The sequence below is a fragment of the Bombina bombina genome, chromosome 3 (genome assembly GCF_027579735.1).
Source record: "Bombina bombina isolate aBomBom1 chromosome 3, aBomBom1.pri, whole genome shotgun sequence".
In the NCBI taxonomy this organism is placed as follows: Eukaryota; Metazoa; Chordata; class Amphibia; order Anura; family Bombinatoridae; genus Bombina; species Bombina bombina.
In genome coordinates this window covers 781,979,711-782,051,799 of record NC_069501.1, presented here as the reverse complement: position 1 = coordinate 782,051,799, position 72,089 = coordinate 781,979,711, and the positions used below count along the sequence as shown (strand labels likewise).

The 72,089-nt window shown below is 39.5% G+C and overlaps 1 protein-coding gene across 1 annotated transcript; it reads left to right on the top strand.

Annotated features, from left to right (window-relative positions):
• Nucleotides 1–42,173: 42,173 nt before the first annotated feature.
• LOC128652516 (uncharacterized) lies at nt 42,174–70,315 on the top strand. Its single transcript, XM_053705451.1, has 2 exons — nt 42,174–45,731; nt 70,266–70,315. Exons 1-2 carry the CDS (start codon nt 42,194–42,196, stop codon nt 70,313–70,315), a joined length of 3,588 nt encoding a protein of 1,195 aa, XP_053561426.1. The 5' UTR covers nt 42,174–42,193.
• The last annotated feature ends 1,774 nt before the right edge of the window (nt 70,316–72,089 follow it).

Genomic DNA, 72,089 nt, shown 5'->3' with positions numbered 1-72,089 from the left:
CTGAGAAACTTGTTGAGACACTTTAGGTCTAAAATGGGACGAAAAGTTCCCTCTTTTTTGGGAACCACAAACAGATTTGAATAGAATCTTAGACCCTGTTCCTTTACTGGAACTGGAACAATCACTCTCAGAGAGAAAAGATCCTGAACGCAGTTAAAAAATGCCTCTCTTTTTACCTGATCTGCAGACAACCTTGAGAGTTAAAACCTGCCCCTGGGAGGGAGAAAATGTAATTCTATCTTGTAACCCTGAGAAATAATGCCCACAGCTCAAGGATCTGGGACATCTCTTAACCACTTCTGACAAAACAGGGAAAGTCTGCCCCCCACTTGATCCGACTCTTTCTTAGACTCAGCTGAGGGTTTCTTAGATTGCTTCCTCTTGTTCCAGGACTGACTGGGTCTCCAAGAGGACTTAGATTGCTTCTGTTTGGAAGTAGAAGAGGAAGGCTTTTGACCTTTGAAATTACGAAACAAACGAAAAATACTTTGACGTCCTTTAAATCTAGTCTTCTTATCTTGTGGTAGAAAAAATCCTTTTCCACCTGTAATATCAGATATAATTTCTTCCAGTTCAGGCCCAAACAAAGTCTTACCCTTGTAGGGAAGCGCCAAAAGCTTAGACTTGGAGGTAACATCAGCTGACCAAAGATTTAAGCCACAAAGCCCTGCGAGCCAAGGCAGAGAAACCAGACATTTTGGCCCCCAATTTAATAACTTGCATGTTAGCATCAGAAATAAAATAATTGACCAACTTAAGAGCCTTAATCCTATCCTGAATTTCCTCCAACAAAGCTTCCTCTAAAATAGATTCAGACAAGGCATCGCACCAATAAGATGCTGTACTTGTCACTGTGGCAATACAAACTGCAGGTTGCCATTGAAGACCCTGATACACATACATCTTTTTTGAATATACCTCCAGCTTCTTATCCATTGGATCTTTAAAAGAACAACTATCCTCCATAGGGATCGTAGTTCTCTTAGCCAGAGAAGAAATAGCCCCTTCTGCTTTAGGCACCGTGAGCCAGGAATATTTAATGGATTCTGCAACAGGAAACATCTTCTTAAAAACTGAAGACGGGGAGAAAGGAATCCCTGGCTTTTCCCATTCCTGCGCAATAATCTCTGTCACACAATCTGGAACAGGAAACACTTCCACAGAGGAAGAGACATCATAAAATATATTAAGCTTACTAGATTTCTTAGGGTTAACCACAATAGGAGAGTCAAAATCATCCAAAGTAGCCAATACCTCCTTTAATAAAACATGAAGGTGTTCAAGCTTAAACCTAAAGCTTACTTCTTCCACCTCAGACAAAAGATTAACACTGTCAGAATCAGAGATTTCACCCTCAGAAGGAACTAAGGTAACGTCCTCCCTAGAGTTATGAGGAACATCGACCTGAATAGTAGCTGCTGAAACAGGCACCTTACTATCTATTAAGTGTTTAGTTTTCTTCTTGCGTTTTCCTAAAACAGGAAAAGCAGATAAAGCTGCAGATACTGCAGAAGATATCTGTGTGGTGAAATCTGCCGGCAAATATACCCCACCAGGAGGTTGAAAGGAACCACAGGGCACTATATGTGACGCGATAGAGGCTTGGGACTTTTGAGGAGAAGGCTGCGGCATTGCCTGAACATCATCATCCTGAGAGACATTAGGCTCATATGGCAATAATTTTTCTTTACATTGTAGCGTTCTAGCTAAACAAGTAGTACAAAATTGCAAAGGAGAAACAATTTGCACCACTAAACATAATAAAGATTTATTAAAAACAATATCATCATTACCCATGTCCATAGCTTTGAAAAATCAGCCCCAGGAAAAAAGGAAGAAATACATTTGAATAAAGGACAACAGTCACTTTAAGAGAAATAAAAAAAACAAAAAAAGAACGTTTATCAAAAAACTAAAACTTGAAAACCTCTACACCTCAGCAGCGCTGAGATGCATACCGCAACTCCAGGGGACTTGAAGAAGACACAGAGATCAACATGCAACTGCACATACACTGAAACAGACTGCAGAAACAACACAGAGACACCGATCCATTCTGTACAACGGAAACACAAGGATCACATCACCAGCACATCTGGAAAAGCGCAGACAAGAAAAAGGTGCGCAATCAGAAAAAGACATAGCAACAACCGTTACCAACAACAACAAAACAAAACAAACATTAGCCGATAATAAAAATCTAGCAGCACCCGGCCCAAAAAGAACACCAGATCCCCAAATCACATAGTGCCTGCATACTGCCTAACGAATCCCATTTAAAGGATTACTAAATCAAAAAAAGAAACTGCAGAATATAAATAATGAATCTTCTAAAAGTCTCCTATACCGAGAAAACAAAAAATCACTTACCTGCAGTCTAGCTGTCCGGCAGGAAGACAGCTCACAAGGCATAAAAGGACACAAACGTCTTACAGAGACCTGTGGAAAAAAGAAAGAACAGAGTAAGCAACTCTGGCTTTCTATAGTTAGGGCAGCAATATGTTAGGAAACAAAGTAAGCACCACCTTACAACTTCCTAACTGCTTAAAAGCCACCACTACTCTGCAACAGAGATTGATGTGGACTACAGCTATACCCAAATCCTTGTTTGCAGGGAAAACTATTCCATAAAAGGATTTTATTTCTTCAGACACCAAACTTCACCTCCTCCATTGACAGAGGCAAAGAGAATGACTGGGGATTATGGGAAGGGGAGTGACACTTAACAGCTTTGCTGTGGTGCTCTTTGCAGCCTCCTGCTGGACAGGAGAGATATTCCCACTAGTAATCAGTGGAGGCTCCTCCATACGTGCACAACCGCACGTGCCCCCCTGGAGAAAATGTGCCCCCCTGGAGAAAAAAGAAAGAAAATTAAGTTTTTTGACTGAATAAATATAATTTTTCCAATAGCCCCCCTATTGGAAAAAATTATATTTATTTAGCCAAAAAATGTTCCTGTCTACTGCACAGTTTAATAAAATAAAAAAAAATCCCTTTTATATATCTCTATACCTCTCTACCGCATGTGCGGTAAGAGAGGTATAGCCTGCCTTAGCCCTTAGGAGACTTTTTCTATGTGCCTGCTGTTCCGCCCATAACTGAGCCTATACCTTTCCTAATTGCACAATCTTCAGTGTGCGATTTGGCTCATTGCTATGGGCGGGCAGCAGGGGGAGCACTTTTTTAATGCTTCCTTTTTTTTAGCTGCAACGCTCCTGCCCTACCCTCAGGCTCTCAGGCACACTCCGCTCCTGCCCCAGCAGCACATCCAGGGTATTTATACATTAAACAAAGATAAAAGTGTATTCCCCGGCTGAGTCCTCACTACAAAATTCAAATAATGAAGCTGAGCGGAGTGCTGAGCAGCAGAGCCTAACGTGTCCCGCACTGTCAGTAGCAACAAGCAGGGGCGGCAGCATCAGACGGTCGGATGCGGCTGCCCCTGCTTGTTGCTACTGACAGTGCAGGACACGTGAGGCTCTGCTGCTCAGCACTCCGCTTAGCTTCATTATTTGTTTTTCCGACGCCCCCCACACACCAGCAGCCCAGCTCAGCAAGTGGGGGGACCTCAGCCTATCTGTATGCGGGGCTCTGGGACACGAACTCCCCGCAGCATAGGGCTACATTACTCTCTCTGGGAGAAGTTTGTGCGCAACTCTGCGCCCCACTGTCCGGGCAACTTCACCAGCTGCTAGTGCTACCATGGTAGACAGGGGGCCCCTCCTCACATCTGCCATCATCTTCTACCTGGCCATAGGGGCTGCCATATTCCAAGTGCTGGAGGAGCCCAACTGGGTCTGGGAGAAAGCCACTAAACTCAACTTTATAAAACTAACAAACTGAAGATACTTGCTAAGCACAGCTGCCTGACCCTCAATGATCTGGAGGATATTCTGGAGGTAACATTTGTTTTAAGATGTGGTTTTATTATTTCCTCCCTTTTATTTAATGCACATATTCTGATTTTATTTTTAAGTATTCTTGAACTGTAGAAATGTGTGTGTGTGTGTGTGTATATATATATATATATATATATATATATATATATATATATATATATATATATATATAATTAGTTAAATAAAACGTATGTATACATATTGCAAAAAATAAAATAAAAAAAATAATAAAAAAAAATATATATATATATATATAACATTGCTAGTAACTTTATACTAAATACAATGTGCTTTCCAGTCCCTTCTCTCTGTGTGTGTGTTTTGGGGGGGCTGTGTATGTGTGTGTGGGGAGGCTGTTTGTGTGTGTGGGGGGGCTGTTTGTGTGTGTGGGGGGGCTGTTTGTGTGTGTGTGTGGGGGGGCTGTTTGTGTGTGTGTGTGGGGTTGTTTGTGTGTGTGGGGGGCTGTGTGTGTGTGTGGGGCTGTTAGTGTGTGTGGGGGGCTTTTTGTGTGTGGGGGGGCTGTTTGTGTGTGTGTGCGGGGGGGGGGCTGTGTGTGTGGGCTATGTGTGTGTGTATGTATGTATATATACACACACACACACTAAAGTGGGCGGAGCCATCTGAGGGGCGGGGCTAGTGCTCCCCCATCTTCAAAAGTCACCAGCCGCCACTGCTAGTAATTGATGACATTGTGGACTCACCATAGCTTAGCAAAGAAATTATCACTTTTTTACTGCAATTGTTTATAAATTACAAAACTCCACCCACTTTTTGCCTTATTTAGATGAGCCAGTCTAGTTTGCAGACAACATAGCTAGGAATAGTCATAATGTTAGCATACTGTATATTGTTTTGTAGTTGCTATCAGATAATGCCAATTAGGGAAAGATATGTAGCAGTGTTAGCCACCTTGAGACGTAAGCAGGTGCATTATTAGCATTAGAAAATCCTCAATTTTTATAACTAAATTACATGAAAGGGGGCAAGATGAATAATGAGATATTGTACATTACACAAATCTATACATTATATAAAGCACTGTATCCCAAGGAGAGGAGTCGGAGACCCGGAGCTTGAAGGCTTGGTAACAATTTATTTCAGCAAAGTTGCCAGGTACAAGGAGAGTAACTCAAATATCACCTGACGCGTTTCACGTATGCGCACATGCGCTTTATCAGAGGCTGAAAATTACAAGTATTGCATAGCCTTATATACAGACCCTCAGCCAATCAATTCAGTCAAATCCACAATGTAATCTTAGTCTCAAAGAAGTGAGAGCAAGATAAGTAAGACCGGGGGTATGTATACAAGGAGATATAACATACATATATATATATATATATATATATATATATATATATATATATTTGTACATATAAACATGCATAACAAAGGAAAAAGCTCCTTGTCTTAAAATTTTTTTTTCAAAAGAAATACAACAAAAAATATATATATATAAACTTTCAGGAAATACATCCTTTCATAACAAAACATAATAAACAAATTTATAAAAATTATATCAATAGTAAAAAGAAAAAATTTTCATAAAAAACTTAAGAAGGAAAAACTATAAAATAAATAAATAAGTAAACATTTAAAGACATATAACATTTTTTAAATTTATATATATATATATATATATATATATATATATATATATATATATATATATATATATGTATATGTAAATATCAAATCTGAAACAAGATGAAAATAAGATGAAAATAAAGGAATGGATATAATTAGACTAACTGCAGTGAAATAAGTACACCGCTATTCAGTAAATAAGTCTACATCAATTCTTTTATTAATACCTTCAGGGGTCCTAGTATGAAGTTTAATGATCCAAAATATTTCCTTTTTTCAGAGATTCTTTTCTCTATCACCCCCTCTAGGGTGCATTTTAATTTTATCAATCCCTATACAGGAAAAATACCTAGACCCTAGACCATGTTGTCTAAAATGTTTAGCTACCGGTGTTCTTGGTTCTTTTTCGTCTAGGGACCACAAGTGTTCACGAATCCTGTCTTTTAAGGGTTGTGTAGTGATCCCAACATATTTCTGGGAGCAATAAAGGCAATTTACCAAATAAATGACAAATTGGGAAGTGCAATCAATTCTATCCCTAATGTGAAATGTTTGTTTCGTTACACTGGAGGTAAAAGTATCAGTGATTATAATGCAGGTGCACGCCTTACAAGGAACATGACCACATTTGAAACATCCTACTTTTAGACTAAGCCAATTTGAATTGGTGGCATTTGTTGTGGGTTTTGCAGCTAGGTTTTTTCTAGTTAGATCTGCTAATGTAGGTGCCTTCCTAGCTATACATTTTACTCTCTTCACTAACACTTCTGCTAGGGAGTCATCACCCTTCAGAATGGTCAAATTTTTCTTTACAATGTTACATATCCGTTGATATTGTCTACTAAACTGTGTTATGAACAGAGTATTCTGATTTTGAGGATCAGTACTATCCTTATTGGACAGCTTTAAGTTCTTCTTCTTATATGTAAATAATTCCTGTCTGTTCATTTGTGCAACCTGTGTTTCCAATTTTTTAAGGGTTGCTCTATGATAACCCCTTTCCACTAATCTAGTAGTCAGTTCCTGGGCTTGTATACTGTATTTAGTAACATCTGAACAATTCCTACGTAAACGTAGGTATTGTACTTTCGGAATTCTTCTTTTTAAATGGGAAATGTGACAAGAATCGGTACGCAGTATAGTGTTGCATGCCAGAGGTTTGCGATAAGTTGAAGTCAAGATTTTATTCTGCCTGGCTTCAATTAGTAAATCAAGGAAGTTAATACAATTTGGACTTGACTGGGCAGTGAATGACAGGTTGTATTGGTTCTCATTCATAAAGTCAACAAAAATGTCAACCATATTGTCATCCTGGGTGTCCTAAATGACGATAATATCGTCAATAAAACGCCCGTATAAAATAACATTATTGACAAAGGGAAAACTATCTACAAAAATGCGGTTTAGCTCAAGCCAACCCATGTAGATGTTAGCATAGGCGGGGGCAAATTTGGCCCCCATTGATTATGTTGTAACAAAAATTCAGTAACCTGTACAATAAAGGCAATGAATTGATATCCATAATTGGAATGTCTATTCAGCATACATTTTATATATATATATATATATATATATATATATATATATATAAATCTCAAGGTGTTTACATTTAGCCACCAATCAGCAAGCGCTACCCAGGCTCTGAACCAAAAATGGACCGGCTGCTAAGCTTACATTCCTGCTTTTCAAATAAAGATACCAAGAGAACAAATAATATTTTATAATAGAAGTAAACGACAAAGTTGCTTAAAATTGCTGCTCTATCTGAATTATAAAAGAAAATAAATGTGGGTTTAATATCCCTTTTACAGCCGTGTCCCTTATGGAAGGTCCTCTGAAGCACTTTTCTGAAGATAAATGGACATTTTATAAACATCTATAAATGAATGAACTGTTATGAACACTTGAATGAAAAACATAATTTATGCTTACCTCATTAATTCATCAATCCATTACCTCTGGGAATTAATCTTCCCTGTAACTAGGAGGAGGCAACGATTCCCAAACCCCAAGAGCTTTATAAAACCCCTCCCACCTCACTGGTAAACTAGTCCGAAAACAGCCAAGCAAAAGAGGTAGGAAAAGAAATGAGAGCAAAATAAACGGAGCAGGGAAAAATGATGTGAGCAGAAAACAAAAACAAAAAACAAACCAAGACCAAAAAACAAGGTGGGGGGTCTTGTAGACTCTCACCACCATTAAAGGGACACTGTACCCAAAAAAAATATTTTGTGATTCAGATAGAGCATGCAATTTTAAGCAACTTTCTAATTTACTCCTATTATCAATTTTTCTTTGTTCTCTTGCTATCTTTATAAGAAAAAGAAGGCATCTAAGCTTTTTTCTTGGTTCAGCACTCTGGACAGCAGTTTTTGATTGGTGGATGAATTTATCCACCAATCAGCAAGGACAACCTAGGTTGTTCACCAAAAATGGGCCGGCATCTAAACTTACATTCTTGCATTTCAAATAAAGATACCAAGAGAATAAAGAAGATTTGATAATAGGAGTAAATTAGAAAGTTGCTTAAAATTGCATGCTCTATCTGAATCATGAAAGATTTTTTTTGGGTACAGTGTCCCTTTAAATAAATTAATTTATTAGGTAAGCATAAATTAAGTTTTCTTTCATACAGGGGGTGAGAATCCATGTTCTATAACTCCTCGGATATATATAAACTTGTTGTCTAATGTGAACTTCTTATCTATATATATAAAAACTAATAAAACATTTGTATAATTAGACAGAAATTTAATAACTTGTTAAAAGCATACATAAAATAAAAAGGGACGTCTCCCTTATAACATCGATTTCATCAGAGAAAACAATTGAATAACTGTAGTATATATTTCCGCTATTTGATAATCAGGTACCTGTTATATAGTGTAACAAATGATAATGTCCAGAAATTGGATTAAAAAAATTTAAAGATCCAAACGAGATGACCTCCCCGCTATTGTGGCGGGTGTGTGTTACCGGTCCGTTAGTGAGAGACTGGTATTTAAAAATATGTCATGTGACTTTTCCTACGTCACACTTGTGATCGTAGCTGTTTCAATATAGTTGTAATGTAACCAGTGATCCTTGATATTCTGTCAAGTGCTTATTATGTTGCAATTTTTTTAAACTTTAATCTGTATGTGTATCAGAAGGTGTATTCCCCTATTCCGTGTGTAATTAGGGAGTCTTGGGGGAGATTGCAACTTACGCTGGTCTCTTGGCACACCTGATTTCTCTTTTAGTGTGGTCTTTGCGGTCACATTCAGTGACTTGGATGTTAAACTTTGCGGTCACGTGCAGTGACTATAATGCAATCCTCGCAGTGTGGACTTGGCGGTCACTTGTAGTGGTGGGAATTGAACTCGTGACCTTTAGGGTAAGAGAGGGAGATCTTAACCATTAGGCTATGTGTATCTCACTTTCTGTGTTAGCTTAGTGGACTTGGCGGTCACTTGTAGTGACCGCAAAGATACAACCGGAAGTTAATACATGCAAGTCACAATCTGTGACTGCAAAGACCTTGCTGTATAACATCACTGATGTCCGCTAAAGATTCTACTCCTAGTCACCACTTGTGACCGCAAAGACCCCACCACTAGTCACCTCCGTGACCGCAAAGACCTCATTACAGTCACTACAAGTGACCGCCAAGTCCACTAAGCTAACACAGAAAGTGAGATACACATAGCCTAATGGTTAAGATCTCCCTCTCTTACCCTAAAGGTCACGAGTTCAATTCCCACCACTACAAGTGACCGCCAAGTCCACACTGCGAGGATTGCATTATAGTCACTGCACGTGACCGCAAAGTTTAACATCCAAGTCACTGAATGTGACCGCAAAGACCACACTAAAAGAGAAATCAGGTGTGCCAAGAGACCAGCGTAAGTTGCAATCTCCCCCAAGACTCCCTAATTACACACGGAATAGGGGAATACACCTTCTGATACACATACAGATTAAAGTTTAAAAAAATTGCAACATAATAAGCACTTGACAGAATATCAAGGATCACTGGTTACATTACAACTATATTGAAACAGCTACGATCACAAGTGTGACGTAGGAAAAGTCACATGACATATTTTTAAATACCAGTCTCTCACTAACGGACCGGTAACACACACCCGCCACAATAGCGGGGAGGTCATCTCGTTTGGATCTTTAAATTTTTTTAATCCAATTTCTGGACATTATCATTTGTTACACTATATAACAGGTACCTGATTATCAAATAGCGGAAATATATACTACAGTTATTCAATTGTTTTCTCTGATGAAATCGATGTTATAAGGGAGACGTCCCTTTTTATTTTATGTATTCTTTTAACAAGTTATTAAATTTCTGTCTAATTATACAAATGTTTTATTAGTTTTTATATATATAGATAAGAAGTTCACATTAGACAACAAGTTTATATATATCAATTGTATATACCTGTTTATATCTTTTTATTAACTGAATGTTGATAAATACTTAGGATTACCTACAATAAATATATAATAACAACATTACAGTACATACATTAAACATTTATCCAATCACAAAATACAATATATTCGAATTATAGAATTTAATTAAATACTCTACCCGTGCTAATCTAGCGCTGGACTACATTCACTACATATCAACCACTGTTTTCTTAGAGGGGAATACATTAGTCTAGCAGGGTCAATTCTCCAGCGCCTCATCTTTCTCACTACCACTATAACTCCTCGGAAACAAATACCCAAGCTGTGGAGTCCACAAGTAATGAGAAATAATGGCGGGATAAAAATAACATCTTTTTTTCACAGAGAAACTAAATCCACAACCCCAAAAGAACCTATAGAAAAAATAGGGTAAATATTTTCTCTCTTTCTATTATCTTTTTTTTCATGCAATTTAAATGACCAACAGGCTGCCTCAGAAGAAGCAAAATAATCAAAATAGTAGAATGTAGTAAAAGTATGCAAAGAAGACCAAGTAGCTGCATTACAATTGGTTTCTGCACAGGTAAGAATTCGAGTCACCTCCATCATAGCTAGGGAACTGCAAGTTCCCCCCTGATGTAAGTCACTGCTGTGACATTGTTTGAAAACTGAGATAAGACTCCCTTTGTAACAGAGGCCAAGCCCGAAGGGCTCTGAAAATAGGGCTCACACATACCTCAGTCTAACATATAGCCGGCAAAAAAGTGAGGTAAGTAAAAGGAATAAGAGCCATAAAAGGAGAAAGGAAAAAAAAAAACATAATTTATGTAAGAACTTACCTGATAAATTCATTTCTTTCATATTAGCAAGAGTCCATGAGCTAGTGACGTATGGGATATACATTCCTACCAGGAGGGGCAAAGTTTCCCAAACCTCAAAATGCCTATAAATACACCCCTCACCACACCCACAATTCAGTTTAACGAATAGCCAAGAAGTGGGGTGATAAAAAAGTGCGAAAGCATATAAAATAAGGAATTGGAATAATTGTGCTTTATACAAAATCATAACCACCACAAAAAAAGGGCGGGCCTCATGGACTCTTGCTAATATGAAAGAAATGAATTTATCAGGTAAGTTCTTACATAAATTATGTTTTCTTTCATGTAATTAGCAAGAGTCCATGAGCTAGTGACGTATGGGATAATGACTACCCAAGATGTGGATCTTTCCACACAAGAGTCACTAGAGAGGGAGGGACAAAAGAAAGACAGCCAATTCCTGCTGAAAATAATCCACACCCAAAATAAAGTTTAATGAAAAACATAAGCAGAAGATTCAAACTGAAACCGCTGCCTGAAGTACTTTTCTACCAAAAACTGCTTCAGAAGAAGAAAATACATCAAAATGGTAGAATTTAGTAAAAGTATGCAAAGAGGACCAAGTTGCTGCTTTGCAAATCTGATCAACCGAAGCTTCATTCCTAAACGCCCAGGAAGTAGAAACTGACCTAGTAGAATGAGCTGTAATTTTCTGAGGCGGAGTTTTACCTGACTCAACATAGGCAAGATGAATTAAAGATTTCAACCAAGATGCCAAAGAAATGGCAGAAGCTTTCTGGCCTTTTCTAGAACCGGAAAAGATAACAAATAGACTAGAAGTCTTTCGGAAAGATTTAGTAGCTTCAACATAATATTTCAAAGCTCTAACAACATCCAAAGAATGCAACAATTTCTCCTTAGAATTCTTAGGATTAGGACATAATGAAGGAACCACAATTTCTCTACTAATGTTGTTGGAATTCACAACTTTAGGTAAAAATTCAAAAGAAGTTTGCAACACCGCCTTATCCTGATGAAAAATCAGAAAAGGAGACTCACAAGAAAGAGCAGATAATTCAGAAACTCTTCTGGCAGAAGAGATGGCCAAAAGGAACAAAACTTTCCAAGAAAGTAATTTAATGTCCAATGAATGCATAGGTTCAAATGGAGGAGCTTGAAGCGCCCCCAGAACCAAATTCAAACTCCAAGGAGGAGAAATTGACTTAATGACAGGCTTTATACGAACCAAAGCTTGTACAAAACAATGAATATCAGGAAGAATAGCAATCTTTCTGTGAAAAAGAACAGAAAGAGCAGAGATTTGTCCTTTCAAGGAACTTGCAGACAAACCCTTATCTAAACCATCCTGAAGAAACTGTAATACTCTCGGTATTCTAAAAGAATGCCAAGAAAAATGATGAGAAAGACACCAAGAAATATAAGTCTTCCAGACTCTATAATATATCTCTCTAGATACAGATTTACGAGCCTGTAACATAGTATTAATCACAGAGTCAGAGAAACCTCTGTGACCAAGAATCAAGCGTTCAATCTCCATACCTTTAAATTTAAGGATTTCAGATCCTGATGGAAAAAAGGACCTTGAGACAGAAGGTCTGGTCTTAACGGAAGAGTCCACGGTTGGCAAGAGGCCATCCGGACAAGATCCGCATACCAAAACCTGTGAGGCCATGCTGGAGCTACCAGCAGAACAAACAAGCATTCCTTCAGAATCTTGGAGATTACTCTTGGAAGAAGAACTAGAGGCGGAAAGATATAGGCAGGATGATACTTCCAAGGAAGTGATAATGCATCCACTGCCTCCGCCTGAGGATCCCGGGATCTGGACAGATACCTGGGAAGTTTCTTGTTTAGATGAGACGCCATCAGATCTATTTCTGGAAGTTCCCACATTTGAGCAATCTGAAGAAATACCTCTGGGTGAAGAGACCATTCGCCCGGATGCAACGTTTGGCGACTGAGATAATCCGCTTCCCAATTGTCTATACCTGGAATATGAACCGCAGAGAGTAGACAGGAGCTGGATTCCGCCCAAACCAAAATTTGAGATACTTCTTTCATAGCTAGAGGACTGTGAGTCCCTCCTTGATGATTGATGTATGCCACAGTTGTGACATTGTCTGTCTGAAAACAAATGAACGATTCTCTCTTCAGAAGAGGCCAAAACTGAAGAGCTCTGAAAATTGCACGGAGTTCCAAAATATTGATCGGTAATCTCACCTCCTGAGATTCCCAAACTCCTTGTGCCGTCAGAGATCCCCACACAGCTCCCCAACCTGTGAGACTTGCATCTGTTGAAATTACAGTCCAGGTCGGAAGCACAAAAGAAGCCCCCTGAATTAAACGATGGTGATCTGTCCACCACGTTAGAGAGTGTCGAACAATCGGTTTTAAAGATATTAATTGAGATATCTTTGTGTAATCCTTGCACCATTGATTCAACATACAGAGCTGAAGAGGTCGCATGTGAAAACGAGCAAAGGGGATCGCGTCCGATGCAGCAGTCATAAGACCTAGAATTTCCATGCATAAGGCTACCGAAGGGAATGATTGTGACTGAAGGTTTCGACAAGCTGTAATTAATTTTAGACGTCTCTTGTCTGTTAAAGACAGAGTCATAGACACTGAATCCATCTGGAAACCCAGAAAGGTTACCCTTGTCTGAGGAATCAATGAACTTTTTGGTAAATTGATCCTCCAACCATGATCTTGAAGAAACAACACAAGTCAATTCGTATGAGATTCTGCTAAATGTAAAGACTGAGCAAGTACCAAGATATCGTCCAAATAAGGAAATACCACAATACCCTGTTCTCTGATTACAGACAGAAGGGCACCAAGAACCTTTGTAAAAATTCTTGGAGCTGTAGCTAGGCCAAACGGCAGAGCCACAAACTGGTAATGCTTGTCCAGAAAAGAGAATCTCAGGAACTGATAATGATCTGGATGAATCGGAATATGCAGATATGCATCCTGTAAATCTATTGTGGACATATAATTCCCTTGCTGAACAAAAGGCAAGATAGTCCTTACAGTTACCATCTTGAACGTTGGTATCCTTACATAACGATTCAATATTTTTAGATCCAGAACTGGTCTGAAGGAATTCTCCTTCTTTGGTACAATGAAGAGATTTGAATAAAACCCCATCCCCTGTTCCGGAACTGGAACTGGCATAATTACTCCAGTCAACTCTAGATCTGAAACACAATTCAGAAATGCTTGAGCTTTTACTGGATTTACTGGGACACGGGAAAGAAAAAATCTCTTTGCAGGAGGTCTCATCTTGAAACCAATTCTGTACCCTTCTGAAACAATGTTCTGAATCCAAGGATTGTGAACAGAATTGATCCAAATTTCCTTGAAAAAACGTAACCTGCCCCCTACCAGCTGAGCTGGAATGAGGGCCGCACCTTCATGTGGACTTAGAAGCAGGCTTTGCCTTTCTAGCTGGCTTGGATTTATTCCAGACTGGAGATGGTTTCCAAACTGAAACTGCTCCTGAGGATGAAGGATCAGGCTTTTGTTCTTTGTTGAAACGAAAGGAACGAAAACGATTATTAGCCCTGTTTTTACCTTTAGATTTTTTATCCTGTGGTAAAAAAGTTCCTTTCCCACCAGTAACAGTTGAAATAATAGAATCCAACTGAGAACCAAATAATTTGTTACCCTGGAAAGAAATAGAAAGTAGAGTTGATTTAGAAGCCATATCAGCATTCCAAGTTTTAAGCCATAAAGCTCTTCTAGCTAAAATAGCTAGAGACATAAACCTGACATCAACTCTGATAATATTAAAAATGGCATCACAGATAAAATTATTAGCATGCTGAAGAAGAATAATAATATCATGAGAATCATGATGTGTTACTTGTTGCGCTAAAGTTTCCAACCAAAAAGTTGAAGCTGCAGCAACATCAGCCAAAGATATAGCAGGTCTAAGAAGATTACCTGAACACAGATAAGCTTTTCTTAGAAAGGATTCAATTTTCCTATCTAAAGGATCCTTAAACGAAGTACCATCTGATGTAGGAATAGTAGTACGTTTAGCAAGGGTAGAAATAGCCCCATCAACTTTAGGGATTTTGTCCCAAAATTCTAATCTGTCAGACGGCACAGGATATAATTGCTTAAAATGTTTAGAAGGAGTAAATGAATTACCCAATTTATCCCATTCTTTGGAAATTACTGCAGAAATAGCATTAGGAACAGGAAAAACTTCTGGAATAACCACAGGAGCTTTAAATACCTTATCCAAACGTTTAGAATTAGTATCAAGAGGACCAGAATCCTCTATTTCTAAAGCAATTAGTACTTCTTTAAGTAAAGAACGAATAAATTCCATTTTAAATAAATATGAAGATTTATCAGCATCAACCTCTGAGACAGAATCCTCTGAACCAGAAGAGTCATCAGAATCAGAATGATGATGTTCATTTAAAAATTCATCTGTAGGGAGAGAAGTTTTAAAAGATTTTTTACGTTTACTAGAAGGAGAAATAACAGACATAGCCTTCTTTATGGATTCAGAAACAAAATCTCTTATGTTATCAGGAACATTCTGCACCTTAGATGTTGAGGGAACTGCAACAGGCAATGGTACTTTACTAAAGGAAATATTATCTGCATTAACAAGTTTGTCATGACAATCAATACAAACAACAGCCGGAGGAATAGCTACCAAAAATTTACAGCAGATACACTTAGCTTTGGTAGATCCAGCACTAGACAGCGATTTTCCTGTAGTATCTTCTGACTCAGATGCAACGTGAGACATCTTGCAATATGTAAGAGAAAAAACAACATATAAAGCAAAATTGATCAAATTCCTTAAATGACAGTTTCAGGAATGGGAAAGAATGCCAAGAACAAGCTTCTAGCAACCAGAAGCAATAAAAAATGAGACTTAAATAATGTGGAGATAAAAGCGACGCCCATATTTTTTAGCGCCAAATCAGACCCCCACATTATTTGGCGCCTAAATGCTTTTGGCGCCAAAATGACGCCACATCCGGAACGCCGACATCTTTGGCGCAAAATAATGTCAAAAAAATGACGCAACTTCCGGCGACACGTATGACGCCGGAAACGGAAAATAATTTTTGCGCCAAAAAGTCAGCGCCAAGAATGACGCAATAAAATGAAGCATTTTCAGCCCCCGCGAGCCTAACAGCCCACAGGGAAAAAGTGTCAAATTTTTGAAGGTAAGAAAAAAATGATTAATTCAAATGCATTATCCCAAATATGAAACTGACTGTCTGAAAAATAAGGAAAGTTGAACATTCTGAGACAAGGCAAATAAATGTTTGAATACATATATTTAGAACTTTATAAACAAAGTGCCCAACCATAGCTTAGAGTGTCACAGAAAATAAGATTTACTTACCCCAGGACACTCATCTACATGTTTGTAGAAAGCCAAACCAGTACTGAAACGAGAATCAGCAGAGGTAATGGTATATATAAGAGTATATCGTCGATCTGAAAAGGGAGGTAAGAGATGAATCTCTACGACCGATAACAGAGAACCTATGAAATAGACCCCGTAGAAGGAGATCACTGCATTCAAATAGGCAATACTCTCTTCACATCCCTCTGACATTCACTGCACGCTGAGAGGAAAACCGGGCTCCAACTTGCTGCGGAGCGCATATCAACGTAGAATCTAGCACACACTTACTTCACCACCTCCATCGGAGGCAAAGTTTGTAAAACTGAATTGTGGGTGTGGTGAGGGGTGTATTTATAGGCATTTTGAGGTTTGGGAAACTTTGCCCCTCCTGGTAGGAATGTATATCCCATACGTCACTAGCTCATGGACTCTTGCTAATTACATGAAAGAAATTATGTTTTTTTTCCATACAGGTGGTGAATGTCCACAATCCATTACTCCTGGGAACTAATACCCAAGATATGGAGTCCACGAGTATTAACATAAAGGTAGGGATTTCAAAAACGTATTTTTTTCACTGAGAAAATAAATACACAACCCCAATATTTTTTTTTTTAATGTACTTAAAATAAATCAAACAGGCAAAATATTAAACTGAGACAGCTGCCTGAAAAACCTTCATACCAAATGCTACTTCAGAAGAAGCAAAAACATCAAAATGGAAGAATGTTAGTATGCCAAGAAGACCAAATAGCTGCCAGGCCCGCACAGATGTGCAGCATCCATGGTTGAAAATAGAGCCGGACTGCTGCAGCTACACCGATGAGTCACAATTTAAGGGACGGTAACATCGGTAAGCTGTGAGTGCATCCGAGTACTCTTCACAGTTAGAGTAGATTCTGCACAGTCAGGTTCAGGGAGAAACTCGAATGCCTGCAGCTGTTTTTTGTGACTAATGTGCAGAAGATTAAGAGGGGAAAAAACCTGCAGTGTTTTGTAATATTTACTTTGATAATAATCATTATATTTCTGCACTGTGTATATGGCATATCATCTGCAGATAACTAAAATCATGACTTTCTATGCACATTGCAAAAATATAACTACTACTGTCAGAGTAAATACTACAAATATTCCCTTTGCTCCCAACAGCTTGTAAGAAACAGGCTATAACAAAGGATAGTGTGCATAAATCACAGTGTGCCGGGGACCAGTGAAAGAGAACAATTACTTGCCTTTTTAGCTTGTCGTGTCTCTACTGTAACCTTTCCCCTCCCCAGCAGTGTGTTCCTCCCCTCTGCTCTGCCCCATCATCTCACTGGGAGCTCATGCTGAATAGGAATCTGGCTGTAAGGACAGTGGATCTAAGGTAACAAACTCCTATTGTGTGTCTCTTTCATTCCGCTGAGTCCTGCACTATCACTGTAAATTATGTGGAAGTGATCATTATGAGACTCTTTCGGCTAGATTACAAGTTTTTATCGGTAATGGTGTGCGTGGCTAACGCACAGTTTTCCCTCATCCAAAGTAACGCTGGTATTACGGTTTTTTTTAAACTCTGCATTTGCTGCAAAAAGGCGAGAGTAGAGCAGAATTTAGCTCCATATCTCACCTCAATATCAATCATTGCTTACGGTAGTGGTGAGCTGGTAAAACGTGCTCGTGCACGATTTCCCCATAGGAATCATTGGGGCAGAGCTGTCTGAAAAAAATCTAACACCTGCAAAAAAGCAGCGTTCAGCTCCTAACGCAGCCCCATTGATTCCTATGGGGAAACACATTTATGTCTACACCTAACACCCTAACATGAACCCCGAGTCTAAACATCCCTAATCTTACACTTATTAACCCCTAATCTGCCGCCCCCGACATTGCAGCCACCTGCATTATATTATTAACCCCTAATCTGCCGCTCCGGACACCGCCGCCACCTACATTATACTTATGAACCCCTAATCTGCTGCCCCCAACATCGCCGACACCTACTTTTTATTTATTAACCCCTAATCTGCCGCACCCAATGTCGCCGCCACCTAACTACACTTATTAACCCCTAATCTGCCGCCGCCAACCTCGCCGCCACTATAATAAAGTTATTAACCCCTAAATCTAAGTCTAACCCTAACACCCCCCTAACTTAAATATAATTTAAATACATCTAAATAAAATTACTATTATTAAACCCTAAGATAGCTACAATATATCTAATAGTTACATTGTAGCTATTTTAGGATTTATTTTTATTTTACAGGCAAGTTTGTATTTATTTTAACTAGGTAGAATAGTTATTATTAGTTATTGACTATTTAATAACTTCCTAGTTAAAATAAGCACATATTTACCTGTAAAATATACCCTAACCTAAGTTACAATTACACCTAACACTACACTATAATTAGATAAATTACCTAAATTAACTACAATTAAATTAAACTAAAGTACAAACCCCCCCCCCACTAAATTACAGAAAATAATAAAATAATTACAATTTTTTCAAACTAATTACACCTAATCTAATCCCCCTAATAAAATAAAAAAGCCCCCCCCAAAAAAAAATCCCTACCCTATACTATATTACAACATTAAAACCCACCACCCACACAACCAACCCTACTATAAAACCCACCCAATCCCCCCTTAATAAAACCAAACACTACCCCCTTGAAGATCACCCTACCTTGAGACGTCTTCACCCAACTGGGCAGAAGTGGTCCTCCAGGCGGCCAGAAGTCTTCATCCGATCCGGGCAGAAGAGGACCTCCAGACGGGCAGAAGTCTTCATCCAGGCGGCATCTTCTATCTTCATCCATCCGGAGCGGAGCGGGTCCATCTTCAAGCCATCCGACGCGGAGCAGCCTCTTCCATCTGACGACTAACACTAAATAACGGTACCTTTAAGTGACGTCATCCAAGATGGCGTCCCTTCAATTCCGATTGGCTGATAGAATTCTATCAGTCAATCGGAATTAAGGTAGAAAAAAATCCTATTGGCTGATCCAATCAGCCAATAGGATTCAGCTCACATTCTATTGGCTGTTCCAATCAGCCAATAGAATGCGAGCTTAATCCTATTGGCTGATTGGATCAGCCAATAGGATTGAACTTTAATCCTATTGGCTGATTGCATCAGCCAATAGAGTTTTTTCTACCTTAATTCTGATTGGCTGATAGAATTCTATCAGCCAATCGGAATTGAAGGGATGCCATCTTGGATGACGTCACTTAAAGGTACCGTCATTTAGTGTTAGTCGTCGGATGGAAGAGGATGCTAAACGTCGGATGGCTTGAAGATGGACCCGCTCCGCTCCGGATGGATGAAGATAGAAGATGCCGCCTGGATGAAGACTTCTGGCCGCCTGGAGGACCACTTCTGCCCGGTTGGGTGAAGATGTCTCAAGGTAGGGTGATCTTCAAGGGGGTAGTGTTAGGTTTTATTAAGGGGGGATTGGGTGGGTTTTAGAGTAGGGTTGGGTGTGTGGGTGGTGGGTTATAATGTTGGGGGGGGTATTGTATTTTTTTTTACAGGTAAAAGAGCTGATTACTTTGGGGCAATGCCCCGCAAAAGGCCATTTAAAAGGCTATTTGTAATTTAGGGTAGGGATTTTTATTATTTTGGGGGCTTTTTTATTTTATTAGGGGGATTAGATTAAGTGTAATTAGTTTTAAAAAATTGTAATAATTTTATTATTTTCTGTAATTTAGTGGTTTTTTTTCGTACTTTAGTTTATTTAATTTTATTGTAATTAATTGTAGTTAATTTAGGTAATTTATTTAATTATAGTGTAGTGTTAGGTGTAATTGTAACTTAGGTTAGGGTTTATTTTACAGGTAAATTTGTCTTTATTTTAACTAGGAATTTTTTAAATAGTTAATAACTATTTAATAACTATTGTACCTAGTTAAAATAAATTCAAAGTTGTAGCTATCTTAGGGTTTATTTTATAGGTAAGTATTTAGTTTTAAATAAGAAGAATTTATTTAATTGTAGTCATTTTTTTTGATTATTTTAAATTATATTTAAGTTAGGGGGGGGTTAGGGTTAGACTTAGGTTTAGGGGTTACTACATTTAATATAGTGGCGTCGACGTTGGGGGCGGCAGATTAGGGGTTAATAAATGTAGGTAGGTGTCGGCGATGTTAGGGCCGGCAGATTAGGGGTTAATAATATTTAACTAGTGTTTGCGATGCGGGAGTGCGGCGGTTTAGGGGTTAATATATTTATTACAGTGGCGGCGATGTCTGGACGGCAGTTTAGGGGTTAAAAAATGTAGTTAAGTGTTTGTGATGTGCGGGGGGGCCTCGGTTTAGGGGTTAATAGGTAGTTTATGGGTGTTAGTGTACTTTTTAGCACTTTAGTTAAGAGTTTTATGTTACGGCGTTAGTCCATACAACTCTTAACTACTGACTTTTAAATGCGGTAGGAGTCTTGACAGGAGAGGCTGTACCGCTCACTTTTTCCAAGACTCGTAATACCGGCGTTAGGAAAATCCCATTGAAAAGATAGGATACGCAATTGACGTAAGGGGATTAGCCCATACAACTCTTAACTACTGACTTTTAAATGCGGTAGGAGTCTTGACAGGAGAGGCTGTACCGCTCACTTTTTCCAAGACTCGTAATACCGGCGTTAGGAAAATCCCATTGAAAAGATAGGATACGCAATTGACGTAAGGGGATTTGCGGTATGCTCGAGTCGCAGAAAAAAAGTGAGTGGTACACCTGTACCTGCCAGACTCGTAATACCAGCGGGGGTTAAAAAGCAGCGTTGGGACCTCTCAACGCTGCTTTTTAAGGCTAACGCAAGACTCGTAATCTAGGTGTTTATGTTTAAAGTTTTTTCCTTTTATTGAAGCATAAATATACATTATAAATCACATACATCACAGAGTGTAACATAATTCTTTGAGTCAAAAGACATAAGGTTAACAACTTTTTAGAGATTTCCATGTGTTAAACATCAAACTTCAATATGCATTAACATTTTTCATATAAAACCATACTAGCACGAGCTAGTGGGGGAACAGGATAAGGGGAAAGTGGAGAGGGTAACATCCACCAATCTTTGGACACCTAATAATGGTCCATTGTCTTGTCTTTACTATATAATAAATCATGACACAATAGCGACCAGAACATCAGGTCAATACTCAGTTTGCTCCCCTCTACTTATCCAATAGTACCATATCTTGTTAATTAGGTCTCTGTTATTTAGAATACCTGCTGCTGATTCATACATATGATGTGTGTGCTGAATTTTATTATAGATCTCCAACCATGGGGGGGGGGGGCACCTATCTTCCAGTGTTTTGCAATACAGGTCCTAGTAACCATGCATAAGATTTTAATAAAGGTGTTCAGGTGTCTATGAAATCTCTTTATATGTTCATGTAGCAGTGCTTGCTGAGCCGTGAGGGTAAACTCCTCCTCTAGAAGCTGGCTAATGAGATCTGATAACAGTCCCCACAGCCCTCGCACCTCAACACATTCCCACCACATAGGTTTGTAGGAACCCACTTCCCCACAGCCCCTATAGCATAAATTATTCCTTTGTGGATACATATGGGAGGTCCTAACTGGTGTTAAATTTCATCTAAAAATAGTCTTCATCGTATTTTCTTTGAAGTCTGCACTCACCAGACCCCTGTCCTCAGATGGGAATAATTCCTCCCATACCTGCAGCTCTCTTTATACGTTTAACTCTTTTCCCCATGCTATCATAATAGGGGTTTTTATTTTTTTCGGGGAGGACTGCAGAGCCACATATATTCAAGATATAGAATGCTTAGCTCTACCAGAACCAACACCACACACCTCAAAAAACATAATTTATGTAAGAACTTACCTGATAAATTCATTTCTTTCATATTAGCAAGAGTCCATGAGCTAGTGACGTATGGGATATACATTCCTACCAGGAGGGGCAAAGTTTCCCAAACCTCAAAATGCCTATAAATACACCCCTCATCACACCCACAAATCAGTTTAACGCATAGCCAAGAAGTGGGGTGATAAGACAAAAGTGTGAAAGCATAAAAAATAAGGAATTGGAATAATTGTGCTTTATACAAAAAAATCATAACCACCACAAAAAAGGGTGGGCCTCATGGACTCTTGCTAATATGAAAGAAATGAATTTATCAGGTAAGTTCTTACATAAATTATGTTTTCTTTCATGTAATTAGCAAGAGTCCATGAGCTAGTGACGTATGGGATAATGAATACCCAAGATGTGGATCTTCCACGCAAGAGTCACTAGAGAGGGAGGGACAAGAAAATTTTTGCGCCAAGAAAGTCCACGCCAAGAATGACGCAATAAAATGAAGCATTTTCAGCCCCCGCGAGCCTAACAGCCCACAGGAAAAAAGTCAAATTTTAAGGTAAGAAAAAATGATTTATTCATATGCATTATCCCAAATATGAAACTGACTGTCTGAAATAAGGAACGTTGAACATCCTGAATCAAGGCAAACAAATGTTTAAACACATATATTTAGAACTTTATAAAAAAGTGCCCAACCATAGCTTAGAGTGTCACAGAAAATAAGACTTACTTACCCCAGGACACTCATCTACATGTAGTAGAAAGCCAAACCAGTACTGAAACGAGAATCAGTAGAGGTAATGGTATATATAAGAGTATATCGTCGATCTGAAAAGGGAGGTAAGAGATGAATCTCTACGACCGATAACAGAGAACCTATGAAATAGACCCCGTAGAAGGAGATCATTGAATTCAAATAGGCAATACTCTCTTCACACCCCTCTGACATTCACTGCACGCTGAGAGGAAAACCGGGCTCCAACCTGTTGCAGAGCGCATATCAACGTAGAATCTAGCACAAACTTACTTCACCACCTCCACAGGAGGCAAAGTTTGTAAAACTGATTTGTGGGTGTGGTGAGGGGTGTATTTATAGGCATTTTGAGGTTTGGGAAACTTTGCCCCTCCTGGTAGGAATGTATATCCCATACGTCACTAGCTCATGGACTCTTGCTAATTACATGAAAGAAACTGTACACACTTTACTTGGAGATTTTTTTAAAAAGGGCCGTAGGGAGGAGTTTATTTGTAGGTAAAGATACCAGTGTAAATTGTCCAGCAGTAGTTTTGCCTGTAATTCGGAGAATGGTAAAAGTCGCTTATTTTCTAAGATATCTGCCACCCTGTATAGCCCTTTGTTTTCCCATTTTTTGATCTGTCTGCGGTAGTCATCTGATAATAAATACCTAATTGGTGATAGTAGGGAGTGTTCTGGCATAAGATCCCCCTCTGCACTGCATTCGTCCAGATGTTTGTTGTCAAGTCTAACGTGTGAGGTGTGTGCACATGCATTTACTGCGTATCCCACAAGATTGAGTCCGGGTCTTCCCACCCCTCTAATTCTGCTACCATAGCAATCCATATGGCTTCTTCCGATCTTTTCAGAATCATAGAGTCTTACAACAGTCTGGCTGCTCTATAATAGTCCAATAAATTTGGTGCACCCACTCCCCCTAGTGATCTATGTCTGTGAATTATTGGTTTCACAATTCTCGCCGACTTAGTCCCTCTAATAAAAGATAACTCCGTTTGCAGCTTTTCTATATCTGATTTGATAATCTTAATAGGTAATGATCTAAAGAGATATAACATATGTGGGAGAATGTTCATCTTTACCGACGCCAGTCTACCCTGTCAAGAAAAGTTATAGGTTCTCCATTTCAGGATATCCTTCCTAATCTGACTAATCAGTGGGGTATAATTATATTTATAGAGGAGCTGTATTTGCACTGGGAGGTTTATGCCCAGATATCTAAAGCGTATTTTTTTACCCATTTAAAATCAAAATTTAATTCCAATAACTTTTGGGTCTTATGGGGAATGACTATGGGTAGGACCTCACATTTATCTGCGTTTATCTTAAACCCTGATACAGCTGAGAAGGTATTCAATAGTGCATACAAACTAGGGAGTTATCAGTAGTTTAGTGATGGCTAATAGGATGTAATCCACAAAAAGGGCCAGTTTGTATTCTGATTTTGCAATTGTGACTCCTGTGATGTCTGGGTGCACTCTAATTTTGGCTGCCAGTGGTTCAACACATAGGGCGAATAGTAACGGCAACAACGGGCAGCCCTGTCTAGTGCCATTATGTATAGGGAATATTTCAGACGTATAGCCCCCCCCCCCCCGCGGTCACATGAGCCTTAGGGTGTGAATAAATTGTTTGTATCGATGTCATAAATGCTCTGTCAAATCCCATCCCACCCAGAGTCGTACTCATATATCATTATGAGACTCTTTATGTTGAAATCATTTTTATTAGGGAAGAATATGATCACACTGAATCAATAATAACACAGGTATGTCATGTACAAATTCTATACTAATTATTCGTAATCTCCTATACAAACATTGTAACACAACATTACCAGACCAAAAATCTGAAGAATAATTTCACTGTGTTCAAATTCGTCTCCAAATTTAATAAGAAAAAAATGAAATAGTGAGAAAGAAATAGAGTAAGAGGGAAAAATTTGAATAAAAGGTGGGTAAGAAATAGATAAGATTAAGATAGATGGTTATTTTATTGTTTCTTTTGTCTTTAGGGTTCTTCTGCCAGACCACCGGATCCATTATGAGACTCTTTAAAGGGACAGTCAACACCAGAATTTTTATTGTTTAAAAAGATAGATAATCCCTTTATTACCCATTCCCTAGTTTTGCATTATCAACACAGTTATATTAATACACTTTTTATCTCTGTGATTACCTTGTATCTAAGCCACTGCAGACTGCCCCCTTATTTCAGTTCTTTTGACAGACTTGCATTTTAGCCAATCAGAGCTTGCTGTAACTTAGGTTACCTTGTCTGCTGTGGCCAATTAGAGACAGTTATAAATAGGTCACTAGAGTGTGCAGCCAATGGCTGTGTGGAATATAAAATGTGTTCTGCACTTCCATTTGTAACAGGAAGTGACAAGCTCACACTTTCAAACTGGAATTAGAGGAAAAGGGGTCAATATAAATAATGAAAGTATAATGTAGGTTTTTTTTCATATTACCATCTCAAAATGTTTGTATTACAATGTGAATGCGTAACCACAATCACGATCTGCGCTAGAATGATTACAGCGACTTCAGAGTTCTGGTTACCAGTTTCTCAAAAAAAAATTGCACAAAGATAAAAAAAGGGCTGCAAAGGGCTTTAACATAAAGATACATACATATACATGTCTAAAGATGTATATATATATATATATATATATATATATATATATGTGTGTAAAGATGTATTTATATGTGTATTAATGTATTTACAAACATATAAACACATAAATACATATGTATACATATAGACATATATATAAGTGCAATGGAGCCCTTTGCAGTTAAGTAGATGAAAACATGTAAAAGCACATTTCTGCAATAGTCATATTTAATAAAGTGTTATACTGTGTGTTTGGTGTAAATATTTCACATTCCAATGTTCTGCGCATAGCACAATATGTTATATGTCTTTATAAATAGATATTTCTATATATATCTGTATATACCTATAATACTAGCTATTATTATATTCTATGGGGTAATATTGTATGGCTTTTTGTGTGCATTGGGTTAGTGTGTAAGCGGTAACTTTTTACTTTAAAAAAGTTTACTTCTAGCACAGTTAACGCTTGGGCGGGATAGTTAAATAGTGCTCCACTTGTAATCTGGCCCAAAAAAGGAACAATAATCTCTTTGCTTAAGTTGTCTGAAGAAAGAACCTTAGGCAAAAAATGAAAAGAAGTCTGTAAAACTGCCTTATCCTGATGAAAAATCAGATAAGGAGGATCACAAGAAAGAGCAGATAACTCAGAAACGATTCTAGCAGAAGAGATATCAAAAAGAAATAACACTTTCCAAGAAAGTAGTTTAATATCCACCTTATGCATAGGTTCAAAAGGAGGAGCCTACCTTGGAGGAGAAATTGGCTTGATTACAGGTTTAATACCGACCAGAGTTTGAACAAAACCATGAATATCAGGAATATTAGCAAGCTTCCTGCGGAACAAAACTAAAAGAGAAGAAATCTGCCTTTTAGAGAACTGGCAGCTAGGCCCTTATCTAGACCATTCTGTAAGAACTGCAAAATCCTAGGGATTCTGAAAGAATGCCAGGAAAAACCATGTTCTACACACCAAGGCCCATATATTCAAAGCATTGACAGACTGTCAGGAAACTGCTTCACTCGCCTCTTGAGGCCAGGTCTGTTGAGATATTCTAAAAAAAGGGGAGTATCCGACCAATGCCGGCGAGGTCTTTCCCATAGAAGTCAATGTGAGTGTGATGTCACCAACCACATTACTGACATTGCTGCTCATTAGAATTTTGCTGTGGCGCGGGGGGCTCCATTTGAAGTGTGCCTACACGGCGCAGAAAGTGCGTTTATTGAAACAAAAATTAGTTTCCGTGCGGGCGCAGGGGGGCTCTATTTGATGTGATCCTACACAGCGCAGACCTACGTCACGCCTAATCTACACAACCCTGGAAAGCCCAGCTAAATCCCACATACTGCCTAATGTCAAAACATAACTATAAATAACAAACTTTCCGATTATAATTAAAGCTATGTTGCTAAAGTTATAATCAATGTTTAAATAATGTGTCACAGAGATTCAATTTAAAAATTTAATATTCGAATTCGAATGTAACATTCAAATTCGAAATTGTATTTCTAGTCTACAACAGTGTTTAATAAATGTAATATTCGAATTTGAATGCTACGTTTGAATTCTAATGTAAAATTCAAATTCGAAATAGTATTTCTAGTCTACAACTGTTGTATAAATGTAATATTCGAATTTGAATGTTACATTCAAATTCGAATGTAGCATTTGAATTCAAAATCGTATTTCTAGTCTACAAATGTGTTTTATAAATGTAATATTCAAATATGAATGTGACATTCGAATTTGAATGTCAATTTCGAATTTGGAAGTGACAGTCGAAAACTGTAAATAACATTCAATAATATAATTTTTATAAATATTCGTTCTTATTAATATTCTATTATGTAAATCGAATTTCTAAAAATAACATCAGTTCTAACATTCGAATTTGAATATAAACACATTCGCCCACCCCTAATCAACCCCCATACAGGAATGAGGGGTGGTAAGGAGATTAAGGCCTACTAATGGTAACCATCAATAATCACCTAATCAACCCCCATAAAGGTATGAGGAGTGGTTAGGAGATTAAGGCCTAATAAATGGTAACCATTATTAATCACCTAATCAACCCCCATACAGGTATGAGGGGTGGTTAGGAGATTAACACTGAGTGCTAAGCACTTTCACACCTGTTTTTTTTATATTTTTTTAACAATTTTTTTCAACTTTTTTATTTCTCCAGATCCCCAAAACACTGTTTACACGATTATCTTTCCGATGGTGGGTCTTGGGCGTCTGTAGCTGCTTAGATGCCTGAGATACAGGCTTCTAAGCAGCATGCCCCCTGCTCCTATACTTAACATTGCTAAGTATAAATAAAGTTGCGCGGTGACGTAATCACGTTATTGCGCGTGACGTCACCGCGCATAACTTGAAGCCCCGGCTATACCTGTCACTATGCAGGCCCGATCGCCGGGGTAGGAGCGGGTGGGAGCCCCAGATTCTCCCTCAAGGTGGGAGACTGCTAGTGACGGCTTTGATCCGTCAGCACCAGAGTGGGAAACGTCATTAGCACTCAAGGGGTTAAAGGGACATTATACACTAGATTTTTCTTTGCATAAATGTTTTGCAGATGATCCATTTATATAGCCCATACAGGTTTTTTTTTTTTTTTATAAATTGTATAATTTTGCTTATTTTTAAATAACATTGCTCTGATTTTCAGACTCCTAACCAAGCCCCAAAGTTTTAGGAGAATACTGATGTATACCTACTCCAGCTTGCTCCTGTTTGTGTAAAGGTTCTTTTCATATGCAAAGGAAGTGGGGGAGTGACTGCTATTTCCCAATTGCAGTGGGTGTTTCAGCAACATTTTTAACAGAGCTAAACTGGAAGCTTCTAAGTAAGTTTTTAAATGGTTTTATACTGGATTTTAAGATCCGTATCTGTGCATATTATTTTTTATAGTAGTGTCTATTGCATGGAGTTATATGTAAATTGGTGTATATTGTCCCTTTAAGGAGTAAAAAATGGTAACCATCAATAATCACCTACTCAACCCCTATACAGACAATGGGGGTGGTTAGAAGATTAAAGTGACATGAAACCCAATTTTTTTATTTTATTATTTAGTAATAAAATTCAATTTTAAATAACTTTCTAATTGACTTCTATTATCTAATTTGCTTCATTCTCTTCCTATCCTTTGTGGAAAAGCATATCTAGATAGGCTCAGTGGCTGCTAATTGATGACTGCACATAGATGCCTTGTGTGATTGGCTCACCCATGTGCAGTGCTATTTCTTCAACAACGGATATCTAAAGAATAAAGCAAATTAGATAATAGAAGTAAATTGGAATGTTGTTTAAAATTGTATTCTCTATCTGAATCATGAAAGAAAAATGTTGGGTTTAATGTCCCTTTAAGGATTGATCTATTCCCACACTCCTGGATCACTTAACTAAAGAGATGTCCACTAAGAGTTCCTGGTAGGAGTGAGAGTGAGAGAGAGCGGGGTTTTGTTTGTGTTTGTTTGTTTTGTTTTGTCCCCGTTAAGGTTTACTTATTTTATTATAGTGTAGGAAAAACAGATAATTGTGAAAGAATCTGACAAAATTAAAACCTAAATTTTGAGAAATGCTATGTCTTAATAAAAATTATATCCTATTTTGTTACGGTATTCAACATAGTGTTCATATTGTACACATTTTTTCTTTTTGTGACGTACCAATGGAAAATGTAATTTGTATTGTTATGATAACAATATGGTACATTTTGTTGTAACACAATTATTTTCACAATAAAAAGAGATTTAAAAAAAAAAAAAAAAAGATTAAGGACTACTAAATACTAACTAACAATAATCACCTAATCAACCCCCATACAGGTATGTTTTGTTTTATTTTAGGAGATTAAGGCCTATACCGCCACCTCCCAACGCAAACTAGAACTACACTAACACCTACTCCCCCTCTAAACTAAAGCTCTGTCTAAATTAACCCCACTAAGTTGCAAGAAAAAAAAATCCATGTTAAAAAAAATAATATATATCTAAGTTATAAAAAATAATAAATTACACCCCCCCCCCCCAAAAAAAAACACCATTATACCTTACCTTTGTTTGTGGATTAACCAATGGCCATATCACATGATCTAATTTGTACATTTAAAATCAACAAAATGTAGCCATTGGTTAATCCACAAGCAGTTTTAATAGCCAAATAGCCAATAGCTAAACTAGCCAATTAAAAAGTGCTTTATGGGTACATAAAGTGATGTATAACAGTTAACTGTATACCTGCCTAAGGAAACAGCATCATAATAGCTGTGAAATGTGCTGCAGTGTTTTATGCTTTTTAAAGTTTTTAATAAAATACCCCTATACTGTATGTGGGGTTTTATATCACTCACAGTCATTTGAATGCTTAACACAGCTCATACAAGTATGTTGAGTGATTTCAAGAGTTGGCCCACGTCAAATTTAACTGGGGTGAGTCAGCTGGGAGGTTCCTAAATTACCCAGCCTGTCTGGCTTGTGCTGTTAATAGTGCGCTACAATTGTGAATACCTTTCCTGTTGTGCGTTGCATATTTGTTTGTATACAGCATTTTGAAGATATTACACCACTGGAGCGTCTTTTGTTTTTATGTATTTTAGTCACCTTGGATATTCAAGAAGAGCTGACGTGTGTGTATTGTATAAGAACCATCGGCGGTAGCCTAGTGTGGCGCCTTTGTCTATTGGACCATTATTTCAAGTGGGACAATTTTGTTTTATTACTGGAAACCTCACCTCCAGAGGAAACCAAACCCCCTTTGCCTTCTGAGACCCCCAAATTGCCCCCAACCTGAAAGATTTGCATCAAAAGTGATCACAGTCTAAATAAGATGAGAAAAAGAAGCCCCCTGCATAATGACTTGTTCTGTGATCTAGATAGATCTTTTGAGAACGCTTAGTATGATCCCTGTACCATTGCTTAAAAATACAAAGTTGAATTGGCCTTATGTGAAAATAAGGAAACAGAATAGCATTTGAAACAGCACTCATGAGACCTAACAGTTTCATGCAAAGAGCGACTGAGGGGAAAGAACGAGACTAAAGGTTCTGACAGTTGACAACAGCTTTAACCTTATTTGATCTGTCAAAGAGAGACTTAAGTAAACTGAATATATCTAAACTCCCAGTAAAACAACTCATCTGAGGACCCAAAGAACTCTTTGAAAAATAAATTATCCAAACATGTTGTTAAAGAAACAACAACAGTCTGCTGGTGTGAGATTCTACTAAATGTAAAGATGGAGCTTGAACCAAGATATCGTCCAGGTAAGGAAACACTGCAATGCCCTGAGTTCTGATTAGAGACAAGATGGTACCCAGAACTTTTGAGAATATTCTAGAAACTGTAGCCAGACCAAATGGCAGAGGAACAAACTGAAAATGCTTTACTAGAAAGGAAAACCTTAGAAACTGATAATGTTCCCTGTGAGTTGGAACATGATGGTGAGCATCCTTTAAATCTACTGGACAGAATAAACCTGACCGACTGAAACCAAGCCTCCTGAAAAAGGTGCAACCTGCCCCCTGGATCGAGGGCTACACCTTCATGCAGACTTGGATGAGGGAGTAGATTTTTTGGACTGCTTGATCTTGTTCCAGTTTAAACTAGGCTTCCAGACAGAGTCAGAGGATATATTTCCAACCACTAGGAGGAGGTGAAGAACCCATATCAGAGCTTAACGTATAGCTGAGTAGAGAATAGGAAACATATAGGTAGGAAAGACAAAGCAGGGTCTGTAGAAGTGTCATTACTGTCGCCCAAAAATAGAAATGGGCGGGGCCTGTGGACCATCATCATTCTGAAAGAAAATATCTTATTAGGTAAGCATAAATGTTGCTTTCTTTTGTAAAATGGATGATGGGCCACAGTCATATGGGATTAATACCCAAGCAGATGGTCTATGTTACAGAAGGGTGGGATCATTTTGCTGGCAATTACTATTTAGCCAACACTGCAGCCTGAAGGGCTTTTGCTGTCAAGACGCTTAGGAGGTGACTTTTCTGCCACCAAGTAAGCCTTGTGAATCACTTGTTTGAGTCAAGAGGCCAACACTACCTTAGTAGCATTCTGCCCTTTACGTGTCCCAGAGTAGTGAACAAACAAACTAACAGCTTGTCTTAAATATTTAGTAGCTTGGAGATAGACTTTTAAAGCCCTGACTGTATCAAGATTAAGTGTTAGCCAGTCCTTAGAGTTAGCAGGATCTGAACAGAATGAAGGAACAACTACTTCTTGATTGATATTTTCCATATAAACTACCTTAGGAAGAAAATCATATTTAGTAAGAAGTACAGCCTTATCTTTGTGAATACGTAGAAAAGGAGAATCACAAGAATACCAAGAAAACCCTCTGGAAGAACACCACTCAAAATATGCCTTCCAAATCTTGTGCTAAATATTTTGTGTCACAGGTTTTCTGGTCTGCATTTAAGTTTCAATAACTGAATCTGAGAAACCTCTATGCCTCAAAACTAGGCGTTCAACCACCACACCGTTAAATTTAGAGATTTTAGACAGAAAAGAGGACCTTGAGACAACAGGTCTTGTCTCAAAGGAAGAATCCATGTAGGAGATGAGGATATCTGCATTTGATCTGCATACCATGTCCTGCGGGGTGAGGCTGGAGCAATTAATATTACTGACGTTGACTCCTGTTTGATCCGAGTAATGACTCTTGGAAGAGGAATGATGGAGAAAATCAAAGAAATCTGTTGTTCCAAATAAAGATAATTATTTGGCCACTGAGGTAGCATAGACAATGAAAGGGGTCTCAAGTAAAGAGGAGGAGGAGGAAGAGGAACTGCGTCTGAAGCAGCTACCATAAAACCAACTGCCTCCATGCACTGAGTTACTGGTGAAAATGGAGCCCTTTGTAGGGAGATAATTGCCCTCTAAATCTTTATTTTGCTAATTTTCGTCAGGAACTAGATGCATAAATACGAAGTCTATTATGTTTCCATAAATGCTACCCTTATACCAGGATATAATGAGCTTTGGGTTACATTGATTCTCCAGCCATGGTCTTGAAGGAAGACCGAAGGTTGTGAGTATGAGCAATAGCTAGTGACAGGGAATAAGCTTGCACTAGTATGTCATCTAGATATGCACCATATCTGTATGACATACTAGAGCAAGCCTAACTGAAATTACCTGAATTCTGATCACCGCCAAGCTTGTAACCAAAATTTGGCAGTGTTATGCAGATATGCAAACCTCAGGAACTGAAATTGATCTCTGTGTATAGGGATGCACAGATATGTATCCTTGAGGTCTATAGTAGCCATAAACTGACCCTTTTAGATTAATTTCTAAAATTGTGCACAATGTTCCCATGACAAATAAGTTTAGGGCAGTTAAAGCTAGGACAGGACTGTAAATCCCTTTGGACAATGAACAGATTGGGGTAAAACCCATGACCCTGAGGCAGCACTGGTACTGGGATTAATTATTCTCACGTTTGACTGCATGTTAGAAAACATAAATTATGCTTACCTGATAATTTAATTTCCATCTGTACGAGGAGAGTCCATGACTTCATTCATTACTTGTGGAAAATACAGAACCTGGCCACCAGGAAGAGGCAAAGACACCCCAGTCAAGGCTTAAATACCTCCCCCACTCCCCTCATCCCCCAGTCATTCTGCTTAGGGAACAAGGAATAGTAGGAGAAATATCAAGGTATAAATGGTGCCAGAAGAAAAACAAAATAAATTTAGGTCCGCCCAACGGAGAACTAGGCGGGAGCCCTGGTCTCTCCTCGTACAGATCGAAATGAAATTATCAGGTAAGCATAATTTATGTTTTCCATCTTAATACAAGGAGAGTCCAGGGTATCATTCATTACTTGTGGGAAACAAATACCAAAGCTCTAAAGGACACTGAATGTAAATGGGAGGGTAAAAAGGAGGCGGACCCTATTCTGAGGGCACCACAGCCTACAAAACCTTTCGATTGCACATAGCAGGGTGTGAGGTAAAGCACTGAAGGCCGCAGACACTGCCGTTTGCTACTGATCAGCAAAATCTTGTGCACTGGGGAGCTGCATGTGTAATCGGAGATGATTGTAGGGAAAGCACCTCGCAGGACGGAGACCACTCAGGTGGACGGCTCAGTGGTACCAGGCATTAGATTTAGGCAAAGTTGGAGTACCCTCTAATGCATCAGAGTCCTCCATAGCTTGCACCCTTAATATGTACTATAGAAAAAGTAAATGGCACCTTTATACCCCATTGGCCGGGGCACTCACCACCTCCTATGACACAGGTCCACAGAGAAACCGCTTTCGTCTCCTGCAACTGACGGTCAGGAAAAAGAAGAGAATGAGGCCACATCCGATCACATGGAGTGCCGAGCAGGACCGCCCCTGCAGTCGAGAAAAAGCAAGCCAAACTAAACAGGTTGCACAGTAATCAAAATGAAGGAAGAACCTGACTGTTCACAAACTGCCAGAGCCACATCTCACATATGTCGGAGTAAAAAAGACAATAAATCAATCATGTATAAATCCCCCCTGTTCAATAATCCCCTTCCGGAGATATCAACACTTGATTCTATACAGATAAAAGGAGTCACACTGTGACCCCGTCTTCTTGTGTTATCATTACCGGTATAAAAATGAAACGATCTTACCAGAATCTACACCGTGGAACAGGATCACAGCCTCTCAAGTTTGACAGTGTTGTAGCATCGCTCCTGACATGGACTTGAGCGATAGAAAGCAGGCAGTGAAACTTGTCAACACTGATTGCTTAAGGAGCTGTTAATACGAGTCTGGATGGTTTCACAGAAAGACTCTCCCTGCATCTCCAGACCCTAACATTCGTTAATGCTGACACTGAGAGGCTGACAAGACTACTTAAAACTCCAGTCTTATTCCGAAGAGTACTACCCTCCATAAGAGACTACTCCGAATCTTCTGACACTTCTCTGCAATCCTCCCGTGACAAAAAGAAAAGAATGACTGGGGGATGAAAGGAGAGGGGGAGGTATTTTAGCCTTGGCTGGGGTGTCTTTGCCTCCTCCTGGGGGCCAGGTTCTGTATTTCCCACAAGTAATGAATGAAGTCGTGGGCTCTCCTCGTATTAAGATGGAAATATGGCTAAGTCAAAAGAATGTTCCAAAAAGTTAAGAGAAAAGATCATCGCCCTTCACAAACAAGGAACAGGATACAAAAAGATAGTGAAGGCACTGAATGTTCCTAGAGACACTGTCGCAAGTTCAAGGTAATAGAAACAGTGGTTAAACTACCTGGACGGGGCAGAAAAAGGAAGCTATCAATGGTTGCAACGAGTATTTCTGAGAAGGCAGAGAAAAACCCTCGAGTGACTGCAAAAGACCTGAAGCAAGACGTGGTGGCAACAGGCACAGAGGTTTTAGTTTGCACAGTAAACGCAGAAAGTTTCCATGCCAGAACTCCAATTAAACAAAACTGAAACTTTTTGAACCGATGGATCAGCAGTTTGTCTGTAGGAAGAAAAATAAAGCATATGCTGAAAAGTACACTCCCTACAGTTAAGCATGGCGTTGGCTTGGAGATGCTCTGGGGCTGGTTTGCATCTTCTGGCACTGGAAACCTGCAGCGTGTGGAAGGCAAAATTGATTTATTTTAGTAGCAGGAAATCCTAGGAGAAAAGTTATGCTGTCTGTGAAGCTTGGGCGTCATTGGACCTTCCAGCAGGACAATGATCCCAAGCATACCTCAAATTCCACTAAGGCTTGGTTGCAGAAGAAGTCCTGGAAGACACTACAGTGGCCATCACAGTCACCTGACTTGAACCCCATAGAAAATCTCTGGTGGAATTTGAATAAGGTGGTTGCAGCACGCAAACCCAAGAATATTACTGAACTGGAGACCATTGCTCATGAGGAATGGGCTAAGATTCCTTAGGAACGCTGCCTGAAGTTGGTGTCTGGCTATGCATCTCGTTTGCATCAGCTTGTCATGAAGGGGTTGAATAATTTGAGACTGCAGAATTCATTAAATTCTAAAAAAAGTTGCATTTTCAGTTGAATTTGGGGAAACCACTTGAAACATTTGTTGTGTTGAACTATTTCAATTGCTTTTGTTTGATTTACACATTGAAAACAGCGTAAAGTCTGTAAATTTTGACAATAAACCGGATTTGCAATGGGGGTTAAATAATTTTGATTACAACTATGTGTGTATATATATATATATATATATATTTATATACAGTATATATATATATATATATATATATACAGGTAGCCCTCAGTTTACGCTGGGGTTAGGTTCCAGGAGGAATGGTTGTAAATTGAAACCATTGTAAATTGAAACCCAGTTGTAAGTCAATGGGAAGTGAGGGAGTTAGGTTCCAGGCCCCTCTCAAAATTGTCATAAGTAACACCTAATACATTATTTTTAAAGCTTTGAAATGAAGACTTTAAATGCTAAACAGCATTTTAAGCCTGTAAATATAGATTGTTTCATCATCAAACTAAGTTTAATGAACAAAAACATTTGCTAAACATCACCTAATAAAATAATCACACAACAGACTGCATCATCATCAAACTAAGTTTAATTAACAAAAATATTTTTTTACTTGCGTTTTTCTGCAATCAGTTTTCTGCATTGTTAGCATGTTGGATAATATTGGATCTGCACCTATTCTATGCATTTCAATCTGCAGTGATTTATAAGCAGTAAGGCACCCTCAACTCAAGCTGCTGGACAGGAAGATAATAGGGAAGTGCCTTCTAAATTTTGCTCGATAGATATGGTCTGATCTGTGTACACAGATCAATTTAAGGCTGTTAAGTTGCATAACTTTGCTGCAAAACAAGCGGACAGCTCTACCTACTGGCTATTTTAATTAGTGCATTGCTTTCAAAAAGCTTTCAATAGCAGTCACATGACTGAAAAAAAAGGTTGTTATTCTGGAACGGCGCAAATTGAACCGGCGTAAATCGAGGACCATCTGTATATATATATATATATATATATATTTATATATATATATCCTATATTATAAAAGACAAGAGTTTGTCTGAAGCCGTCATGCGCAGTTCAGACAAACTCTTGCCGCTGCACGCGCACCCTTGGCCAGCTGTTCGCACGCGCAACCCACTTAGCATTGTTTGCTAGCACTCCGCACGCGCACGCGCCTTACCGCACACTCTCAAAACTGATTTGAGCCCCAGATTTGAGCCCTATTGTTTGTGAACCTTACCGCACACTCACTAACTGATTTGAGCCCACACTCACAAACTGACACAAACTGATTTGAGCCCATTGACCCCCCTTGCTGCGCACGCACACTTTGAGAACCCCGCACGCGCACGCGAACCCATGAAGCCATAGCCATTGACAACCCACGCGCACGCGAAGCCCTAGCCATTGACAACCCACTTGCGCATGCGCACGCCCTAGCCATTGACAACCCACTTGCGCATGCGCACGCGAACCCACGCGCACGCAACTAGCCGTTAAAAGCGTTGCGAGCCATAATACATTGCGCATTTCTATTGCACTGGCACTGAGAAAGGTCTTCATTTCAAAGCTCCGCAAAAACAAAAAAAAATTAAGCAAAAAACAAAAACCTCTTTACTTTAATTTAAAAGAATTGGGTCTTGAAACTCTTTACTTTAGTTTAAAATAATTGGGTCTTGAAATTTTATGCCCTCAGGAAAAAAATTACCTCAGGACTTATGCTGCGCATTTATTTGAAAGCAAACATTTGCTCTTTAGTTTAAAAATTTGTACATACTAAAAACATTTGCTCTTTAGTTTAAAAATTTTAGTTTAAAAAAAAAATTTTTGAAAAAAAAAGTCCCTCAGGAAAAAATTTGCTCTTTAGTTTAAAAATTTTAGTTTAAAAAAAAAAAATGTTCAAAAAAATAGTCCCTCAGGAAAACATTTGCTCTTTAGTTTAAAAATTTGTACATACTAAAAAAAAATACCTCACATTTGCTTATGTGCAAAATAGCACATACTAAAAAAAAAAAACGAGCACTCAGGACTTAGGTATGTGCTAAACATACTAAAAAAAAAAAAAAACCACATACAAAAAAAATATATGCTTATTTAAAAAAAAAAAAATATATACACAGAACATACAAAAAAAAGGAATAATAGCCTCTTACAAGAGCACAACACTGTGCTAACAGAACATACAAAAAAAAAGAAAAATAGCCTCATAAAGAGACCAACACTGTGCTAACAGCACATAGTAGTTTAAAAAAAAAAAAAAACCTTAATAGGATCAAAAAATAAATTTTAGGTTTTAAAAATAAAAAAGGATTAATAGGATCATAAAAGAGCACAACATTGTGCTAACAGCACATAGAAAATAAATATTTTAGTCATAAGCTCATAAAAGAGCTCAATACTGTGCTGCACAGCACATATAACATATTACTTTTAAAGAAAAAATAGTGCTGCACTGCACATATAAAAAGTCTCTATACAAATAAAAAAAAAAAGGAAATAAAGAGCGCCTAATACTACATAAGCAGCATTATAATAAACCCTTTGAAAAAAAAAAAAAAACATATATACTGCATAAAAAAGGAAAAAAAGAGTGCTTAATACTACATAAGCAGCATTATAACAAACATTTTTAAAAAAACATATATACAGAATAAAAAAGGCAAAAAAAGAGCCTAATACTACATAAGCAGCATTATAATAAAATCTTTGAAAAAAAAACACATATATACTGCATAAAAAAGGCAATAAAGAGTGCCTAATACTACATAAGCTGAATTTTAATCAACCTTTTTAACAAAAGATATAAAAACATATATACTGCATAAAAAAAGTGTCTTAAAAAAAGGACATAATACAAAAAAAAGAGTGTTTAAAACAAAGTAAAGAGTGACAAACACGCCTAATGTCTACAACAAAATAAAGAGTGCCTAAGACTGCATGAACAAAAATTAAGACTGCAAAAAACAAAGTTACTCATAAGCAGCATTATATATATACTGTATAAAAAACCCCATAAAGAGTGCCTAATACTATAAACCATAAAAAAACATATATACTGCATAAAAAAAAGTGTATAAAAAAAGTGCATAGTCCTAGAGTGTTTAAAACAAAGTAAAGAGTGACAAACACGCCTAATAAAGAGTGACTAAGACTGCATGAAAACAAAATAAAACTGCCAAAAACAAAAGAAAAAGTGTATTGTCTAAAAAAAAAAAATTTGCCTAATACAAAATAAAGACTATCTAAAAAAATAAAGACTGTCGATATTAAAAAAAGAGAGTGCCTAAAAAAAAAGGGAAATAAAGAGACTGCCTAAAACAAATAAAGAGACAGCAATAAACAGCATAAAAAAGGCAATAAAGAGTGCCTAATACTACATAAGCAGCATAAACACGCCTAATGTCTACAACAAAATAAAGAGTGCCTAAGACTGCATTAAAAAAAAATAACACTGCCAAAAACAAAATAAAAAGTGTATAAAACAAAGTAAAGAGTGCCTAAGACTTTGTTAAACAAAATAAAGATTGTCTAAAAAAAAAAATTTGCCTAACATTGCCTAATACAAAATAAACACTGCCGATATAACAAAGAGAGTGCCTAAAAGACTGCCTAAAACAAATAAAGACACTGCATAAACAGCATAAAAAAGGCAATAAAGAGTGCCTAATACTACATAAGCAGCATTATAACAAATTTATAAAAAAAAAAAACATATATACAACATAAAAAAGGCAATAAAGAGTGCCTAATACTACATAAGCAGCATTATAACAAACCGATTTAAAAAAACATATATACAGCATAAAAAAGGCAATAAAGAGTGCCTAATAAGAATAAACCTTAAAAAACATATATACTGCATAAAAAAAAGTGACTACAAAGAAGTGCATAAAAAAAAAAAAGAGTCTTTAAAACAAACTAAAGAGTGCTGCATAAAAATAAAAATAGAAGAATGCCTCCTAAAAGAATTTGAACACAGGAAGATGCAGAAAACGTTAAACGCAGAAGAAAAGAAACTCAACGTATACGACGGACACATATGACTGAACAACAAAGGGTAACTCTACGCAAAAAGGATTCTTCAAAAAAACGGATTTGTAGGGCCAATATGACTGCTCAGGAAAAATGTCTCCAACTGGACATGCAAAGATCACGTTCTGCTGCACGTAGAAAAAAAAAAAAAAATAGTACTAACATCAACCATTCATTATTTAATGAAGACAATGTCCCGATGCACACATGTGGTCAACTTAATGTTTATTGCAAATTTTGCATGGCAAAGCATTTTCCAGAGGAACAACCAAGCGATAAGCTTTTTAATAAATGCTGCAATAAAGGAAAAATAACATTACCTCATATACAAATTTCACCACTGATCCAACAACTAATGACTGGACAACACACACATTTAAAGAATTTTATGCAAAATATCCGTTCTATAAATAGTGCATTGGCGTTTGCATCAATGGGAGCAAACATTGCACCACCTCCAGGATATGGCCCATACTGTTTTAGAATAAATGGCCAAATTTATCACCGATCTGGTGCTTTGCATCCAGAAAATGATGATCAACGCAAATTTGCACAACTCTACATTTTGAGTCCTGAGGAAGCTGCGGACCAACGAGCAGCACTAAAAGAAAATTCAGGATGTCACATTGAACTTTTGAGGGAGTTAAGTTCATATATGTCTCAGTATAACCCTTTTGCAAAAGCATGTAAAATGCTCTATGAGGTAGAGCAAGAATGCATCCATGAAGCATCTTTAACCCCTTAATGACCGAGGACGTGCAGGGTACGTCCTCAAAAAAAAGGCAGTTAACGCCTGAGGACGTACCCTGCACGTCCTCGGTGTGGAAAGCAGCTGGAAGCGATCCTGCTCGCTTCCAGCTGCTTTCCGGTTATTGCAGTGATGCCTCGATATGGAGGCATCCTGCAATAACCTCACATGGCCATCCGATGCAGAGAGAGCCACTCTGTGGCCCTCTCTGCACCGGACATCGATGGCCGGTATCGTTGGTGGGTGGGAGCCGAATTGGGAGGCGGGTGGGCGGCCATCGGTGTGCCGCGTGATGTCACGGGGGGCGGGATCGGGGGCGTGACCGCCAGGGGCGCGCACGGGCGCGCGCGCGCGTGCACGGAGGGTGGCGGGCGGGCGCGTGCACGGGGCGGGAGCGGGTGGGAACCGCTACACTACGGAAAAGTATTTAATAAAACCTGGCTAATCATGTTTGTGCAAAAGCACAAAAAACGATCGTGGAGGGGTGGGGGGGTTGGTTTGTGTGTGGGGAAGCTACACTACAGAAAATTTCAAAAAATTAAAAAAACAAACCATTTTTTTTCTTCTAAACTGGGTACTGGCAGACAGCTGCCAGTACCCAAGATGGCGCCCATTAAGTTAGAGTGGGAGGGGATAGAGCTGTTTGGGGGGGGGGGATCAGTGAGGTTGGGGGCTAAGGGGGGATAGTACACAGCAGCATATGTAAATATGCTTAAAAAAATCATTAAAAAAAATATATATAGCTTTTATTTTAGTACTGGCAGACTTTCTGCCAGTACTTAAGATGGCGGGGACAATTGTGGGGTGGGGGAGGGAAGAGAGCTGTTTGGGAGGGATCAGGGGGTCTGATGTTTTAGGTGGGAGGCTGAGCTCTACACTAAATCTAATATTAACCCTGCAAGCTCCCTACAAGCTACCTAATTAACCCCTTCACTGCTAGCCATAATACACGTGTGATGCGCAGCGGCATTTAGCGGCCTTCTAAATACCAAAAAGCAACGCCAAAGCCATATATGTCTGCTATTTCTGAACAAAGGGGATCCCAGAGAAGCATTTACAACCATTTGTGCCATAACTGCACAAGCTGTTTGTAAATGATTTCAGTGAGAAACCTAAAATTGTGAAATATTTTACGTTTTTTTTAATTTGATCGCATTTGGCGGTGAAATGGTGGCATGAAATATACCAAAATGGGCCTAGATCAATACTTGGGGTTGTCTACTACACTACACTAAAGCTAAAATTAACCCTACAAGCTCCCTACATGCTCCCTAATTAACCCCTTCACTGCTGGGCATAATACACGTGTGGTGCGCAGTGGCATTTAGTGGCATTCTAATTACCAAAAAGCAACACCAAAGCCATATAAGTCTGCTATTTCTGAACAAAGGGGATCACAGAGAAGAATTTACAACCATTTGTGCCATAATTGCACAAACTATTTGTAAATAATTTCAGTGAGAAACCTAAAGTTTGTGAAAAAAATTGTGAAAAAGTGAACGATTTTTTTTATTTGATCGCATTTGGCGGTGAAATGGTGGCATGAAATATACCAAAATTGGCCTAGATCAATACTTTGGGTTGTCTACTAAAAAAAAATATATACATGTCAATGGATATTCAGGGATTCCTGAAAGATATCAGTGTTCCAATGTAACTAGCGCTAATTTTGAAAAAAAAGTGGTTTGCAAATAGCAAAGTGCTACTTGTATTTATGGCCCTATAACTTACAAAAAAAGCAAAGAAGATGTAAACATTGGGTATTTCTAAACTCAGGACAAAATTTAGAAACTATTTAGCATAGGCGTTTTTTGGTGGTTGTAGATATGTAACAGATTTTGGGGGTCAAAGTTAAAAAAAGTGTTTTTTTTTTCAATTTTTCCTCATATTTTATCATTTTTTTATAGTAAATTATAAGATATGATGAAAATAATGGTATCTTTTGAAAGTCCATTTAATGGCGAGAAAAACGGTATATAATATGTGTGGGTACAGTAAATGAGTAAGAGGAAAATTACAGCTAAACACAAACACCGCAAAAATGTAAAAATAGCCTTGGTCCCAAACGGACAGAAAATGGAAAAGTGCTGCGGTCATTAAGGGGTTAAATGGAGTTCAAAATTCTAAAGTTTCAATGGTAATTCTGCAGGACAGAACATCAGATTACCGAAGATATAACGTACAAAGAGTTAATGAGGTTGCTGTTATTTTCCAAAATTCTGATGGTGAACCTCCTCTTGAACGTGACCTTCTTATTCATTGCCGATCTACAGATCAAACAAAAAAAACTGAAAGAATAAGTGTTTTAGATCCTAATCTTGAACCATTGCTGTATCCTTTGTTGTTTCCATATGGGGACCAAAGTTGGGGTTCCAATATTGCTCTTAACTACAGGCCAACATCAATTAGTGATGTACAAAGAAGAGTAACCACCAATCCAAGGATAAGAGTTAGCCAAATGAAATACTACTCTTACAGAATTTCAATTAGGGATCAATTCAATCCTTTCCTTAGTGCTGGCAAGTTGACGCAGCAGTACTTTGTTGATGCTTATGTCAAGACTGAGGCCAACAGACTCAACTATATCCGTCAAAATCAATCTAATCTTCGCATTGAAAAATATACAGGATTAATGGATTACATTCAAAGTGAGGCTGCTGCACAGGGCCTGATGCCTGGAAAAGCAGTTATTTTGCCATCATCTTTTCAGGGAAGTCCACGAAATATGGCCCAAAACTACCATGATGCTATGGCCATTGTTAGAAAATATGGAAAACCGGATTACTTCATCACCATGACCTGCAACCCTAAATGGCCTGAGATACTTGATAACCTATTAGAAGGTCAAGCAGTGGAGTTCAGACCAGATTTGGTAGCAAGAGTTTTCAATCTCGAATTAAATTCTCTTTTGAATGATATCTTGAACAAACATGTTCTTGGAAGTCCTTGCGCAAAAGTGCATGTAATAGAGTTTCAAAAAAGAGGATTACCACATGCTCATATCCTTTTAATATTGAAAGCCGAAGACAAGCCAAATGATGCTGAAACCATTGACACTTTTATATCAGCTGAAATTCCTGATGAACAGATTTATCCAAGACTACATGCTATTGTAATAAAGCATATGATACACGGTCCATGTGGAGAACATAATTTAAATTCTCCATGCATGGTTGATGGTAATTGCAGCAAGAATTTTCCAAAAAATTTTCAAAAAGAAACTTTAATTAATGTTGATGGATATCCGCGATATCGTAGACAAAAAAATGACACCACTGTAATTGTCAAAGGGAAAAAAATTGACAACTCATGGGTAGTTCCATATAGCCCATACTTCTGCTTGAAATACAACTGCCATATAAACGTAGAGAGTTGTGTTTCTGTTAAAAGTGTTAAATATCTCTTCAAATATGTATATAAAGGTTACGATTGTGCAAATATTTCCATTAAGGAACATAATACACTACAGCATGATGAAATTCAAAATTTTTTGGACACAAGATATGTCAGTGCTCCTGAAGCTGTTTGGAGGTTGTATGGTTTTTTGATGCACCATCAAACACATACAATAATAAGACTTCAAGTTCATCTTCCAGGCGAACAAGATGTATATTTCCATAATGAAAACGTACAATTAGCTGCAGAAAAGGCACAAGACAGGGATACCACTTTGACAGCATACTTTAAGTTGAATGTGGATAATAATGCGGCACGTGAACTTTTTTACTCTGACATTCCTCAACATTTTGTATTTGATGTAAAAAACCGTAAGTGGAATCCAAGACAAAGAGGAGCAGATACAACAATTGGCAGATTGTATAATGTAAATATTTCATCAGATTTGGAGAGATTTTGTTTGAGGTTATTGCTCTTGCACTTAAAAGGAGCAATATCCTTTAAGGACTTACGAACTGTTAATGGACAAGTTTGTCACACATTCAAAGAAGCTGCCCAAAAGCTTTCACTTTTAGATGACGACGCTACATGGGATCTTACACTTAACGAATCAGCATCTCAACAGATGCCTAAACAAATGAGGGAACTGTTTGCTTATTTGTGTATATTTGTTGTCCCACCTAATGTCCCACAACTCTTTGAAAAATACAAACATGATCTTTATGAAGATTATTCACGTCATGAAGACCACATTGATGATTGCAAAAGTTGCAAAAATTTGGCATTAACAGATATTCAAAATGTTCTCATATTGCATAGTAAACGTTGTGAAGATTTTGGACTACCCAATCCATCAAACTTCATTCCAGAAATGCAATTCAACTATGTTACACACTTGGAAGCCCAAGTTGGAGCACAACTTCAAGAAGCATTAAACATCGAGCAAAAAGCTGCATTTGACAATGTAATGTCTGCAATTGATAATGAAAATTTACCACACAGATGTTTTTTTATTGATGGACCTGGTGGAAGTGGCAAGACTTATTTATATAAAACATTATTGAGTACTTTACGTGGACGCACAGATGGAGTTCTTCCTGTTGCCTCTACAGGAATAGCAGCTAATCTCCTTGATGGTGGCAGAACTTACCATTCACAGTTTAAGCTTCCAATTCCATTACTGGAAACATCAACATCAAATATGAGAATGACTTCAAAAGATGCAGAGTTCATACGTAATGCTAAATTGATTATTTGGGATGAGGCCTCAATGACACCCGGTATAGCTCTAAAATGTGTAAATAACCTTCTTCAGGAAATTATGCAGAACAATAAGCCATTTGGTGGAAAAGTTATACTCCTTGGTGGAGACTTCAGACAAACACTCCCAGTTCTTCCTCATTGCAATAGAACTGCTATTGTGGAAGCTACTATAAAGTTCTATGATCACTGGGATAAATTTAAAATTTTAAAATTGAAGAATAATGTGCGTTCAGTGGATCCAGAATTTAGCAATTGGCTACTAAAATTAGGACAGGGTTCATTAAATAATTCAGAGGGCCTTCCTGAGGATTTAGTTGAGATCCCTTCCAAATTAATATGCAATGATTGTATCATATCTGAAATTTTTGGAAAAAAAATTCTTCCATCTGATCTTCACAGTTTTTCAAAAAAGGCCATTTTGTGTACGAAAAATTGTCATGTTGATCAAATCAATGAGCATGTATTAAATATACTCGATGGTGATGAAAAAATATATCTGAGTTCAGATTCAATTGATGATCAGACAGATGAAGATGCACAAAACTATCCCATAGAGTTTCTAAACGAATTAGCTCCATCAGGAATGCCTCTTCATAAGTTAAAAATAAAATTGGGAAGTATTATTATGTTGCTCAGAAATCTGAACACAAAAAAAGGTCTGTGCAATGGAACAAGATTGATAGTTAAAGATCTTAAGCCAAATCTATTAATTGCAGAAGTACTCACAGGAACAGCAAAAAAACAAATGGTGTTTATTCCGAGAATAGATTTAGCCCCTGCCAACACTGAACTACCATTCATTTTACGAAGGAGACAGTTTCCAATCAAACTTGCATTTGCAATGACCATCAACAAATCACAAGGTCAAACGTTAGACAAAGTAGGAATATTTCTTCCAGAACCAGTATTCAGTCATGGACAACTTTATGTTGCAATGTCTCGAGTTCGTACATCATCTGATGTCAAAATTAAGATACTTCAAAGTTCAAAGCATGGAAAGATATTACCAAACAGTGATAACATTTATACAAAAAACATTGTTTATAAAGAAATATACTTTAAATAAACAAATAAGTTGTGTATTTTTAATTAGTTAGAAGTAATTTTGTATTATTTAGAGCAACAATATTATTCATGTACAAATTAAACTTTATTTTAATTTAATTTACTAAAAATAAAAATATGACTTTATGTCTACTTTAATGTTTATATCTTATGTTATTTTTTTGAATAACAAAAAAAAAAAAAAAAAAAAAATTGGGCCCGTGTTCACGGGCTTTAACACTAGTATATATATATATATATATATATATATATATATATATATATACACACACACACACAGTATATATATATATATATATGCATAGATATATATTTTACTTTAGAAACTATATTTTTCCTATATAGCCAACAAGAAAGCCTACATTTATATCTTAACATTGTCAACACAATTATCTTGATCGTAAGACATTTGATATTTAAGAACTGGAAAGCCCACAAGGCGCCTACTTTTTCCTCTGTACTTAAGGAGATTCAAGCCCAGATTATTTTTGAATCTGGAGAACGGGTACAGGACTTACTCGTAATTCCCAGCCCAAAGGGAAGAGGACACCCTTAGCAGGAGGTCAACACCCCCCAAACACAGTGCTAGGCCGTGACAAAGTCACACCATCACTCTAGAGCTCCAGGCCCCAAGGACAACTCACACGAAGTGCAAGACTAACGGAATGATAATGAGAACAGTCACCCAAAAGAGAGAGAAGAAAAAGGCTAGTCTCCATAATCCTTTCAGACTAACTTTCCAGAGGACCACACCCAAGGAAGAAGAATGCAAAACATTCCGAACCCTGGTAGTAATATCCCTTAAGAAAACGCTTGGGAAAGGAGACAACTCTCGGAAGTAGACAAAGCCACATAGCCCTCACTTTCTAAATAAAATTAAATGATGAATCTGGCAGCAGTGGGATCTGAACCCACACCTCCGAAGAGACTGGAGCCTTATCCAGCGCCTTAGACCGCTCGGCCACGCTAACTAGCTCAAAGCCGCCAGAAACCCAGACCCGGTCCAGAAGTCTCGACCCGAAGTAAGGGAACCTCTAAAAGGACACTCCCAAATAGACCTTAAAAAGGCAAGCCCGTCAAGAACAGGCGGCATGAAGGACCTAATTCCTCCAAACCTCCAACCCACAATGGGAAGGAAAACTCTAGTCCCCGCAAAAATTGGAAACAACAGAGCATGTCGTAGCGGATCTCAACGGAGACCTGGTCGACTAGATTGACATGCTAATGAGGACTGAATCATCCCCCATGCCCCTAAGCAAACCACGGACCCTCAAGTCCTCTCAGGGTGCTAGCTGAAACTTGTAAAATAAAGACAAGGAAAACAGCACAAGTCATATTGTGAGCACTAGGCGTCCTCACCGGACCAGCCAGGCATAAAAGGTGCCACGTGTCTGAACTAGGCCTCAAAGACAGAAGGATTTGTACCCAGTCAGGACCAGCCCAAAACCAAGGACCCCAGCACTGTCAAGGCCACGAAGGCACGCCAGTCTATAACAAAAGGCGCAACATACCTCCGCCGGGACAAATGAAGACACTGGACCTGAAGGTTGACACGGAGGCCTCAGGGGCAGTCGCTCCCCCGGAGTGCCGAACTGAACCAGGCGATCCCATGCCTGACGAGCCCCGGTTAACAGAACAAGGACAATATTGTAAGCACACTCCTGGGAGGTGTAGATGCGCCAGCGCCAAAGATATGGCCATGCGGAACCATGTAGTAACCTCCGGTGGGAACAGGCCACTCTCCATAGAAGGATAAGCAGCATTTGGGTTACCTGCATGCGTAGTAAGAGTTGGTGGTAGGGAACTCGCCTCATGGGAAATGGAATCCCCAGAGGCGGATGGCTCAGCGGGCCCCTGATTCCATGATCTCAAGGAACAGAGCACACTAAAACGGCATTCGAAACATAACTGATGGGCATGTATCACCCGGGACAATTCCTATTCTTCGCAAGAAGAAGAATCTGAATCAGAGACATCCGTCTCCACAAAATCAGAATCCTCCATAAATGGGATATTGAATAAAAAAAATGGACCAATAAGAAAAATCTAAATGGCATCTTCCCAATGGCTGGGACACTCACCACCTCCTGTGAACCAGACACCAGCGGACCAGAATTTCTCCGTAGCCACACGGAATGCGGAAATGGAGAGCTAAAAATGTGACCATACCCGATCACAAGCTAAACTGTGCAGTCCATGAAAAAAACGTGCTCGACCTTAAAGGCCGCGTCACTAGACATAGGCCATTGTGTTCCAAAATAGCCATGAGGTGAAGTATCACTACACAGTAGCAGACAGAATCACATAACAAACATGATTAACCCCCCCTGTTCAATAACCCCCCTTAGGAGATATTAACCCTTGATTCCAAAGATACAAAAGGAGTCTCACTGAGACCCCATGTTAAGGTTATCCCCGAAAGGTTGTAGCCCCTCTCTGATAAACAGTTGTTTTTACAATACATCCATGATGAAAGTAAAATGAAACGATCTTACCGGAATCTATGCCGTAGAACAGGAACACAGTCCTTCAAGTGTGACAGATAGTAATGTCTGCCATAGACTTGAGAGAAGAAAGCAGGCAGCAAAACTCATCAACGCTGATTTCTTGTGGAGCTGTTAATATGAGTCAGGATGGTTTCGCAGAAAGACTCTCCCTGCATCTCCGGACTCTAACTTTCACCCATGCTCTAACTGAGAGGCTGACAGGAATACTTAAAACTCCAGTCCCATGCCGAAGAGTACTACCCTCCATAAGAGTACTACCCTCCATAAGAGATGATCTAAAACTTCTCTGCCAATCTCCTGGGACGAAGGGCAAAGAATGACTGGGGGATGAGGGAAGTGGGATGAGTATTTAAGCCTTTGGCTGGAGTGTCTTTGCCTCCTCCTGGTGGCCAGGTTCTGAATTCCCAAAAGTAATGAATGCAGCTGTGAACTCTTTCGATTTATGAAGAAAATCTCTATTCTAAAACCAAAGTGACCCCTCTAATAATTGCCCTTCTTAGCTTCTCATCTCCTTTTCTTCAGATCTTCCGTCTAGATGCTGAGGATAAAAACGAGCACTGCCCAAGCTAAGCGCGTAGGAGCCGGATTTACGTTAGGTAAGTAGAATGTAGCCACCAATCAGCAAGTGCTATCCAGTGTACTGAATCAAAAAAGGGCCGGCTCCTTAACTTAGAATTCTGCTTTTTCAAATAAAGATAGCAAGAGAATAAAGAAAATGTGATAATAGGAGTAAACTAAAAAGTTTAAAGCTTAGAATTTTGCATGCTCTATATTAATCATAAAAGAAAAAAATGTGGGTTTAGTATCCCTTTAAGTAGTGTAGGGTTAGTTTGTGATGATGGGTAATGTCGATTTAGGGGTACATAGGTATATTTATTAGGCTTGGTGCTATATATTTAAAAGGGATCCACTTTACAACGCCAATGTCGGTGCCGACGCTGCTTGGAATATTTAGACAGCATCGCTACCCATTGTGAGGTAAAGTAAAAAGCCTCACGGTGATGCTGCGTTTAAACCGTAATGTCAGCACTTTTGAATATTTCACAGAGTTTCTCGACATTGGGTCAGATGTCCTTTAAATATATTGCCGCCTCGCAGCACTTTCGATCATCAGGGCCAAATGCACAAACATGTATGAAAACCAGGCCATGGAGGCACGGTTCCTTTCAAAATCAAGGTTACTAAGGCACGATTCTGTTTGAAAGCCAGGTTATGAAGACGCCTATACTGAAATTGACAATCAAATGGTAGTGTGAGTTAGAAACAAACATTTACAGAAAGTGATTGCTACACACTATTTCTAGATGTTGGGGGGTCCTGGTCTAATTTTTCCTCAAGTTGATGTTAGCTATCACGTATTAAGCACATATACAGTGCTTTCAGACCCCTTCATTTTCTCACATTTTGTTCCAGCCTTATGTAAAATGGTTTAAATAAAAACATTTTCCCACATCAATCTACACTCCATAACCCAAAAACATAATTTATTTCATGGTAGTCCACGATCCATTACTCATGGGAATTACCCTTCTCAACCACTAGGAGGAGGGCAGAGAATCAAAACCCAAGAACCCTATAAAAACCTTCCCACCTCACACATACTTCAGTCTAACGTATAGCCAAGAAAGTGAAGCGGGAAAAGAAGATGTGCTGAAGAAAAAACAAACCCCAGAAAAAAACAAGGCTGGGGTCTCATGAACTCTCACCACCATGAAAGAAATGAATTTATCAGGTAAGTATAAATTATGTTTTCTTTCATAGATGTGGTGAGAGTCCACGATCCATTACTCATAGGAACTAGGGATATAAAAAACCATCTCTTTTTCACTGAAAAATTAAATCCACAACTTCAAATAAATATATTCTTACTTTAATTATCTATCTATATATACACACACATATAAATATATGCACCTAAAAATTAAATCCACAACTTCAAATAAATATATTCTTACTTTAATTATCTATCTATATATACACACACATATAAATATATGCACCTAAAAATTAAATCCACAACTTCAAATAAATATATTCTTACTTTAATTATCTATCTATATACACACACATATAAATATATGCACCTAAAAATTAAATCCACAACTTCAAATAAATATATTCTTACTTTAATTATCTATCTATCTATATATATATATACACACACACACACATATATATGCACCTAAAAAAGGCAAAAAAAAAAAATAATCAAACTGAGACAACTGCCAGAAGAAACTTTCTATCAAAGGCTGCTTCAGAGGAAGCAAAAACCTAAAGATGGAGAATTTAGAAAAAGTAAACAAAGAAGACCAAATAGCTGCCTTGCAATTTAGATCAACTGAAGCCTTATTCTTGAAAAATCCAAGAAGTTGCAACTGACCTAGTAGAATGAGCAGAAATCCGAAGCAGTGGAAGCAGACCTGCCTCCAAAAATGCTTGAAAACCAAAAGTGCTAAAGAAACAGCAGAGGTCTTCCAACCCTTCCTAGGATCAGAAAGAAGAACAAACTAAAAGTTTGTCTAAAATCCTAGTAGCAGCGATGAAATATTAAAGTGCCCAAACAATATCCAAGTACTGTAATTTAAAGATCTCTCAGAAGCATACCTAGAAAAAGGACAATCTCTCAGCTAAAGTTTTCTGAAGAAACCACCTTATCAAAGAAATCAAAATGAGGACAAAAAAAAAACCTTATTCTGATGAAACATCAGATAAGAAGGATCACATAAAGAGCAGGTAACTCAAACTCTTCTAGCAGAAGAAATAGCCAGAAGAAATAACACTTTCCAAGTACTGGAACACATTTGTATTGTACAAAACAACAGTGGGGACAGTTTTTGTTCCATAATACAGTGTAAAAAACAATATACAATGACACCAAATATACACAAATAATGAAAAGAAACAAGTAAAGAGCTCTGTACAAATGTTCTGACACTCTTAAAGCTTAGCGTTACAGAAAGGTGTTAATCAAGTCTCCACAGAGCTGCCAGTGAGTTAATAAAGCCATTCAGTATAGTCTGTAATGTTTCAAAATAGTATAAAGTATGCAGGAACCTGCAAAATTGGCCAAAAACATGTGTCAAGACGAGAAACAGAGTGAGTCCCTTGGCTATGTTGTACCTGATTGAGTACCTACAAATAGCCTCTGGGCAGTGTGTGTGCTAAGGAAAAGCACTTACCTGCAAAAACACCCCTTCACAGGTTTACTGGGCATGCAGTTGCAGCAGTATCCAGTAGAGAGTCCATCCAGTACAGATACAGGTTTTACAGAGGAAATCTTGTAGGAAATACCAGAACCCCACAGTACAAAACTGCAGGACAAGTCCTGGTGACATCTGAGGGCAGCAATGGCAGAAATCCCTAGGAAATACCTTTACTGCTTGTTTGAAAAAAAAAAAAAAAAACAGCAGAAAGCACTACAAAGCACTATTAAAACAAACAGCAAACAGCCAAACCAGTACTGAAACATATTAGCACATGTTATGGAAATAGGAGTATATTGTAGAGCCATAAAGGGGCAAAAGACAAGACTCTGCGACCGATTATAGAGGGTTTATGAAAAATGTCCCATGAGGTGAAATAAAGGATCATAAACCATACCTCTAATACATGCCTCTGACAAGCACTTTACTCTAAAAGGGAAACCGGGCCTCAATGTAGACTGAAAACCCCTTTCTTTGAGGAATCAAACACACATCTTCGTTCTTCAACCACCTCCAGCGGAGACAAAGTAAAGACTGAGGTATGTGTAAAGTGGTAGGGGTTTTATAGGGCTCTTGGGGATTAAGAATCTTTGCCTCCTCCTAGTGGTAGAGCCTGGTAATTCCAATAAGTTATGGATTGTGGACTCTCACCACCTGTATTAAAGAAAACAGATTTTTGATATGTAGATTTATTAAAAAGAAAACATGGAATTATCACATTGATATTATTTAGCTCAGGTGCACCCCATTTCTCTGGATCATCTTTGAGATATTTCTACACTTTGAAGTCCACCTGTGCCAAATTCAATTGATTGGACATACAGGGAGTGCAGAATTATTAGGCAAGTTGTATTTTTGAGGATTCATTTTATTATTGAACAACAACCATGTTCTCAATGAACCCAAAAAACTCATTAATATCAAAGCTGAATAGTTTTGGAAGTAATTTTTAGTTTGTTTTTAGTTATAGCTATTTTAGGGGGATATCTGTGTGTGCAGGTGACTATTACTGTGCATAATTATTAGGCAACTTAACAAAAAACAAATATATACCCATTTCAATTATTTATTTTTACCAGTGAAACCAATATAACATCTCAACATTCACAAATATACATTTCTGACATTCAAAAACAAAACAAAAACAAATCAGTGACCAATATAGCCACCTTTCTTTGCAAGGACACTCAAAAGCCTGCCATCCATGGATTCTGTCAGTGTTTTGATCTGTTCACCATCAACATTGCGTGCAGCAGCAACCACAGCCTCCCAGACACTGTTCAGAGAGGTGTACTGTTTTCCCTCCTTGTAAATCTCACATTTGATGATGGACCACAGGTTCTCAATGGGGTTCAGACCAGGTGAACAAGGAGGCCATGTCATTAGATTTTCTTCTTTTATACCCTTTCTTGCCAGCCACGCTGTGGAGTACTTGGACGCGTGTGATGGAGCATTGTCCTGCATGAAAATCATGTTTTTCTTGAAGGATGCAGACTTCTTCCTGTACCACTGCTTGAAGAAGGTGTCTTCCAGAAACTGGCAGTAGGACTGGGAGTTGAGCTTGACTCCATCCTCAACCCTAAAAGGCCCCACAAGCTCATCTTTGATGATACCAGCCCAAACCAGTACTCCACCTCCACCTTGCTTGCGTCTGAGTCGGACTGGAGCTCTCTGCCCTTTACCAATCCAGCCACGGGCCCATCCATATGGCCCATCAAGACTCACTCTCATTTCATCAGTCCATAAAACCTTAGAAAAATCAGTCTTGAGATATTTCTTGGCCCAGTCTTGACGTTTCAGCTTGTGTGTCTTGTTCAGTGGTGGTCGTCTTTCAGCCTTTCTTACCTTGGCCATGTCTCTGAGTATTGCACACCTTGTGCTTTTGGGCACTCCAGTGATGTTGCAGCTCTGAAATATGGCCAAACTGGTGGCAAGTGGCATCTTGGCAGCTGCACGCTTGACTTTTCTCAGTTCATGGGCAGTTATTTTGCGCCTTGGTTTTTCCACACGCTTCTTGCGACCCTGTTGACTATTTTGAATGAAACGCTTGATTGTTCGATGATCACGCTTCAGAAGCTTTGCAATTTTAAGAGTGCTGCATCCCTCTGCAAGATATCTCACTATTTTTGACTTTTCTGAGCCCGTCAAGTCCTTCTTTTGACCCATTTTGCCAAAGGAAAGGAAGTTGCCTAATAATTATGCACACCTGAAATAGGGTGTTGATGTCATTAGACCACACCCCTTCTTATTACAGAGATGCACATCACCTAATATGCTTAATTGGTAGTAGGCTTTCGAGCCTATACAGCTTGGAGTAAGACAACATGCATAAAGAGGATGATGTGGTCAAAATACTCATTTGCCTAATAATTCTGCACTCCCTGTAATATGGAAAGGCACACACCTGTCTACATAAGGTCTCACAGTTGAAAAACTTAAATTATGCTTAGCTGATAATTCCCTCATCCCCCAGTCATTCTGCCAAGGGAACAAGGAACAGTAGGAGAAATATCAGGGTGAAAAAGATGCCAGAAGAAGAAACTAAACTAAGGCCGCCTCATTGATAAAACATGTGCGGTAGCTGTGGACTCTTCCTGTCAGAAGAAAATAAAATTATCAGGTAAGCATAATTTAAGTTTTTCTTCTTAAACGGGAAGAGTCCACAGCTGCATTCATTACTTTTTGGAAAACAATACCCAAGCTATAGAGGACACTGAATGCAAACAAACGGAGGGTACAGAAGGCGGTCCCTTCGAAAGGCACCACAACCTGGTATTACCCATAAAAAACTGTATAAAAACAGAAAACAAGGTAACTGCCCATCAGTTAAACAACCAGCAAAACCGTGTAAGAGACCACTCAAAAACCTTAGCTTCCACTGAGCACAATGCCTCAGAGGAGCCAAGTCCCGCAGGCTCCCATCTACCCAAAGGAATTACCTCCCCCTAACCCTGAAGGAGAGAATGGAGTACCTGAAGGAGATCCAAAGGACCATCAGACTAGGGAAGAAAACCCCAAGACAAGTGAAACAAAGGTTGTTACAAGACAACCACCCAGGAGAAGAACTCTCTAGAAGACAAGATCCTTTCCAGAGTGACACTCCCAACCAATGAGAGCTATCGTGAGGAAGAACAAATCCACCCTCAGATCCTCTGACACAACACCATATGACTGACGGTGTGCCAAGGAGCCACAAGCTCCCCAGAATCTTAATACAACTGCTAAAACTAGACACCATACAGGTAGGAAACCCATATCATAACCGAAGGTAACCCGGAGCCCACCGACAGGATGGAGGAACTAACTGTCCCAGCAGAAAAGAGGGGCTCACTGTGAAACACAGAATCACAACAGACAGACTCGCGAGCTCCAGGGGAGCAAAACTGACCCTAAGCCATCATGGGACCCCATCCCACAGAGAGTGCCGGATATTGACGACAACTCCCATCCAGGATGAATCCGGACCCCAAAAGAACATCCAACACCAGAAGAGCAATGTAACAAGTGGAGGAAGGAACCCCCGAGAACCCCCCCGGAAGGATAACAGGGCTAACAGACATACATGGTCAGACCGTACTCCGAGAAACAGGCCCAGCCCCAAAAGGGGCTGACAACGTCCGTCTCAAGAGAGAACGGAGGGCCTACGAGGAACGAACCCCTGACCAATTACTAGCATCAGGCATGCTACCACAAACTGCAAACCATCCACTATGGCCCATAATAGATATGTCGTGCACGGGTCCAGAACCCTTGCAAATTGCCCTTCCGTAAAGTAGCACTCCCAAAAAAGGGAGATAGGGCATGGAGCCATAACGATACCCTAGTACCAGGGCCAACCATAGCCTCTAGCACGCAAGGGAGGAAGAAAAGTCCTTGAACGAGAAGATAAGACCCACAGGGTCTCAATTGAAACCATAAGACTTCCAAAATCCTCCCCAAGAGGCCCAATGCCAAAGGGACCACTTCCCCCGCCGTAGACAGGGCAAAGAGGCTTAAAGAAAAACAGTAAGCAATACCATTAAGCAATAACTCAATGACCATTAAACTCAGTTGAGACAAACAACCTCGACTCAAAATGCAAAAGTTGCCACTGGTGACAACTGAAAGATGCATCCGAAAAGCATCAAAATAACCTCCAGGCAAGAACCAAATCTCCCCTGAAGGGACAAGCGGACGGTCTAAACCCTAAGGTTCGAAACTGAACTGTCCAGGACCAAATCTAATGATCCAGACCCAAAATCTCAGTCAAGAGACATGGCCCTAAGCCAGACCCCCAAAAACCGGGGCAGGCCGTATGACCTGAGGAAACCCCAGGTTACCTCATATGGAGAGAGCACTCTAGGTAGTGCAGCATACACAAATATCTAGACAGGTCTAAGAGATGGCAACCCACACCCGTAGAGTGGAGCTGAACCCTGGACCTTCTGCAAACCCAGAGAACAAGAGCTCCTAGAGATTCAAGTGCAATACTCCAAGAAAATGTATCCTTTTATTGCAAGTTGTAATCCAAAGTGAAGAGACAATCAGCTGCATTCAAACTCTCCAGGGCCACCAAAGGTCACCCGGAACAGGGCTCCATATAATGGAGAACACCCAACAAAGCTGGATTCAAACTTGCAACCTTAGCCATGTGGGCAACTGTCAACCCCATAGGCTACCCGGCAGGCTGAACAAGCCCCTTAGACAGAGATCCAAAATCCTCCCAGGATCACCCTCCCGGAAAACCCTGTATCACACAAGGAAGACCATAGAAAACCCCACAACTCCCCTGCGGAGCGAACCAGGGGCTGTTGCCGGGGAAAAAAGGAGGAGAAACTCAACCCCTGCGCTCCCTCTTATGAGAGTGTGCGATACACAGAAATAAGGGAAGACGGACATATCCGCACTTCCAAACTCAAATAACTGGACCACACTAAAAGGGAAAAAAGCAGTCCCAGCAACCTCAATAGTTACCAGAGACTACCACAAGAAGAACAGACACCCGTAAGATACCAAGTTAGAATGAAAAACAGAATTTATGTTTACCTGATAAATTACTTTCTCCAACGGTGTGTCCGGTCCACGGCGTCATCCTTACTTGTGGGATATTCTCTTCCCCAACAGGAAATGGCAAAGAGCCCAGCAAAGCTGGTCACATGATCCCTCCTAGGCTCCGCCTACCCCAGTCATTCGACCGACGTTAAGGAGGAATATTTGCATAGGAGAAACCATATGGTACCGTGGTGACTGTAGTTAAAGAAAATAAATTATCAGACCTGATTAAAAAAACCAGGGCGGGCCGTGGACCGGACACACCGTTGGAGAAAGTAATTTATCAGGTAAACATAAATTCTGTTTTCTCCAACATAGGTGTGTCCGGTCCACGGCGTCATCCTTACTTGTGGGAACCAATACCAAAGCTTTAGGACACGGATGAAGGGAGGGAACAAATCAGGTCACCTAAATGGAAGGCACCACGGTTTGCAAAACCTTTCTCCCAAAAATAGCCTCAGAAGAAGCAAAAGTATCAAACTTGTAAAATTTGGTAAAAGTGTGCAGTGAAGACCAAGTCGCTGCCCTACATATCTGATCAACAGAAGCCTCGTTCTTGAAGGCCCATGTGGAAGCCACAGCCCTAGTGGAATGAGCTGTGATTCTTTCGGGAGGCTGCCGTCCGGCAGTCTCGTAAGCCAATCTGATGATGCTTTTAATCCAAAAAGAGAGAGAGGTAGAAGTTGCTTTTTGACCTCTCCTTTTACCGGAATAAACAACAAACAAGGAAGATGTTTGTCTAAAATCCTTTGTAGCTTCTAAATAGAATTTTAGAGCGCGAACAACATCCAAATTGTGCAACAAACGTTCCTTCTTTGAAACTGGTTTCGGACACAGAGAAGGTACGATAATCTCCTGGTTAATGTTTTTGTTAGAAACAACTTTTGGAAGAAAACCAGGTTTAGTACGTAAAACCACCTTATCTGCATGGAACACCAGATAAGGAGGAGAACACTGCAGAGCAGATAATTCTGAAACTCTTCTAGCAGAAGAAATTGCAACTAAAAACAAAACTTTCCAAGATAATAACTTAATATCAACGGAATGTAAGGGTTCAAACGGAACCCCCTGAAGAACTGAAAGAACTAAATTGAGACTCCAAGGAGGAGTCAAAGGTTTGTAAACAGGCTTAATTCTAACCAGAGCCTGAACAAAGGCTTGAACATCTGGCACAGCTGCCAGCTTTTTGTGAAGTAACACAGACAAGGCAGAAATCTGTCCCTTCAGGGAACTTGCAGATAATCCTTTTTCCAATCCTTCTTGAAGGAAGGATAGAATCTTAGGAATCTTAACCTTGTCCCAAGGGAATCCTTTAGATTCACACCAACAGATATATTTTTTCCAAATTTTGTGGTAAATCTTTCTAGTTACAGGCTTTCTGGCCTGAACAAGAGTATCGATAACAGAATCTGAGAACCCTCGCTTCGATAAGATCAATCGTTCAATCTCCAAGCAGTCAGCTGGAGTGAAACCAGGTTCGGATGTTCGAACGGACCCTGAACAAGAAGGTCTCGTCTCAAAGGTAGCTTCCAAGGTGGAGCCGATGACATATTCACCAGATCTGCATACCAAGTCCTGCGTGGCCACGCAGGAGCTATCAAGATCACCGACGCCCTCTCCTGATTGATCCTGGCTACCAGCCTGGGGATGAGAGGAAACGGCGGGAACACATAAGCTAGTTTGAAGGTCCAAGGTGCTACTAGTGCATCCACTAGAGCCGCCTTGGGATCCCTGGATCTGGACCCGTAGCAAGGAACTTTGAAGTTCTGACGAGAGGCCATCAGATCCATGTCTGGAATGCCCCACAGCTGAGTGACTTGGGCAAAGATTTCCGGATGGAGTTCCCACTCCCCCGGATGCAATGTCTGACGACTCAGAAAATCCGCTTCCCAATTTTCCACTCCTGGGATGTGGATAGCGGACAGGTGGCAGGAGTGAGACTCCGCCCATAGAATGATTTTGGTCACTTCTTCCATCGCTAGGGAACTCCTTGTTCCCCCCTGATGGTTGATGTACGCAACAGTTGTCATGTTGTCTGATTGAAACCGTATGAACTTGGCCCTCGCTAGCTGAGGCCAAGCCTTGAGAGCATTGAATATCGCTCTCAGTTCCAGAATATTTATCGGTAGAAGAGATTCTTCCCGAGACCAAAGACCCTGAGCTTTCAGGGATCCCCAGACCGCGCCCCAGCCCATCAGACTGGCGTCGGTCGTGACAATGACCCACTCTGGTCTGCGGAATGTCATCCCTTGTGACAGGTTGTCCAGGGACAGCCACCAACGGAGTGAGTCTCTGGTCCTCTGATTTACTTGTATCTTCGGAGACAAGTCTGTATAATCCCCATTCCACTGACTGAGCATGCACAGTTGTAATGGTCTTAGATGAATGCGCGCAAAAGGAACTATGTCCATTGCCGCTACCATCAACCCAATCACTTCCATGCACTGAGCTATGGAAGGAAGAGGAACGGAATGAAGTATCCGACAAGAGTCTAGAAGCTTTGTTTTTCTGGCCTCTGTCAGAAATATCCTCATTTCTAAGGAGTCTATTATTGTTCCCAAGAAGGGAACCCTTGTTGACGGAGATAGAGAACTCTTTTCCACGTTCACTTTCCATCCGTGAGATCTGAGAAAGGCCAGGACTATGTCCGTGTGAGCCTTTGCTTGAGGAAGGGACGACGCTTGAATCAGAATGTCGTCCAAATAAGGTACTACAGCAATGCCCCTTGGTCTTAGCACAGCTAGAAGGGACCCTAGTACCTTTGTGAAAATCCTTGGAGCAGTGGCTAATCCGAAAGGAAGCGCCACGAACTGGTAATGCTTGTCCAGGAATGCGAACCTTAGGAACCGATGATGTTCCTTGTGGATAGGAATATGTAGATACGCATCCTTTAAATCCACCGTGGTCATGAATTGACCTTCCTGGATGGAAGGAAGAATAGTTCGAATGGTTTCCATCTTGAACGATGGAACCCTGAGAAACTTGTTTAAGATCTTGAGATCTAAGATTGGTCTGAACGTTCCCTCTTTTTTGGGAACTATGAACAGATTGGAGTAGAACCCCATCCCTTGTTCTCTTAATGGAACAGGATGAATCACTCCCATTTTAAACAGGTCTTCTACACAATGTAAGAATGCCTGTCTTTTTATGTGGTCTGAAGACAACTGAGACCTGTGGAACCTCCCCCTTGGGGGAAGCCCCTTGAATTCCAGAAGATAACCTTGGGAGACTATTTCTAGCGCCCAAGGATCCAGAACATCTCTTGCCCAAGCCTGAGCGAAGAGAGAGAGTCTGTCCCCCACCAGATCCGGTCCCGGATCGGGGGCCAACATTTCATGCTGTCTTGGTAGCAGTGGCAGGTTTCTTGGCCTGCTTTCCCTTGTTCCAGCCTTGCATTGGTCTCCAAGCTGGCTTGGCTTGAGAAGTATTACCCTCTTGCTTAGAGGACGTAGCACTTTGGGCTGGTCCGTTTCTACGAAAGGGACGAAAATTAGGTTTATTTTTTGCCTTGAAAGGCCGATCCTGAGGAAGGGCGTGGCCCTTACCCCCAGTGATATCAGAGATAATCTCTTTCAAGTCAGGGCCAAACAGCGTTTTCCCCTTGAAAGGAATGTTAAGTAGCTTGTTCTTGGAAGACGCATCAGCCGACCAAGATTTCAACCAAAGCGCTCTGCGCGCCACAATAGCAAACCCAGAATTCTTAGCCGCTAACCTAGCCAATTGCAAAGTGGCGTCTAGGGTAAAAGAATTAGCCAATTTGAGAGCATTGATTCTGTCCATAATCTCCTCATAAGGAGGAGAATCACTATCGACCGCCTTTATCAGCTCATCGAACCAGAAACATGCGGCTGTAGCGACAGGGACAACGCATGAAATTGGTTGTAGAAGGTAACCCTGCTGAACAAACATCTTTTTAAGCAAACCTTCTAATTTTTTATCCATAGGATCTTTGAAAGCACAACTATCCTCTATGGGTATAGTGGTGCGTTTGTTTAAAGTGGAAACCGCTCCCTCGACCTTGGGGACTGTCTGCCATAAGTCCTTTCTGGGGTCGACCATAGGAAACAATTTTTTAAATATGGGGGGAGGGACGAAAGGAATACCGGGCCTTTCCCATTCTTTATTAACAATGTCCGCCACCCGCTTGGGTATAGGAAAAGCTTCTGGGAGCCCCGGCACCTCTAGGAACTTGTCCATTTTACATAGTTTCTCTGGGATGACCAACTTGTCACAATCATCCAGAGTGGATAATACCTCCTTAAGCAGAATGCGGAGATGTTCCAACTTAAATTTGAATGTAATCACATCAGGTTCAGCATGTTGAGAAATGTTCCCTGAATCAGTAATTTCTCCCTCAGACAAAACCTCCCTGGCCCCATCAGACTGGGTTAGGGGCCCTTCAGAAACATTATTATCAGCGTCGTCATGCTCTTCAGTATCTAAAACAGAGCAGTCGCGCTTACGCTGATAAGTGTTCATTTTGGCTAAAATGTTTTTGACAGAATTATCCATTACAGCCGTTAATTGTTGCATAGTAAGGAGTATTGGCGCGCTAGATGTACTAGGGGCCTCCTGAGTGGGCAAGACTCGTGTAGACGAAGGAGGGAATGATGCAGTACCATGCTTACTCCCCTCACTTGAGGAATCATCTTGGGCATCATTGTCATTGTCACATAAATCACATTTATTTAAATGAATAGGAATTCTGGCTTCCCCACATTCAGAACACAGTCTATCTGGTAGTTCAGACATGTTAAACAGGCATAAACTTGATAACAAAGTACAAAAAACGTTTTAAAATAAAACCGTTACTGTCACTTTAAATTTTAAACTGAACACACTTTATTACTGCAATTGCGAAAAAACATGAAGGAATTGTTCAAAATTCACCAAATTTTCACCACAGTGTCTTAAAGCCTTAAAAGTATTGCACACCAAATTTGGAAGCTTTAACCCTTAAAATAACGGAACCGGAGCCGTTTTGAACTTTAACCCCTTTACAGTCCCTGGTATCTGCTTTGCTGAGACCCAACCAAGCCCAAAGGGGAATACGATACCAAATGACGCCTTCAGAAAGTCTTTTCTAAGTATCAGAGCTCCTCTCACATGCGACTGCATGCCATGCCTCTCAAAAACAAGTGCGCAACACCGGCGCGAAAATGAGGCTCTGCCTATGCTTTGGGAAAGCCCCTAAAGAATAAGGTGTCTAAAACAGTGCCTGCCGATATTATTATATCAAAATACCCAAATAAAATGATTCCTCAAGGCTAAATATGTGTTAATAATGAATCGATTTAGCCCAGAAAAAGTCTACAGTCTTAATAAGCCCTTGTGAAGCCCTTATTTACGATCGTAATAAACATGGCTTACCGGATCCCATAGGGAAAATGACAGCTTCCAGCATTACATCGTCTTGTTAGAATGTGTCATACCTCAAGCAGCAAGAGACTGCTCACTGTTCCCCCAACTGAAGTTAATTGCTCTCAACAGTCCTGTGTGGAACAGCCATGGATTTTAGTGACGGTTGCTAAAATCATTTTCCTCATACAAACAGAAATCTTCATCTCTTTTCTGTTTCTGAGTAAATAGTACATACCAGCACTATTTCAAAATAACAAACTCTTGATTGAATAATAAAAACTACAGTTAAACACTAAAAAACTCTAAGCCATCTCCGTGGAGATGTTGCCTGTACAACGGCAAAGAGAATGACTGGGGTAGGCGGAGCCTAGGAGGGATCATGTGACCAGCTTTGCTGGGCTCTTTGCCATTTCCTGTTGGGGAAGAGAATATCCCACAAGTAAGGATGACGCCGTGGACCGGACACACCTATGTTGGAGAAAAACATCATCCAAACTGGTAACCGGGCTGTCCAGCGGTCATTCAGACCTCCAAACCCTTGGGAATGGGGAAACTCCGGTTCCGAGGCCAAGGAACTCTAGAACCCCCGATGAGACATAGATAGGTTCACAACCAAAGGAAAACAGTAGAGGAACAAACCCTCTGAGTCCGTTCACCGAAAACAAGGAGCAGGTTGAAAACACCCCCTCAAGAAATTGCATAAAATAAACCTAACATGAACACTTCATCAAAGTGAACGACTCAACACCCAACAAGATAACCAGCGCACCGGCACCACATGGGTGACATGAACCATAAGGAACAGCAGCTAGCGCCCGACCAGTACCTGCCTGGTTCAAGGAACTCCCCTGAACAGTCCAAGAAAAAACTAAGCCTCAAAGGGATTGATAACAAACTATAATCATATAGAAACGAGCAGATTCCAAGGAAGTGCACAGGCGACCACAAAATCGCAAGTATCAGTTCCAGAGAGAAATGTTCCCACAACTGACAATTAAAACAGACATAAGCTTCATAAAACAAATCAAATACATCCTAAGCGGATTCAAATAAAAGAAAGACAGCACCCGAGGGTGAACGCCCAAGGAAAATGGAACGCCATCCGGACCAGACGATTAGAGGCCCCATCCTCCCAAGCTCAGAACTGGAACAGATACTTCAAGAAAGAAAAAAAACGGAGACGATAAGAGATTGTCTTTATCCCTACACGTATAACCCAGTTTGCCGTCTGACACAGAAGACCGAGGATCCCTCGGCCCAATAAGGCTGGAATCCTCCAGCACCGCCAAAACATGCCTTAGTAGAACACGCAGACGTGCCAGTCTATAATGGAAGGCAAAATGATCCCACGCCGGGTCAATGGATGCCCCCGGCCCCGAGGGTAGGGCCCCTGAAGCCTCAGAAGCCATTGCTTCCCCAGAAGGTCTAACTGACTCAGGCAATCCCATGCCTGACGAACCCCGGTTAACAGAACATGAACAGTATCTTAAAAATACCTCTCTAGGGAGATATAAATGTGCCAACGCCATAGATATGGCCATGCGGAACGGTGCTGTAACCTCTGGAGGAAACAAGCCACCTTCCGAGGGAGTAACTGCCGTAGGGACACCTGCTTGCGTAGCAAAAACATAATTTATGTAAGAACTTACCTGATAAATTCATTTCTTTCATATTAGCAAGAGTCCATGAGCTAGTGACGTATGGGATATACATTCCTACCAGGAGGGGCAAAGTTTCCCAAACCTCAAAATGCCTATAAATACACACCTCACCACACCCGCAAATCAGTTTAAAGCATAGCCAAGAAGTGGGATGATAAGACAAAAGTGCGAAAGCATAAAAAATAAGGAATTGGAATAATTGTGCTTTATACAAAAAAATCATAACCACCACAAAAAGGGTGGGCCTCATGGACTCTTGCTAATATGAAAGAAATGAATTTATCAGGTAAGTTCTTACATAAATTATGTTTTCTTTCATGTAATTAGCAAGAGTCCATGAGCTAGTGACGTATGGGATAATGACTACCCAAGATGTGGATCTTCCACGCAAGAGTCACTAGAGAGGGAGGGATAAAATAAAGACAGCCAATTCCGCTGAAAATAATCCACACCCAAAATAAAGTTTAAATCTTATAATGAAAAAAACTGAAATTATAAGCAGAAGAATCAAACTGAAGCAGCTGCCTGAAGTAGTTTTCTAACAAAAACTGCTTCAGAAGAAGAAAACACATCAAAATGGTAGAATTTAGTAAAAGTATGCAAAGAAGACCAAGTTGCTGCTTTGCAAATCTGATCAACCGAAGCTTCATTCCTAAACGCCCAGGAAGTAGAAACTGACCTAGTAGAATGAGCTGTAATCCTTTGAGGCGGAGTCTTACCCGACTCGACATAAGCATGATGAATTAAAGATTTTAACCAAGATGCCAAAGAAATGGCAGAGGCCTTCTGACCTTTCCTAGAACCGGAAAAAATAACTAATAGACTAGAAGTCTTTCGGAAAATCTTAGTAGCTTCAACATAATATTTCAAAGCTCTAACTACATCCAAATAATGCAATGATCTCTCCTTAGAATTCTTAGGATTAGGACATAATGAAGGAACCACAATTTCTCTACTAATGTTGTTAGAATTCACAACCTTAGGTAAAAATTTAAAAGAAGTTCGCAACACCGCCTTATCCTGATGAAAAATCAGAAAAGGAGACTCACAAGAAAGAGCAGATAATTCAGAAACTCTTCTAGCAGAAGAGATGGCCAAAAGAAACAAAACTTTCCAAGAAAGTAATTTAATGTCCAATGAATGCATAGGTTCAAACGGAGGAGCTTGAAGAGCCCCCAGAACCAAATTCAAACTCCAAGGAGGAGAAATTGACTTAATGACAGGTTTTATACGAACCAAAGCTTGTACAAAACAACGAATATCAGGAAGATTAGCAATCTTTCTGTGAAAAAGAACAGAAAGAGCAGAGATTTGTCCTTCAAGGAACTTGCAGACAAACCTTTATCCAAACCATCCTGAAGAAACTGTAAAATTCTCGGAATTCTAAAAGAATGCCAGGAAAAATGATGAGAAAGACACCAAGAAATGTAAGTCTTCCAGATTCGATAATATATCTTCCTAGATACAGATTTACGAGCCTGTAACATAGTATTAATCACAGAGTCAGAGAAACCTCTTTGACTAAGAATCAAGCGTTCAATCTCCATACCTTTAAATTTAAGGATTTGAGATCCTGATGGAAAAAAGGACCTTGCGATAGAAGGTCTGGTCTTAACGGAAGAGTCCACGGTTGGCAAGAGGCCATCTAGACAAGATCCGCATACCAAAACCTGTGAGGCCATGCTGGAGCCACCAGCAGAACAAACGAGCATTCCTTCAGAATCTTGGAGATTACTCTTGGAAGAACTAGAGGCGGAAAGATATAGGCAGGATGATACTTCCAAGGAAGTAACAATGCATCCACTGCTTCCGCCTGAGGATCCCTGGATCTGGACAGATACCTGGGAAGTTTCTTGTTTAGATGAGAAGCCATCAGATCAATTTCTGGAAGTCCCCACATTTGAACAATTTGAAGAAATACCTCTGGGTGAAGAGACCATTCGCCCGGATGTAACGTTTGGCGACTGAGATAATCCGCTTCCCAATTGTCTATACCTGGGATATGAACCGCAGAAACTAGACAGGAGCTGGATTCCGCCCATACCAGTATTCGAGATACTTCTTTCATAGCCAGAGGACTGTGAGTCCCTCCTTGATGATTGATGTATGCCACAGTTGTGACATTGTCTGTCTGAAAACAAATGAACGATTCTCTCTTTAGAAGAGGCCATGACTGAAGAGCTCTGAAAATTGCACGGAGTTCCAAAATATTGATTGGTAATCTCACCTCCTGAGATTCCCAAACCCCTTGTGCTGTCAGAGACCCCCAAACAGCTCCCCAACCTGTCAGACTTGCATCTGTTGAAATTACAGTCCAGGTCGGAAGAACAAAAGAAGCCCCCTGAACTAAACGATGGTGATCTGTCCACCACGTCAGAGAGTGTCGTACAATCGGTTTTAAAGATATTAATTGAGATATCTTTGTGTAATCCCTGCACCACTGGTTCAGCATACCAAGCTGAAGAGGTTGCATGTGAAAACGAGCAAAAGGGGATCGCGTCCGATGCAGCAGTCATAAGACCTAGAATTTCCATGCATAAGGCTACCGAAGGGAATGATTGTGATTGAAGATTTCGACAAGCTGAGATCAATTTTAGACGTCTCTTGTCTGTCAGAGACAGAGTCATGGACACTGAATCTATCTGGAAACCTAAAAAGGTTACCCTTGTCTGAGGAATCAATGAACTTTTCGGTAAATTGATCCTCCAACCATGATCTTGAAGAAACAACACGAGTCGATTCGTATGAGATTCTGCTAAATGTGAAGACTGAGCAAGTACCAAGATATCGTCCAAATAAGGAAATACCACAATACCCTGTTCTCTGATTACAGACAGAAGGGCACCGAGAACCTTTGTAAAAATTCTTGGAGCTGTTGCTAGGCCAAACGGCAGAGCCACAAACTGGTAATGCTTGTCTAGGAAAGAGAATCTCAGAAACTGATAGTGATCTGGATGAATCGGAATATGTAGATATGCATCCTGTAAATCTATTGTGGACATATAATGCCCTTGCTGAACAAAAGGCAGAATAGTCCTTATAGTTACCATTTTGAATGTTGGTATCCTTACATAACGATTCAATATTTTTAGATCCAGAACTGGTCTGAAGGAATTCTCCTTCTTTGGTACAATGAAGAGATTTGAATAAAACCCCAGCCCCTGTTCCAGAACTGGAACTGGCATAATTACTCCAGCCAACTCTAGATCTGAAACACATTTCAGAAATGCTAGAGCCTTCGCTGGATTTACTGGGACACGGGAAAGAAAAAATCTCTTTGCAGGAGGCCTTATCTGTACCCTTCTGAAACAATGTTCTGAATCCAAAGATTGTGAATTGAATTGATCCAAATTTCTTTGAAAAATCGTAATCTGCCCCCTACCAGCTGAGCTGGAATGAGGGCCACACCTTCATGTGGACTTGGGAGCTTTGGTTTTCTAAAAGGCTTGGATTTATTCCAAACTGGAGATGGGTTCCAAACTGATACCGCTCCTGTGGGTGAAGGATCAGGCTTTTGTTGTTATTGTGACGAAAGGAACGAAAACGATTATTAGACCTAAATTTACCTTTAGATTTTTTATCCTGTGGTAAAAAAGTTCCTTTCCCTCCAGTAACAGTTGAGATAATAGAATCCAACTGAGAACCAAATAATTTATTACCCTGGAAAGAAAGGGAAAGCAAAGTTGACTTAGAAGACATATCAGCATTCCAAGTTTTAAGCCATAAAGCTCTTCTAGCTAAAATAGCGAGAGACATATACCTGACATTAACTCTAATGATATCAAAGATGGCATCACAAATAAAGTTATTAGCATGTTGAAGAAGATTAACAATGCTATGAGAATTATGATCTGTTACTTGTTGCGCTAAAGCTTCTAACCAAAAAGTTGAAGCTGCAGCAACATCCGCTAAAGATATAGCAGGTCTAAGAAGATTACCTGAACATAAGTAAGCTTTTCTTAGAAAGGATTCAATCTTCCTATCTAAAGGAAGTACTATCTGCCGTAGGAATAGTAGTACGTTTAGCAAGAGTAGAGACAGCCCCATCAACCTTAGGGATTTTGTCCCAAAACTCTAATCTGTCAGATGGCACAGGATATAATTGCTTAAAACGTTTAGAAGGAGTAAATGAAATACCCAAATTATTCCATTCCCTCGAGATTACTTCAGAAATAGCATCAGGGACAGGAAAAACTTCTGGAATAACTACAGGAGATTTAAAAACCTTATTTAAACGTTTAGATTTAGTATCAAGAGGACCAGAATCCTCTATTTCTAATGCAATTAAGACTTCTTTAAGCAAAGAACGAATAAATTCCATTTTGAATAAATATGAAGATTTATCAGCATCAACCTCTGAGACAGAATCCTCTGAACCAGAGGAACCATTATCAGAATCAGAATGATGATGTTCATTTAAAAATTCATCTGAAAAATGAGAAGTTTTAAAAGACCTTTTACGTTTACTAGAAGGAGGAATAACAGACATAGCCTTCTTAATGGATTTAGAAACAAAATCTCTTATGTTAACAGGAACACTCTGAGTATTAGATGTTGACGGAACAGCAACAGGTAATGTAACATTACTAAAGGAAATATTATCTGCATTAACAAGTTTGTCATGACATTCATTACAAACAACAGCTGGAGGAACAGATACCACAAGTTTACAGCAGATACACTTAACTTTGGTAGATCCAGCACCAAGCAGCGTTTTTCCAGAAGTATCTTCTGACTCAGTGTCAAACTGGGACATCTTGCAATATGTAATAGAAAAAAACAACATATAAAGCAAAATTGATCAAATGCCTTAAATGACAGTTTCAGGAATGGGAAAAAATGCCAGTGGACAAGCTTCTAGCAACCAGAAGCAATAAATAATGAGACTTAAATAATGTGGAGACAATAGTGACGCCCATATTTTTTAGCGCCAAAAAAGACGCCCACACTATTTGGCGCATAAATGCTTTTGGCGCCAAAAATGACGCCACATCCGGAACGCCGACACTTTTGGCACAAAAAAACATCAAAAATGACGCAACTTCCGGCGACACGTATGACGCCGCAAACAGAAAAAACATTTTGCGCCAAAAAAGTCAGCGCCAAGAATGACGCAATAAAATGAAGCATTTTCAGCCCCCGCGAGCCTAACAGCCCACAGGAAATTTTAAGGTAAGAAAAAAATTGATTTATTCATATGCATTATCCCAAATATGAAACTGACTGTCTGAAATAAGGAACGTTGAACATCCTGAGTCAAGGCAAATAAATGTTTGAATACATATATTTAGAACTTTATATAAAAGTGCCTAACCATAGCTTAGAGTGTCACAGAAAATAAGACTTACTTACCCCAGGACACTCATCTACATGTAGTAGAAAGCCAAACCAGTACTGAAACGAGAATCAGTAGAGGTAATGGTATATATAAGAGTGAATCTCTACGACCGATAACAGAGAACCTATGAAATAGACCCCGTAGAAGGAGATCATTGAATTCAAATAGGCAATACTCTCCTCACATCCCTCTGACATTCACTGCACGCTGAGAGTAAAACCGGGCTCCAACCTGCTGCGGAGCGCATATCAACGTAGAATCTAGCACAAACTTACTTCACCACCTCCATCGGAGGCAAAGTTTGTAAAACTGATTTGTGGGTGTGGTGAGGGGTGTATTTATAGGCATTTTGAGGTTTGGGAAACTTTGCCCCTCCTGGTAGGAATGTATATCCCATACGTCACTAGCTCATGGACTCTTGCTAATTACATGAAAGAAAGAAGGTTATGGGGCACGCGCCTCGTAGCACCTGGAATCCTCAGGGGCGGATGGGCTCACCACACTCTAAATTCCCAGATTCGGGAGAAGAGAGTAATCTAGAACGGCAATCAGCACATAACTGATGGGCATGGATAACCCAGGCCATTTCATATTCATCGCAAGACGTATACTTTGAATCGGAGATATCTGTCTCCAAAAAAATCAGAATCCTCCATAACTCTGAGATTGTAATTATGGACAAACACTAAAAGCACCTTATACCCCCCAATGGCTGGGGCACTCACCACCTCCCATGAACCAGACAACTAACATACTCCCTCCGTCACCACTCGGTCAAGGTGCAGAAATGGAATACAACGTGACCACACCGGGTCACGAGTGCATTGTGTCAGCCAAAAAAATGTGACAATCCCTAGGACCACGCAATCTGATAATATAAGGCCGTTATGTCCGAATAGCCATGAGCCCAAGTATCACAACACATTAGCAGATAAAATCACATAAAAGTCCCCCCTGTTCAATTACCCCCCTTAGGAGATATTAACCCTTGATTCCATTTAAGATAAAGGAGTCCCACTGGGGCCCTGGCTTCTTTCGTTAACATTACATTCACATATTGAATTAAAATGAAACGCTGGGGCGGAGCAAGCTAGGCGTCTGAGCGGTCCCACATAGACAGAGCTCTGCTCATATAATATAAATAACCACATACTAGATCGCTCAGTAAAGCCCAAAATCTTATGAAATAGAAGCTAAACTCATTGAGACATGTATTAGAGGATTTGAGGGAACTGAAAGGACACGAAGCCATCTTATAATGTTTGCAGCTCTCACACTGTATGCTAGAGGAGCGGCCATCTTAAAACACTCATACTGCTCCGGTAATAATATTTTTATAATTGAACATGGACGGCACTTATACTACAATTAAACCTTACAGAAACCTTAGATAACCGTATGGACTTTTACCCTGCATCTGAGGAGTGCTGAATTTGACAAACGGAGCGGCAGTGTTGGGTTGAGATCAGAGGCTTGTCCTCGCATTGAGTGTTTGGCGGCCATTATTGTGTTTTCATGATAGCGGGCTATACAAAACTCCCTGCGCTTATGCTGAAGACTGAGGTCAGCTATCGCTTATCCCCTCTACATAATAGCCTTGACGCCTGAACCACAAAATATGGCAAGTTTTAATAGCTTTATGGAAACCCTGAGCTGTATCCTTACGGAACACCATACTGCACTTGAAGGACTTCTGACTAACGCTTTCAAACACAGGGTTTCTTGTACTTCCCAGAAATATACACATCTTAGATCTGCTTCAGCTGAAGATGTGCATACTTGTGCTGCAGGTCTCATATGCCCAAACATTACTCCAACTAGCTGTGTGAGGGACTCGGTCCCTGTTATTCCGGAGTCAGTATTTGCGAATGAAGCTGCCACAACTGTGTGCATGGCCCAGCAAGACAGCAATTCCGTGAGGCTCAGCAAAATCAATATAGCCATAACTAAGCCGACCCTCACATTAGGCCCAGCAGACAAGGCTCAGGGACACAAAAAGTCTACAGATAACGTGCGTGTCAGAAGCCGTAAAGAAATATGGCTGCAATTTTTGTCGACCTTGCAGATCCCAACCATCCCTTCTTATACAGATCTATTGGAAATCATTGGTGAGATTAGCACAGTGTGGGAGAAAGAAGTTACCCATTTGTCTCTAGGCTCTGAAATCGTGAAGGTCTTTTTTGGCCTCAGGTTTAGCCGAATGGAGCAGATAGAGGAGACCGGTGTGGGGTAGGATATCCTATCTTACCTGGAGAGGATCAACATGACTCGCACAAATAGCTATTCGCATACAGAGTACATTTCTTGTTTTTCGCGGACTTTCAGAACTAAAAATGTTATTATTGTGAATGTTACCTACATACTGTTTTGCTTGTGTTTTTTCACTGTGACTAGTTGGTTCAGTATCAGTTGGGTTTATACATCCTCATGTACTTACCAAGCTTTTCCTAATTAGCATAACTCCAGTCTTCATTGCTATACACTAATATACATATATAGTATATTGGGTCTTTGGAAGACTTGTGCCAGTGCATATTGTCATGCTGCCAGCAGCCGAGGCAGTATGGCTTTATAGGTACCTATGGAGATTTATTTTTATAGCTTAAGTTATGCCTAGAACACACAGATCTTTTACTCTCCCATAAATACACCTTTTCTAGAATATAGGAGCAGTTTAGTGTAACATTTATTATTTAGCATTTAACAAATACTAATGTTTGTTTTTATCCAGTATGATTTCTGGAGATTACTGCTTTACACTTCTCTGTATATAACCCTTTGGTATCCATCTTACATATGGAATTGCTATAGACCTAAAGTTTAATAAGATAATATCTGCTGGTTACTCCCTTCTTACCTAAATGTATTAGCTTTAGACACATGTATAACATTTATAACATTTTTACATGCCTTATTATTTCACCTAAGCATCTAGCTTTATGTCAAGCTTCTCGCTCTATCTGAGGATTCCTTATGCACAGTCGCACCTCCTAATTAGACTAAAATAGGGGTATAGCTGATAGATACTCATGCCTTTTTTCCCCAATCTCATTGAGTTGGCTATGCCTCTAGTATTTTAGTTTGGATTTTAGTAAAAATAACCCCTGCAGTCCTCAGAGTTCTTAGGGATATAGTCTACCTCCTCTTTCTTCCATTTATTTTCCAAATTGTTACTGTTTTCTATATTTTTTCATTAGGAAAACCT

Excerpts from the sequence above, each read along its gene's own strand:
- LOC128652516 (XM_053705451.1), top strand. The coding sequence starts at position 42,194 with ATGGTAATTCTGCAGGACAGAACATCAGATTACCGAAGATATAACGTA. Across the intron at positions 45,732-70,265 it reads TGGAAAGATATTACCAAACA|AAACCTTAGATAACCGTATG; the intron begins GTGATAACATTT and ends TAAACCTTACAG.